Below are 72089 nucleotides of genomic sequence, written 5' to 3'. Positions count from 1 at the left end.
ATAAAAGTTGGCCTAATAAATGAGAAAGAGAACCCCCCCCCCAAATCTGTAAAGAATCTGAGAAATGGATTATTTGTGTATTGTGGAAAGCATATAGTGTGCTATTTAATAGTTCACAACGTTTTCATATATAATGTTACCTTGTTGAATTCTCAAATGGCTGTGGAGTACATATTATGCCCATCTTAAAGATGAGGAAACAGGCTCAGAGAATTTTAGTGATTTGCTTAAGATGATACAGTTTGTAGTGACCCAACCAGGACTGAAATATGAGTCTTCCCACCTCTGCTCATTCTAAAACTGCAGTGCATACACTTTATGGGGAATCTTAAAATTGTTTAGATCTCCAAATGTCATCTGTAACTATATTCTCTAAAATCAGTACTAACTTTAAATAGCTACAATATGAATCTCAGCTTAGGACAGTTTTAGGTAAATCCAGAACTATACGCTTAAAAATTCTAGCTACAAAACAGATAAAATGCTTAAATTATTCCTATTTTTGGATCAAAACCAACCAAAGAATTAAATTTATTAATACCACAAAACAAAACATGAATGGTTGCTGGGTAACTTTTGAAGATCCCTGGCCAGCAACCCAATTGTCTCCTGGGGACTCTGTAGACTGCCTGCTTTTAGAAGGAGGACACAGGGCCAAGAAGAGTGTCGGTATCCCATGGAACTCACCCATACATAGACCTAAGAGCAACTCATCTCCAGAAGCTATGGTGACGATCTAGTGCTGAGACTGGAGCAAAATCTCATCAATCAATTTCTAATTTGCTAAGCTACCATTTGGATCACGTGGTTAATTGCTGAGCTGAAGTTAGTTAACACTTGTGATATCTATCCATAAAAATGGGGTTATAAAAAATGAATAATGTCAATATCTGAAGGAGGTTTACTTAGTATTTACAAAGAAGAATACTAAAAACCTTACACTGTCCATTTCCATTGACAAGAAATGATGCGGCTGTAATCTAAAGACAGATCTACCCTGCTGTGACCCAGCATGACTTTATGGAGGCTGCTATGTGCTTTGCACAGAAGAGATAAAGGACAAAAGAAGGATGGTGCTTACACTCAAGGAATTTACATTCTAGTTAGACAGAGACAAGCTGTATTTGGACTAAAAAGCAGGAAAAAACCTCACATCATCATATAATCGAGAACTAGATTGTACGATCAGAGAGAGCATAGTTACTCTAGAAAAACAGGGAACGGAAATACCACACAGTATTCCCTTACCTCAAGTCATTCATATATATAAAATTGCACTTATAAAATAATCTCTAAATTACACAGGACCGGCCCAGCCAGGTAGCTTAGTTGGCTAGAGCCTCGCCAAGGTTGCGGGTTCAATCCCCGGTCAGGGCACATACAAGAAGCAGCCAATGAGTGCATCAATGAGTGCAACAACAAATTGATGTCTCTCTCTCTCAAATCAATCAATAAAATGTTTAAAAAAAATAAATTACACAAGCTTCAAGCCATGATGATGACAGTGTACTATAGGTTCACTTAAGCTTAAAACTATAAGGACCCAAAGTTAAATTTGGCTTTCTGTGACTTTACCTTAAAAGTGTTAGGGCACTAGTTTCCAAATATAAAGTTATCACTGGTCTACAGTGATTAAAAAGTATATGGAACAACTAAATATAAAAAACCCCCAACAATCTGACTTAAAAATGGGCAGAAGATCTAACAGACATTTTTTTCATTGCTTATGAAAATACACAGATGGCCAACAGGCACATGTAAAGTTGTTCAACATCACAATGAGATATCACTTCATGGGTACATCAGAATGACTATTAGCAAAAAGACGAAAAACAACAAGTGTTGTCGAGGATGTGGAGAAAAAGGAACCCTTGTGCACTGTTAGTGGGAATGTTAACTGGTGCAGCCACTATGGAAAAAAGTATAGAGGTTCTTCAAAAAATTAAAAGCAGAACTACCATAGGATCCAGCAATTCTACTTCTGGGTATTTACGTGAAGAAAAGAAAAACACTACATCAAAAAGAAATGTGTACCCCTATGTTCACCGCAGCATTATTCGCAACAGCCAAGATATGGAAACAACCAAAGTGTCTGCTGATAGATGAATGGATTAAAATAATGTGGGAGACTATATATGATGGAATATTACTCAGCCATAAAAAAGAAATGAAATCTTGCCATCTTGTCATTTGCAACAACACAGATGGACCTGGAAGGTATTGCACTAAGTGAAATATGGCATGATTTTACTTACATGTGGAATCTAAAAAAATAAACTAATAAAACAGAAGCAGACTCATACATACAGAGAACAAACTGGCTGTTGCCAGAGGGATGAGGGGTAGGAGGATGGGTGAAACAGCTGAAGGAGATTAAGGGCTACAAACTACCAGTTATAAAATAAAGAAGCCACAGGGATGTAACAAGCAGCATAGAGAATATAGTCAATACCACTGTAATTAATAACTCTGTATAATGACAGAAAGTAACTAGGCTTATTATGGTGGTGAACTTGTAATTTATATAAATATTGAATCATGAAGTTGGATACATGAAACTAAGATAATATTGTAAGTCAATTATACTTCAATAAATTTTTAAGTATAGAGACACAGTAGGGAGTTTTTCATAAAATTATTCAACTTAAAGAATTGTCCTTTACTCTGAGAGTATGTCTTTCCTACTTTTTGTGGTCAAAATGTCTTTTTTTCATGAAAGGATAGTGATAATAACAGTTGCTTGAGTTGGCAGTCTTATAAAGATTCCCCCCCCCTCCTTTTTGTTGTACTGGTCTATAAAATCTGCAAGTCTGAGGGCCACTGACTTAGCAGACATCAGAAAGCTCTCTATATGAAAGTTCCTTACACCTGTTGGAGAGAAAACCATTCTGGACAGGGGAGAAAAGCTCCCTACAGCTGGAGAAGTCTGCTTAATAATCAGATGAATAGCTTCTGGAGATGAAATATCAAATATCCTAATCTAATTTTCTATAAGTAAGTGGTGATTTTTACCATCATAACCTCTAGGTTGCACAAAGATAACCTAAATTATCTTAGTATTTAAATAAATAAATACAATACAACTGTTTATTTATAGCTATGAGAATACAAAACTCCTTTGAGGGAAGAGGTGGATTTTTTTTTTTTAGGTTTTTATTTTTTGGAAGAAATTCTTAGTCCTTTTAGAAAACTCCAGAAGCAAAGCTGCAATTCCACTTGACAAATTAGAGTGTGATTTCCTAAGCAGCCATGGTCCACGTGTGGTTTCTACACCAGCAGCATCAGCATCAGCATCCCCTGGGAACTTGTTAAATGTAAATTCTCAGGCCCTCCCCCGACCTCCTAAATTAGAAATCCTGGGGGTGGAGCCCAGCAATCTGTGTTTTAAGAAACACTTGGGTGATTGATGCTTGTTAAAGTCCAACTACTATTTGTTGTTTGTTTGAATATTAAAATCCACTTGTTAAATTATTAAATCCCTTCCCTCAGCTGAAACACTCAGGTAATTTGTATACATCCTTATTTGAAAATCATTTTCCAAATATTATGAAATAGTAATTTTATGAAAATGATGTAGATTTATTCTTTTTTGTTGTTGTTGTTGTTATTCCTCACCTAAGGGTAATTTTTTCCACTGCTTTTCAGAGAGAGTGGAAGGAAGGGAGGGAGTGAGAGAGGGGGAGAGAGAGAGAAACATCAATGTGAGAGAGACACATCGACTGTTTGCCTCCTGCCCCTGCCCCAACCTGGGGTGGGGAGTGAACCGGCAACCCAGGTACATGCCCTTGACTGGGAATCAAACCCAAGACCCTTCAGTGAGCAGGCTGATGCTCTAACCACTGAGTACTCCAGACAGGGCTAGATTTATTTTCTGAAATGTTCATCAACTATGGCAACTGTAAATTATTTATTAATATTTCATACTTGAATCTGAGTGTCTTTTGGTGTTCAGATTTTACAGAGCCAAAGAACTTTCAGAAAAGAAATATAACAGCATTCTAGCTAAAGCGTGACTAACTCCAAGCCTTCCACACTCATCAAATTACCAGAATTTTAATGAGACAAATTCAAAATAACCAGTAATTTCCAAAATACCTCCTAGGCTCAGTATGTATTCCCTATATACCTTTACATGGGTATGATTTTATGACATTTCTAGGTCCCAAATCACCAAAACAAAATTTCATATGGTTATTACATTGCAATTACTAGGGCAGGAAAGCAATCTAATTCATATTAGGAAGATTTTCAACAAAAAGCTTTCTGGCTAAATTTAGGTTGATTTAGAAATTCAATTTAAAAAACGTGTTCCAAGGGCTTCAGTTAATAAAATTTTAGGATCCTCTTCAATAAATTAAAGCAACACTTCCCCCTCCCCCGTACTTCCCCAATCATTTTTTGTCTGTGTTGCACAGAGGAGAAGCTATACAGATGTGCCCTGTGCACACCCAGGCTTCATAACACTGCAAGTTAACAAGACTAAGGGGCATGTCTAAAAGAAAGCTGGCAGTAGTGGATCAGAGCATGGCTCAAATAATTTCCCCATCTGATAACCTTGTTGCAGATGGTGCTTTGAGGTAAGGATGCCTATCGGCTGGCAAATACAACTTTTTCTATGTTACATGTAAATAAAAAAATCTTCTATGAAAGGCCTGATATTCTAGCCTCTACCCAAACTAATTTCCCTAATTTCAATTTCATACCATAAAAAGGTTACAAATGGAACCAATGCCCACTGAGTGCTATAAAGTGCTCTCTGGTGATTGATCTCAATTTAGAAATCAGGCCACAACTGAAGATAACAATGATACCCACCCACCCATCCACCCATCCCCAGCCATTCACCCACCCAGTATCATACTCAGTCCTATCCACTAAGCACTGGGCTAGGCACTGGCTTCCTAGCTGGCTAATGAATGTGATGAAGTCATGAATGTTGAAGCACACAGCATAACCAAAAAAAAAGCTTTATTGAGGTGTAATTTATACATCATAAAATTTACCCACTTTAAGTGTATAAATTAATAATTTTCAGTAAATTTACAGTTATGCCACCATCACCACAATCTAATTTTAAAACATTTCATCAGCAGTAACTGTTTTTACTCAAATTTTAACAAACTTGGCCATGATTAAGTGCCTCTTTTAAAAAATCCTGCCTCCCTCAATGTTCTGAAAGCCCCACTGGCTTTCACGCACACAGTAGAGTGTGATCTAAGTTTTGCTGACTCTGCTTGGTGCTATGGGAGGAACAGAGGGTAAGTAGACAGGCAGAATTGCAATCTCAGAGCTGCCTCTTCCATCAGGGAGGAATGACCTACTAAAGCAGGGGTTCTCAGCTTTAGCTGCACAATGGATTGACCTGAGGAGCTTTATAGCATAGTGATAACTAGTCACCACCACCTCTCTGCCCATATTTTTATTTAATAGGTCTGGGATTCAGCCTGGGTATCAAGATTTTTTTTTTAAATTATCTTTTTATTACTATTTATTTTTAAAATATATCTTTATTGATTTCAGAGAGAGGAAAGGAGAGGGAGAAAGAGAGAGAGAAACATCAATGATGAGTCATTGATTGAGCCCACAACCCGGGCATGTGCCCAGACCAGGAATCGAACCCCGATTGCCTGGATCCTAAGTTGACGCTCAACTGCTTTGCCACGCCCGGCCGGGAGACAAAAATTATCTTTATTGTTGAAAGTATTACAGATGTCCCCCTTTTTCCCCCCCTTCCCCCCCTCCACCCTGTTCCAGGCCCCCTCCCCGGGCCTTTGCTGCACTATTGTCTATCAATGGGGGGGGGGTGTGGTGTGTGTGTGTGTGTGTGTGTGTGTGTGAGAGAGAGAGAGAGAGAGAGAGAGAGAGAGAGAGAGAGAGAGAGAGAGAGAGAAGTTGTTTGGTTAATTGCCCCTTGACACTTTTAAAGATCATCGGGTGTTGTAATAATGAAAAATAACACTAGTGGGAGATTAACAGTTGCCCTTGATGGGGGAAGCTGAAGAGTTTGCATGCAGTTCTTTCCTCTTTTCCACTCAGACAGTAATGGTGTCAATAGATCCACTCACTGTTTTGTAATTTCCTCTCTTCACTTTCTGGGAAGGGCACAGACACTCCTTAAAATGTGTCACCCCACCGCACAGCATACTTTGTTCCTGTTGTTGCATAACATTAAAAATTCAGAATGTTCTAGTGAGTTATCTCTTCCTTCTGTCCGACAAGGGGATCCTCTCCTCAGTTCTCCAGACATCAAAGGCTCTGCTGACCGGAGCAGACGAGAGTTTCCAAGTGCACTGACTCGCTCTAGAATAGCACCTACCAAATTTTAACGCGAATGTGATTGCCTGGGAATCTTGTTAAAATGCATATTCTGATTATCTAGTTCTGGATGAGGTTTGAGGTTCTGCATTTCTCCAAGCTCCCAGGTGATGCCTGGTCCATGGGCCACACTTTGACTAGTCCTGCTACCTTTTCACTTGATGTTATTCACAGGTAACATAGACTAAATAGTTGAGAAGACCACTATGGCAATCATGGAAGTTTTGTTTACGTGGTGTCGAGAACAAAGAACAGCCTAGACTTCTGAATCAACTTGTTTTCTGAGTCTGTTTCCTTTGTAAAATGGAAAACAAAAGGATTGTACTTGACTCCTGTGGTTCTTTCCAACACTAAAATTCCTTTTGTCTCCAAGTCTTAGTTATATAATAACGGTAATATCACTGTCTTATATTTAACACTATGACACTTCAACTTCATGAGCTCAATCTAAAAGTGTGACTTAAGAAGCACATGGGCTCCTTGAAATATAAAGGTCACAGTCTTCTTGAGTTGACATTTGACTTGCTGAATGCAACTAATACTTGAAGAATATTACCAAGGTAAGAGAATTTGATTACACTCAGCTACATGGCCTCCAAAGATTTTCAGTTTAGAAAGGGTTCTTGACATTCCTCTGGCAAAATGACAGCAGTGGTGCCATTTTAATTTGGAAAAACTTAACCTAATTTGTTTCACATATAAACATCTAGGGCATTAATTATTGGATGACAGTAACTCTGAAAGAGATGTCCTCAGAGATCCTTTTAAAAATTTTCCAATTAGAGTTTACATTCAATATTATTTTGTATTAGTTTTGGGTGTACAGCATAATGATTAGATAATCACACATTTTACAAAGTGGCCTCCTCTGATTTTTTATGTACCCACCTGGCACCATACATAGTTATTACAATATTATTAACTATATTGCCTATGCTGTACTTTACATCCTGGTGACTACTGTGTCCTCAGAGATCTTGATGACATTCACAGCTTGCTGACTTGCATATGCTATCAAGAAAATGTAATCCTCCAGGGCCATGAGATGGGGTAGGTGAATTTTTACCTTTGCAAAGCCACATCTGAACCTTTCTTCTTTTTCTCTCCTGTAAACACCCAGCTCCTTTGAGGCTCATGGCATTTCATAATACCCTCTCCCCATACTCACTGATGTCATCTCTAGCTTATCCTTTATCACTGGTGACTTAGGCCCCCAATACACACAAAGTCTTCCTCTATGCCAACAGTTGTCACCCTTCTCCAGTACTTCATCATTCAAGTGGATTTAACATTCAACTTCATGGCCTCTTTACTTATGCATCAAAAGCAATGAATCTTTGCCTTCGCCCCATCTCAAATAACTTACTTTCTTATATCTCCAAACACAATCTTCTAGCCTACCAAAGGTCTTAGTCAAATATTCACACTGATAAGTCTAGACAGCATAAGAAATCTGATCCACTGGGCTAATATTTTCTCAGTGTCTGCTGACGTCCTCCTGGCTTCTTTTGACCCATTCGAGATTCTATAGTACATAATTATCTTCACTTGCTTAAAAAGGATCCACTCTTATTAGAAACTAAATGTACAAACCACCACCAATTCATATGTTGAAATCCTAATTCCCAATATGAAGGTATTAGGAGATGTGGCCTTTGGGAGGTTATTAGATTTTGAGGCTGGAACCCTGATGAACAGGATCAGTGCCTTTATAAAACAGACCTTAGAGCCCGGCTGGCATGGTTCAGCGGTTGAGCATCGACCTAGGATCCAAGAGATCAAGGTTCGATTCCCAGTCAGGGAACATGCCCATGTTGCGGCTCGATCCCCAGCAGGGGGTGTGCAGAGGGCAGCCGATCAATGACTCTCTCTCATCATTGATGTTTCTCTCTCTCTTTCTCCTTCTCCCATCCTCTCTCTGAAATCGATAAAGACATATTAAAAAAAAAAAAAAAAAAGACCTTAGAGAGCTTTCTCTTCCCTTCTGCCATGTGAGGACACAGCAAGAAGATGGCACTATGACCCAGGAGTGGGCCCCCAGTAGACAAAGAATTTGCCAGTACCCTGATCTGGGACTTCCCAGCCTCCAGAACTGTGAGAAATAAATGTCTGTTGTTTTAGCCACTCTGTCTGTGGTGTTCTGTTATAGCTGTCTGTATAGACTAGGAAAACTCTCATGCTCTCCATCACATCTACTTGGCAATAACCTAGGCCTGGAAGAACCCAGCCATCCATTTTCTGTATCCAAGTTGGGGAAGGTTGCTGAAGAAAAATCAGACAATGGAGCTCATTAGTTTCACCTTAAATTCATGATCACCAACTTCACCTACCAAAGAACATCCTGTCCACTCCTGGAGACCATCCCTTTCTCCTTCCAAGGGCCTGTGGTTATGATCTCCTTAAAGACAGCTCACATTCAACAGGTTCAAAATGGAACTTGTTTTCATCCAGACCTGTTCCCATTCATCCAAATTTTCTCATTTCAATAAATGGCACCATTATCCACAAGTTGCTCAAGTCAAAAATCTGGGAGTCATTCTTGAGTCCTTACTTTCCCTCACCCTTGACATAAAATCCACACCAACTCCTCTTCTCCAAAATATTTCTTAAATCCCTCTCCACTGACACCCATTTAATCCAAGTCTCTGTCATTTCTCATCTAGACTCTGGAAACACTTCTAATGGGTCTCTATTTTCTCCTTTGCCTCTTTCCAAATCATTCTCCACATAGCAGCTAAGATTATCTTAAAATGTAAACAAGATGATGTCTCTCCTCTCCTTAAAATTCAGTGGTTTTCTATGGCACTTGCAACTACAGCCACCTTCCTGACCATGACCTAAAAGGCCCTGAATGAGCTTGATAGTCCCCTCAATCCCATCCTGTATGACTGTTATTCCCTATGGTCCGACATGGCATCCTTTTCTGGAAGTAGAAAAGAACAATCCTGTTCCCCATGCTGGGAAACTTTGCACATGCTGTTATGTTTCTTGAACAGAATGAATCACTACAGTTTTGTTTTGTTTCCTTTCAGCTCTTGTTAAATTTCCTTTGTCATTATCTTATGGAATTGTTTCTTTACTCACTGTTATTTCCCCCACCAGACAAAAAGCTCCCTGAGGGCAGAACCAGGTTTATCTTGTCCATCACCGCCTCCACAATGCCTGGCACACAGTAAATAAGAATCCAATAAATATTCTTTGCTGTTGAACTCATCAAAATGTCAGGACCAAAGGAGATGTAATAGGTAAGATCCCTCTTTTCACCGATCAAGACATGTAGGCCCAAAGGGAGTGAGATAGATGTCAATGTCATGGTTACTGGCTGAGCACAGAATAAATGCACCTCCTGATGGCCTGATTGTGTCCTGAAGTCCTAGTCTTTCAAACTTTTAGTATGCCTACTATCTCACTTTTCTAACTCAGTTATGATCCTTTCTTTAAACACTTGCTTGCCTTCATCTGTGCTACTTTTTCAGTATTAAAATATAATTATGCTCACTCACTACAAGTATATTTTCCATGTCATCAGTGCCATAAAAAGTGACTTGGGTACAGCTTTTCATTTCCTTTTTGCACAATTAGCTCAATTTATCATTATTGACGTTGTCTTTTCCCTCACCCCACAAAAGACTGATTAGCTAAGAGAAAGAAACTTCAAACTTTCTCAGTACTCTGAAAAATATTTAGGATGGGTATTTTTCTTCTGTAAATAGCTTTTAATTTTTAAGACAACAGAAGTAGAGATGCAGAGTGAAAAATATATATACCTAAGGAAAGAAAAAATAAATGGAGATGAACACAACAAAAAATAATAAAGATGGAAAAAGTGAAGGGGCGAGGGGGTGGGATAGTAAAGTGGTTTGGAAAGAACTAAAAAGGTTCCCAGTCGTGGGGCTGCTAGCAGGACTATAATCAAAGTCTTGAGGGTGGGAGTAGGGGCAGAAGTCTGAATTCCATTTCTCCCAACTTCACCTATAATGATGAGTGTTAATTTAACCATGGCCTGTAATAAGTTTTTCCAGCTATAAAATGAACTGCCTGAGGAGTAGAAACTGACACCAATTCTTCTCCAAAGGGTGGGAAAGATAATGTAAATCTCTTGATAAAAAAAAAAAAAAAAAAAAAAAAAAATCTCTTTATCTCTCTGCCCTACTTTAAGAGCAAGATTTTTAGGGCATATTTTTCAACAAGTTTTGTCTGAGGCGGAACACAGCGCTCAACCATAATTTAGGACACTTAAAGAAGAAGTCCATTACTTTCTAACATATAATGGCCTAAACACACCTCGGTCACATAATTGGGTAATAACATGAATACGAGAAATACCTCCTTGTTGGCAAAGCAGTGGTGCCTGATCCTCAATGAGATGCACTGAAGGCATCAACCCCGAAAGTGGGAGGCGGGCAGGCCGGCGGGCAGGCTAGGGCAACCCGCCAGCCCTTTCCCCCGGGCGCATCCTACCTGGGACGGCGTCGCTCCCGGCCTCCTTTCTCCTAGGCCTGCCCCCCACCACCTGGGGCTAGGGGAAGCCCAAGGAGAGTAGCGGGTGGCATCGGCGGAACAGACACCCTTCCGCGCCCTTCCCACTCCCCACCTAAAGGTGCCAGGGCACCGGGAACACCGCGAGCTCAGGACCGACGCCCGCAGAGGGCGCAGAACCCAAGGGTGAACGCAGCGCGTGGCGCGCCCCGCATCGTGACCCTCAACTCGGCGGCCGCCACCTCGCCTCCCGCCCTGCCCCGACCCGCTCACCTCCGCGCCCGCCGCGCCCGCCAGCGGCCAGCCTGCGGGTCTCCCGCCGCCGCGCCGACTCCCCGCGGCCGGCCCGCGCTCCGGGGCCTAGGGACTGCGCCTCCGAGCGGCGGCTGCGGGGTCGCGGCGCGCGGCCGTGCTCCGCGGCTTCCCCGCCTCTCCCGCCCGATCGCCCGCGGCCCAGGAGGCGGGGGGAGGGCGGCGGCGGAGGCGGCCCCGCGCTGACGCACCGCTAGGGGCTGCGCTCAGGGTGCCGAGCGCGCCGCGGCCCCGGGAGCGCGGACGGGAGGGGCGGGCGGGCGAGGCGGGGAGCGGGGAGCGCGGGGCGGAGTCGCGGGGGTCGGGGGGTCAGGGGAGGGCCTCGGGGAGACTCCGGGAGGATGCAGAGCGCGGCGCGGGGCGGGCAGTGCCGCCGAGCCCCGGCCGCGCGGCTCCGGTTTTGAGCCCCTCCCCGCTCCCCGCCCTGCACCCCGGAGCCGCCGAGCGTGTGTCCCAGGTCTGCGCCCCCCTGCAGGGCTTCCCCAGGATTTCTTTAGAAACAGCTCTAGAAAAATCGAGCCCCCTTCCCTGCTCCACGGCTTCTCTGGTTTGTGGGCGCCTCTCCACTCTAGACTTTGCTTTGCATTACGCCCCGGCTCCCCGATTCCCTCTTGCTAGTCTCAGCTCCCGTCCAGTCTGCAAGAAGCTGCGCTTTCTCCCCTGCACGCGTCCTTCTCTCTCCTCTGATCGTCTCCCGGCTGCACAGCGTTTGGGGAGTAAAATGCTCAGAAGTGCGCTTTCGTGAAACACATTTTTAAAAACTCCCTCGCGGCCAGCGGACTGGAGATCAGCCTGTTGACTTTGACCCTCACTCGAGCTGGTGCCCCTGGAACTTTGGTGTTGGGGGAAAGAGTGCCTAAGCCGCGACTTAGGGGACCCGTTTTCCCGGTAAAGCCTTTTAGGCTCCCGGGGACACTGTGGCCTTGAGTGTTCAGGGGGGTCTCTGAGCTGTAAGGGCACCTTTGGTTCTGGGATTCTGGAAATTTCTCCCTACAGATTACCAAGCAGTCAGGTAGCCTTTATGTTTCGTGTACGAGGTGTCAGTAAAAGAAACAAGAGATCTTTATTCTCAGATATAAGATCAATTTGCCGAAAACTCTCAGATTTGGGGATTTTTTTCCATATGTTACTAAGTTTCCATTTCAGCAAATTAAGTTTAAAAATTATCTCTCCCTGTGGTTTATTAACCAGGGTAAAAGCCGAGAAGGGGGTCTTGGATCGATCATTGGACACTGCACTTTCCCCTCTGAGGGCCATAAGCGGATTAACCTTTGCAAAGGCTGCTTTGGAAATACATCCTTTGTTTGACTTAACATGAGTCCCCTCCCCCACTGCCAAATATTATTGAGGTTTAAAGTTTAGGCATAAGCTAAGCTTTCAGTGATGTGTCAGGGTGTGGGGTATTGACAACTGGTAAGATTCTTTTCATTTTGGTAACTGGAAAAAATTAATTAAATTTTATATCGATTTTTATTATTTCACTTCAACACTACTCTCAAGTAATGAAATTAGCATTTTTTTCGAGCACTTCTGGAGCACAATTGGAGGACTTTCATGAATCTTAGCAGTTAATGGAAGTGCGGAGGTTTAAAAAAACTTCATTATATAACTTTCATAAAGGGTTATTTCAAAATATACAATTTTTAACTCTCCTAGAACCATAAATTATTGCATAAAACATGTAGGTAAACCACATATTTTAAATATTTTTAAAAGCTGTCTTAACACGAATCCTGACTATCCAAAAATAAAAATAAAATCAAGTAATAAGTGAAATCGCTTATCCTAAAAGAGAATCAGTGAGTCAATAATTTGCAATTTCCAGAAGGAATATCTGCTTCTCATACTTAAATTATTTAGGAAAATATCTGCCCGGCCGGGCGTGGCTCAGCGGTTGAACATTGATCTAGGATCCAGGAGATCTGGGTTCCATTCTAGGTCAGGGCACATGCGGGTGTTGCTGGCTTGAGCCCCAGTCTGGGGAGTGCAGGAGGCCCCTGATGATGACTCTCTCATCATTGATTGTATCTCTCTCCCTCTCCCTTCCTCTCTCTGACATAAATAAAGATATATTAAATAAATTAAAAAAAAAAAAAAGACATTCCCTCTCAAAAAAAGAAAAGAAAAGGAAATATCCTGGTGGAAAAATCTCATGTAATGAAATGTATTCCAAAAAATTGTCAGTATTGGTGCAAAGCATGATGCCTTTCGTCCCATCCCATGGCAACTATGATTTTTACTACTGCTTTTCAGTTGGAATTTCAGGGTATAAAAATGATTTCACAAGATTTTTTCCAGGTCATGACTTGCTCTCTGAGAAATCTCTTCAGTTCCCTGAAGTAGTAATTGATTCCACTGAAGTGCAGCAATAATTTATTAAATGGACCTCTAGTGGCTTAGAGGTGTTAACACAATTTCCTTCTTTAAAAGTAGTCTACAACCGAGTAACTTGAGAGTGATAGTTCCCAAATTGTGTAACTTTGAGCACTAGTCCCTCCAGATGCTAGTCCAGTAATTCATTCACTAGAAAATATTGACTGAGCTCCTGCTGTATGCCCTGGCTGGGGCACTAGGAACAATGGTGAAGAACCCAGGTATACTAACCTGTCCTGATAGTATTTATAGTTTGGGAAGATAAATTAGTAAATACAAATAAGATGTACACAAATTTGAGTACACAAGTAAAATAAATGTAAGTCATGGTGAAAATAGACTTTGAGATAAATATAATAGAGATTATTTAGAGATTTTTAAAAGAGATCCACAAGGCATATTAATAGATTAAAGACTCTGAGAATATTTACAGTAAAGACATTTACTTAACCTATTCCCAATAAATCCCCAAATTTATTTTGGGCACTGAAGCTTTGTGAGCAATGCTTATTAATAAAATAGAACCGTTTTTGTAAAACACTGTTTCTTTGAAACCAAAGAATCAAATAAACATAAAATTCTGTTAACATTACCTTACATTTATTTGTCAATCTACATTCATATTTTTAATAGATTTATAAATATACATATAATCTCTTTCAAATAGATTTTGTTTGAAGACGAGCATGATATAGAAACATTTATAAATACATTAACATATTTTAATATATTTATAAGAATAAATATATTTGCATAGATTTTGTCTAGACAAAATGTCAACAATATTTATTAGCCTATTAAAGTATATCAATGTCCATCTGTGCAAAACAAATGTTTTGTAGTTAACATTGTTTCATGAACATATTTCCACATATCACCATGGATCACATTTGTATAATTTTTAAACACTATAGATATCATCCTTAATATTGGTGTAGAATAGTTTTCTTAACCCTAAACTTTAGGAAAATACATTTTCTGATTCTTTTACTATTATAATTAACACTGCTTTAGCTGCTTTGAACAAATTATTCTTTGAGGTAATAAGTGGAGGGAATATTTCTGATATCAGTTCTCTATCAAACATTTAAAATGTGTATATATTTTTTAATTATAATCTTGCCTGGGTGGTGTGGCTCAGTGGTTGAGCTTAGACCTATGAACCAGGAGGGTCATGGTTCAATTCCTGGTCAGGGCACATGCCTGGTCCCCAGTAGGGGGCGTGTGGGAGGCAGCCAATCAATGACTCATCATTAATGTTTCTGTCTCTCTCTCTCTCTCTCTCTCTCTCTCCCTTCCTCTCTCTGAAATCAATTAAAAAAAAAAAAATCTTACAGCTTTCAGTTTAAGTAGTTTTGGTTACGGATCTCATGAATCACCATCTTATAACTCAGACAGTGGTGCAATTTCGGGCCTATGTTTTTTGCATTAATCATCACAGCGGTGCCTAGCAGCATCACCCTGTCAAACCTTAATGAGAGAAGTCTTACAGCTGAACAATAAAAGACAACTCAATTATAAAATAGTCAAAGGATATGAACACACATTTCTCCAAAGAAGGTAAGCAAATGACTGACCAATCATTATTTCATGGTTCGGTTTCATATTATTTTATTATTTTTTTGATGTCTGGTTTAAGATGTAAGTTCTGGGAATAATTAAGTCATCTTCAACATTACAAATCCTGTTGTAAATAGTGAAACCAGCTTTAAGAAACAAAACCCACATGCTATTTCTATAAACATAAATGTTTGACCTTCAAAGGGATCAGAGAGGATTAGAAATGGAAGAGATATTAAATAGGGGTCTATTTTAATCTCTATATCACTATTTAAATTTTATATTTATTTATTTTAAAACACATTTAAGGAAAATTGAAATGTTCTTTAAAATGTTATAATTTTATGTCTCTAAATCAAACTACAGGCTTTCTATAATCTCTAGTCTTTTCCTGTTTATTAACTTTTAGCAATCAAGTATTTCCCTCTTTAAGCAAATCACCAAAAGTTTTGCCTCTTTAAAATTTGCAGTGCATCTTTGTCAAGGCAAAAAGTAAAATGTAGGCCATTGGTTTACAAATGCCAAGGACAAGATTTCTCCCATTCTGATTTTTATTATGCAATTACATAATAAAGTAATTCCCAGACTTTCCAATATTCAATGTATATACTTGGCCTTATTTTAGTTTCTAGATTATTTTACAGCAGTAAATTTACCCATTTTATGAGAATCATTAATGTTTTGAGGCCATATTTTCCAGGATTATGTCATTTAGTTAAGAGGGTGCATATTCTATTTTAAAACCATACCTAATGACTTTCACTTTTTGTGTTTTTTCAAACTATTAATTTATTTTACAAATATTTATTGAGTGTTATTTGTGCACTACTCTCTGAGGGGCTGGGGAAACAAAGAGCAAAACAGATCCCTGCCTCCATGAAGTATTTTACTTGGGTCTATCAATCTATGTGTGATAATGTACTGTTCAAAGACACCTGGCTGAGGAATTAATTGGGGCAGGGGCTGGGGAGTGAGTACAATTCACCCTACACTCTGCTTCCACTTATGCCTTTTGCAAAAGGTGGCTGCTAACCAAACCCTGTGCCTGGACAGGGTGTGTGTGTGTGTGTGTGTGTGTGTGTGTGTGTGTGTGTGTGTGTGTGTGTGTGTGTGTGTGTGTGTGTGTGTAGGCATGCCTGAATCTTTTTCTAATTTGACTGGGAGAAGACAGACAATAAATAAACTACATAAATAAAGATATGGAGTATGTCTGATGACAATAGGTGCTATAGGGAAAATGAAGTGAGAAAGAGAAATCAGGAGTGTGGTCAGTAAAGACCTCCAAGGTGACATGTTAAAAGTCAAAGAGATGAGTAAGAGAACCATGCAGACAACCAAGGAAAAGTGTCCCAATAGGGGGTAACCAAGTGGAAAGACCCCAAGGCCTGGCGGGAGCCATGCCCAGAGAGCAGGCCAGCTTGGCTGGAACAGATTGAGTGAGACCAGCAGTGGAGGTAAGGTCAGAGATCTCGAATAGAGGGTGGAATGTGGGGTTGTGGGTGGGCCTAGTTGTTTAGGTGTTAATAAGCTAAAGTAAGGAATTTAGATATATATATTTTTTTAATCCTCACGGGAGGACATGTTTAGAGAGAGGAAGGGAAGAGGGAGAGAGAGAGAGAGAGACAGACAGACAGACAATGTGAAAGAGAAACATCAATTGGTTGCCTCCCATACATGCCCTGACTGGGGATCAAACCCAAAACCCAGGTGTGTGCCCTGACCAGGAATTGAACTGGCACCAACTGAGCCACTCTGGCTGGGCAGAATTCAGTTTTTATGAAAAGTGATATGAGAAACCTTGGAAGAATTTAAATAGGCATGATAGGATCAGATTTACATTTTAACAGACTAACTGTGGCTACACTATTGAAAACAGATTGAAGGGAGACAAGCGTGGAAGCTGGGAAACCAGTTAGGGGGCTATTGAAATTATCCTGGAAAGAGGTGATGGTGGTATTGACAAGGATGGTGGGATAGAGTTGGGGGAAATGTAGGATTTTTGGTACATTCTAAAGGTAGAGCCCACAGAACTTGACTGGATGTGCGTCTGAAGAAAGAAAAAGGTCAAGGATAACGCCAAGGTTTTAGGCCTGACCAACGGGAGCAGTGGCAGGGCCATTCAGTGAGAAGGGGGGGATTTTGTTTCGATCAGATTGGCAATGTTACATTAGAGATGACAAGGGGGGAGTTGAGGTCCATATGTGAGTCCAGGGAAGTTCAGGCAGGAGGCCTGGCCTAGGGAGATTAGTTATTGGCATGCAAAATATTTAAATCATGAAATCACCAAAGGAGTAAGAGAAGTTATTAAATAATTCCAAGGATTCAGCTTTGGAACATTCCAGTGTTTGGTGATTAGAGACAGAAGTAAAAAACAATGGAGATTAAAATGCCACTAATGAGGTAGGAGAAAGAGTGAGACAGTTGAGTGTATCGGGAGCCAAGCGAAAAGACTATTTTGGGGAAAGAGGGATGACCAGTTGTGTCAAACGCTTTTGTGTGATTACACAGGATGAATGAGAGCAGGGTTTAAAGGTGAAAGTCACTGCTATCTTAGCTCATGGCAGCTGGTTCAGAGAAGGGGAGAACAGAAGCTGGAGGCTACAAGGACAGACAACCCTTCTTCATAGTTTTGCTGTAAAATGAAGAAGAGAAATGGATTGGTAGCTGGAGGAGGAAGTGGGGTCCTGAAAAAAGATGGGGGGGGAAAGAGGTGTATCTATGCTTATGGGAAAGAGCCCACAAAGAACAAAAGCTTGATGATGCAGAATAGAGAGTGGAGAATTGCCAGAACAAGATCACTGAGAAGGCAAGAAAGGATGGGATTTAGTGCATAAACCGTGGTGTTGGGCTTAGCTAGGAGAATGAACAGTTTGTCCCTGGTGGAAGGAAAGGCACCATAGATGGCTCCAGATGCAGCCAAGTGTTCCGATGTCATGGGTGAGCTTCTGGAAGGTCTCCTCTGACTGCTGCTTTTTTCTCTCAGTGAAATAGAAAGCAAGATTGCCTGCTGAGACTAAGACTGAGGAAGAAGGGAAATTTGGGAAAAGAAGAAAAGGCATGAAAAATGGGACAAACAGAAAGCACATAATAAGAAGGTGGAAATACATCTAAATGTACCAGTAATCGCCACAACTATATACGGAACAAACTTTCCAGTCAGAAAGGCAAACATTTCAGACTGGATTGAAACATTTATACTATTTAAGAGTCAGATGTAAAATGCAAGGGCACAAAAAAACTAAAAATCAAGGATTCAAAAGCATACCAGGCAAATATCAAGTAAAAGAAACATGATCTAAATATACTACTACCAGAAAAATGACTTTAAAGAGGTTCATTATGTAATGATAAAATATTCAGTTCACCAAGTAGATAAAAGAATTCTAAATCTGTATGCTTCTAATAACATAGTCTCGAAACATAATATGACAGTGTTGGAGAACCACACCAGGTGTTAGACCCATGGAGTCAGACTAGACCTGGGTTCAGTAACCTCAGTACTTAAGTTCTCGCTAGGAAAGAATTCAGAGCCAAGACCCGAACTATAAGAGAACATTTATTTGGTAAATAAAAGGGGTAGAAAAAGTAATTCCTAGTAGAAATGGGCTTAGGAAACAAGTTATAGAGGTAAAGGAATAGCCCTAGGAGCTTGGGAGTATGGGTGGGGGAGGGAAGGGAGAGGGAGAGAGAAAGGCAGAAAGACTCTGAGGTGCTCCCAGGAGGGAGAGCTCTGGGTCCTCCATCCTAATGGCGGAGATTTTAGGGGACGTCCCAGGGGAAGATCTTAATAGAATATTCAGCAGTTTTCCAGATGTGTCCTTTCAGGGTTGTGGTCTCCGCTGATTGATAGGTTGGCGCCAGGGCAAGGATAATTTTCAATGGGGCTGGTCCTGAGGTCAGTTGTGGCTGGTTTTGTTGCTTATCTGGGCCTGGAGTTGAAATACAACTGAGGCCTAGATTTTTATCTTTAGGAAGAAAGGTCAGGGGGCCCAAACCTCATGACCAGTGACTTATTAAGGGAGGAAAGGCCACCCTGGGAGTGAGGTCCTACCCTACAATTGTCTGTTGCTAGGCACCTGGGGCCTTGCACCTGGGGCTTTCCATCCTGGTGACCTTCGGTACCTGACCCATCATCCTTGCTCTGCTCATGTCCGTCTAACTGCCTATCACAACAGGACGAGTAGATTTTCAAAAATCTACCACCACAGTAAGAGATTTTAACACATTTTTGGAGAACTTGAATCTTTAATTAAAACCTTTCCATAAAGTAAAAACGTAAACAGCAAACATAGAAACAAAATCAGGCCCAGGAGGCTTTACTGGTCAGTAGTCCAAACAAAGAATAGACCAGTCGATACAACACAAACTATTCCAGAAAACAGAATGAGAAAGAGTGATTCCCAATTCATTTGCTGGGGTTAATAGTCTTGAAACCAAAATTAGTTAAAAATAGTAAAATTTTATTTTTTAATATCAATGCAAAAATTAAAAGTGAAAAACTGTATAAAGCCGGTTTTTTAAAAGATAACACATTTTGGCTAATTTATTACACAAATGTTAGATGATTAACATTAGAAATTATATTAACTATATTAATATATTTTAATCATTTAACATAGAAATATATTATATATTTAATATAGAAATGTATTAACTATATTAATATAAAGTTAATGTAATTAATATATTTTCTAATAACAGTTCAAAGGAGAAAATTGTGTGATCATCTCAACAGATGCAGAAAATGCATTTGATATAGCTCTATTCATGAAAAAACACAAAACACCTCTCAGTAAACATAATAAAAGAGAATTTCTTAACCTGCTATCAGGCCTGCCCCCAAACCCTCCAGCACTTCCCAATGTCATGTTGAAAGCATGTCCTCAAATAAGAAACAGGACAAAGATTCCGCCATCACCATCACTGTTCAATATTGTACCTACAGCCGGGCTGGGTGTGGCTCAGTGGTTGAGCATCACCTAGGATCCTTGAGATCTTGGTGAGGGCACATGCCCAGTTCGGGGCATGCAGGAGGCAGCCGATCAATGATGACTCTCTCATCATTGACGTTTCTATCTCTCTCTCCCTCTCCCTTCCTCTCTCTGACATCAATAAAGATATATTTAAAAATATATATATTGTACCTACGGTCCTAGCTTGTGTAGTAAGGAAAGAAGAAATAAAATGAGAAATGATTAAAAAGGAGGAAACAAAATTGTTATTATTCATAGATGAAATGACTTTATGTAGAAAACCCAAGTACACACATAAAGTATAGGCTTTAATAAGAGAGTTTAGCAAGATTGCTAGATAAAAACATGAACATATAAAAGTCAATTGTATATCTATACAGCAGCAATAAGCAGTTAAATAATGCAATTAGGAAAGATACCATAGCAACCCAGAGCACCAAGTAAGTACTTAATAGATCTAACAGAAGATACATAAGCTGTTTAGGGAGAAAAGTAAAAACCATGTGGAAAAAGCATGTAAGAGTATCCAAATGAACATAAAGATCTTCCATATTCTTGGCTAGAAGGACTCGGCATTGTGAGAATGCAATTCTCTTCAAATATGTGTCTAAGTTCAGTGTGATTCCAAAGGGTGTCCCACCAGGATTTTTCATGCAACTAGACGCATTAGTAATTCTAAAATTGACATGGAAGATCCAGAGGTCAAGAATAGTCCTGAATTTCCAGAGAAGAACAATATAAAATTTGCCCTTCCAGGTATAAGGCTGTGAAAATGGTAAAACACAGGGTTAGACAAACAGACCAAGGGAATAGAATAGAAATCCTCAAAATTGACTCAAGCATAGAGGAAAAACTTGATTTATGACAAAGCAGGTCTTTATGTCAATGGGAAGGAACAGCTATTGCTTATGTTAATTTATGCAAAATAATTTTTATGAAAAAAATTGTACTTCACAAAAATTAATTCTGGGTAAGTGAAATACTATGAAAGGAAAATTTGAAAACATAAAAAGGTATCTTTAAAAAGAAAACATAGAAAAAAGTTTGAAAACTTTTAGATCTGTTAAATAAGACACACACACATGCACACACAGGCAAGGATGTGAACCAAAAGAGGAAAAGATTTATCCATTTGACACTAAAATTAAAACTCCTCATAATTAAAAGAAACCATAGAGGGACTGAAAAATACTAGTCACCTTGTAAAAAGATATTTGCTTTATGTGTAAGCAAATGATTAGTATCCAAAAATAAAAGCTATAAAAATTAAAAAGGGTGGGAAGCCAGCTATAACCAGTTAAGGGCACTTAGGAGCCTCTGACACTAATAATTTATTTCTTAAGCTGGATGTCTGTTAGATAGTGTTCATTTCACTATTAGTGTATTGATTATAATACATATACTGCACATATTTCATATACATTATATATAAATATTACATGACGAAACATTTTATACTGTAAAAAATCAATTTAAAATGGCTTAGACAATAAAAGAAATATATTGGCTTTCATAACTGAAAGATCCAGCAGTAAAGAGAAGCTCAGATATGGTTTGAACCAGAGTCCACCCCTATGTCTGGGGAAGAGGTCATCTTAAGAGCATACAGACTACATTGGGAAAGGCTGATTACCAGAATGAAGAATCACTGAAAGAGGAACAGTCTAGGCAGGAAAAGTTAGTAAATGTCCAGAGCCACAATACATAAAACAAGTGCCATAAATAATTCAGTTAACATTTCTTATCTTGTGACCAACTTTTTAAATCCTTGTTTTTCCTGTTTGACTTTTGCTACCCTGGGTTTCTAGCTGTAATGAAATGTAAGAGGCATAATGCTTCTATAATATCCCTCAATTATTTTGTACCCATAGCATACCAACTTATGCTCTAACGTTTACTAGAAAGATACCTTGATTCAGTAATAAGCACTCCTTATAAGTGTGGTGGCATTCTGACTGAGAATAGTGTTAAAATAGTGGCTTATGTGCTGAGTCCCTGTATTCCAGATGTTTTTACAGGTTATGATTAGGATCATTTTGACTTTTAATATAACTGCAACTTTTGTTTATCTTATTATTTACATTAACTTTTCATATTTTTCCAATTCTTAAAATTTTATTATAATAGACAATTTTCTCAAGCTAATTATTATCAGTTTATCATTTTGTTCACATAATTAATGGAATTATTTAAATTGAAAATTTCCCTTTTAAAACCCAAAAGTCATTTAAAAATTATTCTTGATAGTAATCTCACAAGGCCTTAAACAGATTTTAAATGCTATGTAATTTTAGGTTTTCTTCATGACTCAGGGTCATTAGCAATGTAAATGTATAATTACAATAATTTTAGATGCAAGTAGCTATTAGCTATTTGCTACTATACGTAAGGGGGCCATTCTAACTGGTAAGTGTAATTTTTTTCATGTTTTTTTTTTAAATCTCTACTCAACATGAGCTTTAACCTTCTGATGCCAGCACCAAGCAGTGAAACTCTTCTAAGTTTTGCATCTAACATGCTATAAACTGATAAACTAGTTAAAAGTTTGACTATAACCATGTCAAAAGTATCAGTAAGTAGGTTTTGAATAAAGTTCTCACTAAACATAGTATCTGAATTTTAGGGCAAAGATTTTTTATATTCCTTTTATATCACAGCAGCATTTAAATTTTTGCTTATAACTTTCTTTCTTCCTAAGTTTCCAGTCATATTTTACATAGTTAAAATTTCTAAGAAATTTTGCTAAACAATGAATATGGATTGTTTAATAATCAGGAAAAAGCACTAAATGTGAATCAAAGTGCTGAGTTATCTCAGTTATGTAATATTATTACTTTTTATGGTCCAAGCACTATAATGTCTGAATTCTGTGCTTCCTCCTCATAATGCTGACATTGAACTTTAGTTCCTTTCTAAGCTATCTGTGGTTTTTATTAAAAATGATGGTTTTTCATTGTTTATCTCTTTTTTTTCAAAAATTATTTTAGTATTTCTCATTTTGATATTAAACCACTATTTTGCAGGTGCTCTACAACTTTCAAAAATTTTCATTGTTTATAGGATAAAACATAGCCTATTAAAACTGTTCTCTAGTGTGCAGTATTTCCAAGTTACCTAGCTTTTTTTACTTACCATGGCCCCATGTAAGCTCTCTTTTTCCATTCTATTGGCCTTGAATATGTCATCTGCAGTCCTCTCTCCCCGTGGGACTGTACTCAATGACTCACCTCTACTAAGTGATCCACCGGTTAGATCCCTCTGCTTTATGAAACCTTTCTTGGGTTCTCTCAGCCCACACAAAACTCTCTCTTCTCTAATTATGTATGGCACCTATCATCCTTATAATTGACGTAGAGCGTGCATACTATTTTTGTAATGCTAATCTTTCTAAGTATCGTTTGGATGATTTTGTATATCTGCAACACCTACCACAGTGTTTATCCAGACAGTGTCTTTATCTAGAACAGTGTCTTAGTAGATACTTGGTGAAGATGTACTGATGGGTAGGGTCATTTCATTTAGAGTACACGCCAAGTCTACCTGAGAGAGCCCTTGTCCTTTCATGATGAAGTTGTGTGGGTTTCCTTTTGGCGAGACACCTTTGCAGGCAGGATACTATGGGCACACATTTCTACGAGGAAACCAAAATAGAGACTGCAAGCCAAGATTCAAGTAATTCTGGCCAAAGACATAAACAGCCAAATTCTTTCAGAAATGGATTCTTAGAAGCATTTTGCATTGACTGTACTTTAGTCCAAAAAGGCTCTTTAAAAGTGATAAAGCAGTATGTGGTAAATCCAATCATTGTAGATAGTGTTTTAGAACTGGAGTACCTTTCTAGTTACTGAACAGCCCTTCCTCTGGTGTGGACTTTGGTTGAAGCTAGAGTGTTGAAATTTTAAAAAAAATACATATGAATGTCATTGTATAGCGGCTAAAGTGTCAGTGGAAACTTGGCAATTTCCCTCAATGTGTACATTGGTCAGAAAGAAGAATTTCTAAACTGAATTAAAGACACATATCTATAAATTACCCAGAGATGTACAATCAAAATCAAATGAACAAATGTTTATTAATTGCAAGTTAAGCCTTACTTGGGATGAAAAGAAATACAAGCCATACTCTTTGCCTTTAAGAAGTTTGCAATGTGCCCCTTTGGGTGGCTCAGTTGTTTGGAGCGTGGTCCTGCACACAGGCTCCATTCCCAGTCGGGGCACATACCTAGGCTGCAGGCTCAGTCCCTGGTTAGGGTGCGAATAGGAGGCAACCAATCGATGTTTCTCTCTCTTCTCCTTCTCTTTCTAAAATATCAATAAACACATCCTTGGGGGAGGATGAAAAAAAAAAAGAGATTTGCAGTCTGGATAAGCAGATACAAGTAGGGAATTGTGTAATTTATTGAAATATGAATTCTTCATAGAATAAAGCAGTACATCATATTTGTCAAAGGACGATACAACACAAACATTATCATGAGAGAAGAGAGAGGAGTTCCCTGGGCTGAGATGACTATGGAAAGCTATATGAAAGTAAATTGTACCCGAATAATGGATGGACTTTGAATAATGGAAGAAGAGAGAAAAACACATTCTTGGAGAGTAAAGAATGTAAACAGTGTGAATGAACCAGGCCATGGAGTCAATGCCATTTTGGGGGTAGAGTGAAGCAAATTGGTTTTTCAGGGAACTGAAACACTGTAAATTAGAGTAGGAAAGGAGTTGAGGATCAGATTGTGGGAAAGTGTGAAGGCCAGATTAAGGACTAAGGAGTTATTTTGTAAGCAGTGAGAAGTTATTTGGGCAAGATTTTGATAAAAGTCTTCCTCCAAGTTGAATTTTAGGAAGGTTAATTTGTTAGCCATATGCCATTTGAGAAGGAAAAGCAAAGAGAGGAGATAATATAAGGATATTTAGAAGACTAATAAAGCAGCTGAAGTGTGAGATAGAACAGAGGACGTTCATAATTTATCTGCCCAGCATTCTCTCCTTTCTGATTTAGTAGTTCAGGTGGACATGACATGGTTGCACCTCAAGAGCCACAGCTAGGCACATGATCTGCTCAACTAAAGGAGTCCATTCCTCTGGTCATAATTATTGGTTCACAGATGGGCAGACGGTCTAAACCGAACCAATTAGATCATATCTTTCTTATTAGACATATTAGGAAAGAAAATCTCTTCTTCAGGGATCCTAACATTGTCAGTGGTCCTCTTTCTGATCACGTTGTATCACAGCCAGCCTCCAAGGCGGTCTTCAATGTCCCCTTCTGATATTCATGCCCTGGTAAAATTTCCTTCTGTGTTGTATTAGGGTTGGCCTATATGGTGGGTAAGTAGGATACAGCAGAAATGATGGTATTTTACAAGCAATGATATGAAACTGGGTAGGGATAGAAGTTACAGATTCTAAAGTGCAACCAATATAGCTTGGTAATTGATTGGGTTTTTAGATGTAAGGGGAGGCGATTTTTTGGTCTCACAAATTGGTTACATCATTAACAGGTGTAGGACAGTTGGGAAAAAGGATTTGCTGTTTTGTTATGGGAGATGGACAGGAAAAGATAAGGAAGTTATTTTGAAGTTGAGACTCTGGGTAGCAGTATCAGGAATAACGGCTGTTGTTGACAGAAAGGATATAGGCTGACTCACAAAAAAGCGAGTTCTCTGTCACTGTGTGATTTCTTATTGAGGATGTTGGGAACTGAATTTATGATAAGATAGCATTTAAAATCACTTCCAAGTAAGTGATTTGATTTCTACTAGTTGCCACACACACACACACACACACACACACACACACACACACACACACTCAAATGAAGGAATACAAAAAATAGCTATAATCCCTCCTACTGTAGAGCTCTTGCTAGTTTTCTCTTTGTTTTTCACTTGTTACCTTAGGTGAGTTACAGTCGCCATTGGAGCATACCCAGCTATTAAACAGGCTGGAACCAGGATCAGGGGATTTGTGGTGACACCTGTCTCTCAATTTTGCAAATTACATCAGCTCTACTTTTACTTGAGTCTATGCTGTATAAAACCGGCCATCTCACAAAATACTCAGGAAATCAGAGGAAACCAAAAGGTACGTTTTCAAACCCATATGTCTTCTTTCCATTAGAAATTGTTTTATGCCCTGCAATGTCTTTTCTATATTGTGTCACACCCTTAAATTCCTTTTTTATTAATTTTCTTTTTTTAAGTTATCATCTATTTATTGTTTCTGAAAAAATTATCTTTTTCTTTAACATAATCCTGAAGCAAATAAAAAAAAATACTGGTTTTCTTTAGAGAAAATTAAACAGAAATATAGAATAAGAAAGTTAGACTAGACAATTGCTAAGATCCTTTTCAGCTCATAAATTTGGTAAATTTAACTCAAAAAATAGTAAATCCTAAGTATTTTGTATTCAGTATTACCAAATTCTTTTAGTAATAGTTAAAAATAATTTTAATAATACAATTATACAAGTTACATTTTTTTTTTAATGCTTTTTAATTAAATTGTAAAATTCTGTGAACATTTAAAAGGCATTTATGGACTTGAAAAAGTTAACATGCTTCTCTATTATGTATCATTCATAAGAAGCCAAACCTTGATATTTAATAGGGCTTGTGCAATACAGCAAACGAGGAAGTGGGAAAACGCAAAGAAAGCAGATCCACCAGATTCTTGCCTCTGTCTTCTGCCTCCCTTCACCCTACATCCTAAATTTGTTGAGTAGTTTTTTCTTTCAAGTCTGAAAAAAATCTCATCTGCTTGCATAACTTGGTAGATGACTACCCTAGAGATTCACTGTTTTCCTTCCCTATGTCAAGCTAACATTTTTAATGATAAAATAGAGTCTGTGACAATATTTGTTTTGGCAAGTGTGAAAGGATTAGCAAAAGCATAATAATTTTAGTGATTTTCTAAAACCACACAAGAGAGATTTTCATCACAGGAAACTCATTTAAAATATTAAGATTTTCCTGAAGTCTGAGAACATTAAAAAGACCAAACTGATGCAATATTCATTCACTCATCAATTGTTTGGTGAAAGTAGGGGAATTCCCAGTCAGCCAATTCTAATGACACTGCATCTGGCTAAAGGGGCTATTTGACTTTTTAATTCTTTTTGCACAAATACGTGCAAACCAAGAGAGTATCATGGGCCAGTTGGCTTCATAATTTTCCTTTCATTATGCTGTGTTTTTCTCTGTCCCTTACTTCAGCCTCCCTTCTTTTGTTGACAGTTCATCTTACGATAAGCTATTATAATACAGAAGATATTATCTTTCAGGATAAAGGCAGAATGCCAAAAAGGGAGGCAGAATTTGGCAGTGTTCTGGATTTTCTTAAAGACAATATTCATTCTTCTTCCTTTATCCCCTTAGAAGTGAGAAATAACTCTCACCAGCTTTTATGAAACAGATTTAGCTCAGCCCTCAGTGGACAAAGTGTTCTTTTTCCTATAGTCACTTCAGGGAGAAAACTCTTGAGCATTCATTGTACAAGATTGTTTTAAAAATCTTTAGCTTTTTCTTTTAATATGACTTGTGCTGTCTACTAGTGTAATTTAATAATACAATTCCAGCTTTCATGTTGCAAATCTGGTTGCCCTAGTTTAAAATTATATGTTGGTTGCCAAGGAGAAAAGAAAATTCTATATTGGAATTGTTTAATTACACAGGCTTGGTGTATTTCCCACTCATTAATTTTTTTTCCAGAAAGTTGTCTGGAAAGTGACTCCTCCTTTACCGGCGATGTTGCACAAATGTAATGAAAACCTAACGTAATTTTGGATTTCACTGACCTTTGATGAATTAGTCACAGTTTCTGTTTTATTCTCTGACAAGAACAGAAAGATTTTTTCAAAAAGCAAGTATGAAGAATGAAATGTGTTTTGGGATTGACTAATAGAGATAAATAAGAAAAGGGTAAAAAAAGCCTGGTTTATTTTTCTTTTTTATTTACTTATTTATTTATTTATTTATTTATTTATTTATTTATTTATTTATTTATTTATTTTAAAAAATATATCTTTATTGATTTCAGAGAGAGGAAGGGAGAGGGAGAGAGAGAGATAGAAACATCAATGATGAGAGAGTCATTGATCGGCCGCAACCGGGGCATGTGCCCTGACCGGGAATCGAACCCCTACCGCCTGGATCCTAGGTCGACGCTCAACCACTGAGCCACCCCCGGCTGGACTTACTTATTTTTAAAAACATATCTTTACTGGTTTCAGAGAGGAAGGAAGAGAGAAAGACAGAAACATCACTGATGAGAGAGAGTCATTGACCGGTTGCCTCCTGCACCCCCCCGACTGGGGACCAGGCGCGCAACCCAGGCATGTGCCCCGACCGAATTCGAACCCTGATCTCCTGGACTTTAGGCGGACACTCAGCCGCTGAGCCACGGCTGGACGGGCTGACTTACTTTTCAAAGGACTGTTTTGAAGAAGGCAGTGTGATCTGGGGTTGACTGGAGCGATGCAGTAGGATAAAAGCTGGCCCATATTGAAGCAGTTGGCTGTAAAGAAAATGCAGAGGCTAGATCCGCCTCGAGCAGAACAAAGACCATTCTACAGCCCAGAGCCCCAGGTTTAGGCAGCTCCAGCAGGTATCAAAACTCAGGCATTAATAGGCTATTTCGTATTTGAATTTCAAGTTTTTAAACTAACATGTAATACATTTCACATTCATTTTTCTTTTGGTTGGTAGGTTAAAAAATAATGCTTGAAAAGGAAGAAGCGGCCCTCTCCACGCGCAAGCGTGTGTCAGTCCCCGTGCTGACGGCTCTGCGGCTGCGTCCCCGAGGCGCCCTCGCCGGAGCCGTGGCTGAGATTTTATTCGCGCGGCCGGGGGCTGAGCGGGAACGTGAGGAAGTCGCCGCGGTGACTCGCGGGGGTGGCGGACGCCTTGTCTTCTGCCTCGACAGGCAGGAGGGTTTTGCCACAAAGTAGCCGCGGGCGGGGAGCAGCTGGGAACGGACGGCCCTGCCGCAGGGAACAGCTGCGGGAACGGACGGCCCGGCCGCAGGGAACAGCTGCGGGAACGGACGGCCCGCCCGCAGAGAACAGCTGCGGGAACGGACGGCCCGGCCGCAGGGAACAGCTGCGGGAACGGACGGCCCGCCCGCAGGGAACAGCTGCGGGAACGGACGGCCCGCCCGCAGGGAACAGCTGCGGGAACGGACGGCCCGGCCGCAGGGAACAGCTGCGGGAACGGACGGCCCGGCCGCGAGCGTGGGCGGCGGGCCCAGGGTCCTGCGGAGGCCCGGGAGGCGCGCTGCTCCGAGCCTCCGGGCGCTGCCCAGCCCTCTCCGGGTTACCGATGCCCACCACCCCCCTCATCACAGGGGAGACCAAGCACGAGGCCGGCCCGGTGCCAGCCCTGAGCTCGACGTGCCAGGTCTTGTTCTGCCACCTAGGACTCTGAACCGGTCTCCTCTCTTGGGCCTCCGTGTCGTCTGTAAAATGCGACTTTGTGGGGATTTATGATAAGAACTTATGCCCATAATTAGAATTTACCTAAATGGTTTTGGATTATGTATTGGTAGGCATTACAATGTGACCTTATCAACTCTGCCTCCTGGGAGAGACAAGTGTCAGAACAGTTAGGTGTGAAAAGTTGGGCGAAGGCGCAGGAGCATGTTGGCACTATAGGGGGACCAGAGCTGTAATTGCCTCGTTCCTGCCGGAACATGAGGCTTTATGAGAAAGTGATAATCTTAGCGTCCTTAGCTCCTTATGGATGACATCCCTTCTAGCAATACCATCAACTGCCCAGCTTTTTTTCTAGAGGTAAATTTTAGGAATGTGCATAACCACTCACTCTCTCCACAATTACTTGCCATCTACATACCTTTTTCCTAAAATAAATAGTCTGTTATTTCTCTACGGAAGTTTTTAGGATTTTTCTCCGTATCTCTGGTGGCCTGAAATTTCACCAGGATGGTATAGATTCCTGCCCTCCCCCACCCCCTAATTCGTCCCAGGGAGCCCTTTGATCTGAAGTCATGTCTTTCTCTAGCTCCAGGAAATTTTCTTTTGTTATTTATTTTCTCATTTTATTGCTTCCATTCCATCTTTCTGAAACTTACATGAGAGGTATTCGAAAGCATCTAGATCTCTTTTCCATGTCCTTTAACTTTTCTTTAACTTTTCCATTTTATGAAATTTTTCTTTTGGGCTGCATCCTGGGAGAATTCCTCACTTCACTCTTTTGGTTCTGTAAGTTAATCTTCAGCTCTATCTACTCTGGAACTCAGTTCCTTCATTAATACTTTTTTTTTCCCTTCTTTTTGAATCCTGAATGTAAAGAGTTGATAATTGTAACACCTTAGTTCATAGCACAATGCTATCATTTGTCCATGTAAAAGTCTTATTTCATTCATTTATTTTTAAAAACTTCATCCTTGATTTGCATTTTTATTCTCCCCATCATTGTTTTTATTTAAGATGTTTGATATACATTCTTAAATCTGCATTTATTCTTGCACGCTTATAGGTATTTTGTTATTTTCTGTGCATGCTTTTTCCCTAGCCTAATAAATATATAATATTGTGCTATGCAGCATATTTTAAAAAATTTTTGACAATAATTTTTTTTCATGGTTTTTATTCATTTCTGAAGAAAATGAATATACAATACTGAACTCTGTTCATTTGGATACATAAATATTGAGGAGACTGGGTTGGCACATAGATATTGAAGAAACTGGCATTAAATTCCTAGTTGTTCCGTGGCAAAACTGCTACAAAAATAAATAAAATCATTATTTTATGCAACACTGTTTGGTACTCTTAGAGTACACTTTTAGTCTGACATTGGAGTTGGGCTTTGTTCTCAGGCTGGAAATGAGTAGAGCTAAATGAGATGAAAAGTTAGTGTTTGCTCTGCCTAGGCAAATAATAAGAATATGGGTCTAAGAGAAATTAAATTAAAATTTGAATTTTATAGAAATGCTCCAGGTAAATCTGGCTATAATACAAGAATTTTGTTTGCTTATTGTGGTTTTGCTATTGCTGGGGTACTCCCGGTGTGTTGCTCCCCCTCCCCACCCCCATTGCTGGTGGAAGTGGGCTGCTTGGGGTGCCAGGGGAACAAGAATGCCCTGAGGCTCCCATGGGAGAATGAAGTATTGTGGAAAGCTTTACTGATGATGAAACATTAAGGGGGGTTCCCTTCCAAGGTCCCATCTGCCTCTGTCCCACCATGGAAAAAGTCCCATTTTGTCTTCAGCAGAGCTAGGATTAAAGCCAGTGCCCAGAGTTTCCATTCCATGTTGAAGCACAGTCCAGTCCAGCATGTGGCTAGCTTAGCTTGTGTGTAGGGTTCGCAGGGCCGTGGGCCATGTGGCCTTTAAAGTCACATGGCAGGCTAGTGTGGATCACAGAGCAAGTGAGTGCAAGGAAGAAGGAGCGAAGCAAGATAAAAAAGAGAGAGCGGATGCTTTGTTTTGGGCATTTTAACTAGGAGTTTATCCAATGAATCCTTTAGGATTTCGTGGGCTTGCAGTGGCTCCATCTCTCTAGCCAATGATCTTTGTTCCCAGGTTAGACTGACAGGCAGGCACCTTCCCTAGGCACCTCTGACTTTGCTGTGCATGTGCCCACCTTCCCTTTGTTGGGCCCCTTTCCCCAGTGATTTTCAGGGAATAGACCTGTGGTTCCCTGAGGAGTGTAAAGTTGCAGCTTCCTGGTGAAGCTGCCCAGATGACCATGTTTATAATGTCTAGCCTTCCTTTTGCTCCTTTCCTACTATTAATATTAACAATTAGTTAGTTATGATGGTAACAGTTTCATTAAAAAACAACAACAAACACACCAATTTATAATGCTTATCTTGTGTGTGTGTGTGTGTGTGTGTGTGTGTGTGTGTGTGTATTTTTTCTTACCCTCCTTACAAAACACATCTCTAATATCTGGGTCATAAATCAGAGTTCCCATGCCCCTCTCTTTGGATTTGATAATTTGCTAGAAGAGCTCATAGAAAAGAAAACCCTTTGTTATGTTTACTGGTTCATTATAAAAAATACGTTAAAAGATGTGAGTGAACAGCTGGATACAGAGATACAGAGGCAGGGTCCAGAAGTGTCCCAAGTACAGGAGCTTCTGTCTCTAGGGAACTGGATGTGCTATCTTCCCAGCATGTGGATGTGTTTACCAACCCATAAGCTCTCTGAACCCCATATTATTGGGATTTTATGAAAGCTTCATCACATAGGCATGATCAATCATTAATTTCATTTCTAGCCCCCCCCTCCCTTCTCTGGGGAATTGAAGGGGAAGGCTGAAACTTCCAAGCTTCTAATCATGCCTTTGTCTTTCTGGTGACCAGCCTTCATCCAGGAATCCACCAAGAGTCATCTCATTAGAACAAAAGACATTCCTATTACCCAGGAAATTCCAAGGGATTTAGGAAATCAGTGTCAGACTTTCTTCTCGGGAAATTACAAGGATCTTAGGAGCTCTGTGTCAGGAAGCAGGGTCAAAGACTACATGTTAGAACAAAAGATTCTTTTAGTACCACTATTTACGAGGGTTTTAGGAACTTTTCCAGGAACTGGGGGTAGAATCCAATGTATATCTTATTATTTCTATAAGATGGTATCACACTTTTTAAAATTTAATTTATTTTAACCAAAAAACAAAACAAAACAAAAAGTTTACTCATTTCTACCATCCCCCACCTCCACCTCTTGAAACGACTAATCTAGTCTGAATCTGTGAGCCTGTTTTTTGTTGTTGTTGTTTTTGTTTTGCTTTAGATTTCATGTTTAAGAAAGATCACAAGGTATTTGTCTTTCTCTGTCTGACTTATTTCACTTAGCATAGTGCCCTCATGGTCCATGCACCCATGTTTTTGCAAATGGCAAGATTTCATTATTTTAATGGCTGAATAATATTCAATTATATCTATATCTATCTATATATTTATATCTATATCATCTATATCTTTCTATCTACCTAATTTCTTTATCCATTCATACATCTATGGACACTTAGTTTGTTTCCATATCTTGGCTATTATAATTAATACTGCAATAAACATAGGGTACATATATATTTTCAAATCATTGTTCATGTTTTCTTTAGATAAATATGCAGAAATAGCATTGCTGGATCATATGGCAATTCTATTTTTAATATTTTGAGCAAACATCCATATTTTTTTCCTAGCATTTGCACCAATTTATATTCCTACCAAGAGTGCACAAGGGATTCCTTTTCTTCACAATCTCATCTACACTTGTTATTTCTTGTCTGTTTGACAATAGCCACTCTAACAGGTGTGAGGTGATATCTCATTGTGGTTTTGATTTGCATTTCCCTGATAATTAATGATGTTGAGCATATTTTTATCTATCTGTTCGGCATCTGTATGTCTTCTTTGGAAAAAGTGTCTATTCAGATCCTCTATCCATTTTTAAATCAGATTGTTTGGTGGGTTTTTAAATAATTTGATTTTTAAATCAAATTATTGAGTTGTATGGGTTTTTTTTGTATATTTTGGATATTATTCCATTATCAGATATGATTTGCAAATATTTTCTCCCATTCAGTAAGTTACATTTTCTTTTTTCTTTTTTTTTATAATTTCCTTTGCTATGCAGAAGCTCTTTGTTTGATGTAGTCTCACGTATTTATTTTTGCTTCTGCTTTTTGGGTCAGATTCAAGAGTAAGAATAAAAATAATTTAATTTGGTTGTACAAGGTTCCAGAGAAGAAAGGTTTAAAAGATAAACACTACCAAAACAGCCATTTAAAAAGACCTATGTCAAGGAGCTTACTGTCTATGTTTTCTTCTAGGATTTTCAGGTATCTTACTTTTAATTTCATGATACACCCTCCAAGCTTTTAATTAAAAATAACAGCATCAGTGATAATAACAGTTAACATTTCTGGAACGCCAGGCACTGTGTTAAAAGCTTTCAATGCATTATCTCATTCAATAATAGTTTTAAGCCCCAAGAACTTCAATTGCTTCTCTTTTATATAACAGTCATATTTTTGCTATGGATGTAATAATCTCATGCCTCTCCAAATATGTTATACTCACTTTAAGATCTTATTATGTTGCCTCCATTAATTTTCTGTAGGTTTTAATTTTTCTGTTATTTGAGTCAGATGATCCTTTCTAATAGTGTAAATTTTCCTCAGCTATTTGATAATGATTGTCTGTTTTAAAAAAATATATTTTTATTGATTTCAAAGAGAGGCAGGGAGAGGGAGAGAGAGAGATAGAAACAGCAATGATGATGTTCACTTGTCTGTTCATGCGTATTCTCCCTCTGGTGATAAAGGAGGGGCACAATGGAATATGTGGTCCAGAGGGCTGGTGTTTTAGTTTCCTAGGGCTGCCCTAACAAAATACCCCAAACTGAGTGGCTTTATACAATAGAAATTTATTCTCTCACAGTTGTGGAGGCCAAAGTTTCAAAATCCAGGTGTTGGCAAGGCCACACAATCTAGGAAACCCCTAGGGAAGGATCGGTCTTTGTTTCCTTCAGTTTCTGGCAGCCCCAGGCATTGTTTGGCTTCCGGCAGCTTAACTCCAACCTCTGCCTCTGGTTTCCCATAGTCATCTTGCCTCTGTGTCCGTGTGTCTCTGTGCCCTCACGTGGTGTTTTTCTCTCTATGTCTCTTTCTTCTTATAAGGACACCAGTCATATTGGATTAAAGGCCTACTATACTCCATCTTAACTAATTATATCACCAATGACCTATTTTCCTTTTCTTTTTTAAAAATTTTTCTTTATTGTTGTAAGTATTACAAATGTCCCCAGTTTTCCCCCCCATTGACCCCTTCCACCCCACACCCGCTCCCTCTCTCAAGGCCTTCACCTCACTATTGTCTGTGTCCATGGGTTATGCACATAAGCATATAAATTCTTTAGTTAATCTCTTTCCACCCACCCACCCCACCTTCCCTCTGAGACTCTTCAATCTGTTCCATGCTTCTATTGTCTTTAGATCTATTTTGTTTATCAGTTTATTCTGTTCTTTAGATCCCATATATGAGTGAGATCATGTGATACTTGTCTTTCTCTGCCTGGCTTATTTCACTTAGCATAATATTCTCCAGATCCCTCCATGCTGTCTCAAAGTGTAAGAGATCCTTATTTTTTACAGCTGCATGGTACTCCATGGTGTAAATATCCCACTGTTTTTTTATCCACTCATCTACTGATGGGCACTTGGGCTGTTTCCAGATCTTAGCTATTGTAAATTGTGCTGCTATGAACCTAGGGGTGCATATATTCTTTCTGATTGGTGTTTTGGGTTTCTTAGGATATATTGCTAGAAGTGGGATCACAGGGTCAAATGGCAGTTCCATAATTAATTTTTTGAGGAAACTCCATTCTATTTTCCATAGTGGCTGCAGCAGTCTGCATTCCCACCAGCAGTGTACTAGGGTGCCCTTTCTCCACACCCTCGCCAGCACTTGAGCAATGACCTATTTTCAAATAAGGTCACATGCTGTTGTTCTAGGTGTTAGGACTTCAATGTATCTTTTTTGGGGATATAATTTAACCTATTACGGTAAGTAGCTTGCCTCCTGAATAAAAGTGGGCTTCCCATCCTTATCTTGTACATTGTCCTGCTTCTCCAGTTCCAGAAACTACTCTAGGAGTCTTCAATTTCAGAACTCCCACTTTAGAGGCCTGTACATGGCAGCTTATCCTGGGGGCAAGTGTTCAAGTCAAGATGCCCTTTTCTTTCTGTTCTCCTCTGTCACTATGGAATTCTTGCTGGACTCTGCTTCTTAGGCCCAAACACTGAAGCCAGGAAACTTTCCCCAAACCTTTTAGCTTTGTTTATAAATGAAGACTGCAGACAGCTGTTCAGATCTTTGGGTGAAAGAGTCACTGGCCAAAGAGTAATCCTTTAATTACTCATCTCATGGTTTCTCCAGGACTGATTTGGTTTGGTTAATTTGGAGCATAAAAGTTATCCAGGTTTTTCTTAGGAACCTTTGCAATAGCTTTTATTTGGATCTTGCATTGTAGTTTCTCTGTTGATCTGATCTCATCTGCTTCTCCCAGACCCCCAAAGTAGTTTTCATGTACTGAAATTTCCTCAAGTTTTCTGATCCACTGATGCCACTTTTCCTGTTTTTCAGTCTGTTATGGATCCTTCTTTCATCATAGCTTTTCTTAAATTTCAGTGGCATTTGGGTGGGCACGAGATAGATTTATGTGTTGCCTCACTATAATTATACTATAAAGTATTGATCTAATCTAGGGGTCATCGAGAGTTTTCTGCAAAGGGCCAGATAGTAAATATTAAAGGCTTTGTGGGCTATAAGGTCTCTGTTGCAGCTATTCAATACTGCTGGTTTAGTGCAAAAGCAGCCATAGGCAATATGTAAATGGATGGAAGTGGCTATGTTTCAATAAAACTTTACTTACAAAAGTAGGCAGTGGGCCAGGTTTTGTGTATCCCTAACACCAGTGGTTCTCAAATACACCATGCATGAGAATCTTGGAAAAAGCTTGGTAAAACACATTGCTCTCCTCGTCTTCAGTTTCTTACTCAATATATTTGGGATGGGAGCTTCCAGAATTTTGATTTTTAATAAACTCCCAGGTGATGCTGATACTGATGTTGTTGCAATAACCTGGTTATTATTTAACAGGAAAGGAGGGAAGGGAAGACCAGATAATATAGGCATGCCATTTATACAGTTTTGCCAAACAGCTGCATTTAACACTGTCCAAGTCTGTTTCCTGCTCACTGATGGGGGAAGGGACTAGACAAAGGCAGTTCAGAAACATGCCCAGTAAGGTCTGAGTCACATGGGAAGGTGCCTACCTGTCTGCCAGCCATATCTGGGAACAAATTAGTGGCCAGGAATGGGGTGGCCACTGCAAACACGCAAAATCTAAATATGTAAACTTCTAGACAAAGAAGTCCCTCCTTCTTGGCTCCAGGACACCTAGCTCCTATGATTCCTTTTGCAGGGAACATGCTCCCCTGAGCCTACATGGCACACTGCCATATGGGGCTTCACACATGGACTAATAAACTTAATTAGCTTGAATGTTGAACCACACTTGACTGCAACATGGAACAGAAACTCTGGACACTGGCTTTCCTTCTGACTCTTCTGGAACCCCAGCTGTGGCTTTTCCAGGACTGGCTTAAGGGGCAGGGGACTTTGCAACCCGAGAAATGTAACGACACACAAATAAAGCCTTCTTCCACATCCCATCCTCCCATGGGGGCTTCTGAAAATTCTTATTTCAATGGCGCCCCAAGAACCTCCACCTCTCTCCCATGAGTGACAGGGGAGTTTGATTCTCTGGTAATAATACTACAGGTCTGTGGACCACACCTTGGGAGCCAATTATCTAAATAATTTTGTTTCCTAAACACTACTGTCTCAAACATTTATTGATGATACAACCATACTCCTTATTCTTTTATTTGTTCATTCATTCATTCAACAAGTATATATTGAATCTGTACTATGTGTCAGGCTCTGTTTTTGGTCATGAGAATATTGTCATGAATAAGACAAAGTCTCAGTTCTCATGAATGGGGGAACCAGAGAGCCAGAAAAACACAAGTATATCTGTAAAAGATCTAATATTGGGTGAAAAAAGAACTACATAAATAAAGCCAAGGAAAAGACAAGAGTGGGCAGGAAGAGAACTATTTTAGACAAGACAGTCAGGGAAGGTCACTTTGAAAAGATGACATCTCAACATAGATGTAATGTTGTAAAAGGGCTAATTAGGGGAAAGGAAGAACATTCCAGGCAGAGGAAAAAGCAAATATGGAGGTCCTAAGGTGAGAATGATTTGTGTTTGAGGAAAAGCAAGGAGAGACCATTGTGATGGGAATGGTTTGAGTGAGGTAAAGACTAGCAGGATTTCAGTTCGGAGAAGTGGGCAGGGTGTAGATGTTTTAGAGATTTGTAGCCCATGATAAAGGGTTTGCATTTCACTTTAAGTTTTATGGGAAAACATTGGAGGTTTTTGTCCAGAGGAGTTACATGACAGCATTTACATTTTTAAAGCATCACATTGGTTTCTGGGTAGAAAATACTCTGTTTGAGCGGTGGCAGCAGAAGTTTAGGATGGGAGCAGGAGCAGAAAGACTAGTTGGAGGATTTCAAAAATTCTAGAAGGACTATAGTGTTTTGGACCAAGATGATTTTAGTAATGACAGTTAGGTGCAGAATATATTCTGTAGAATTTGTTGATAAATTGGATGTGGTCATGAGGTAAACAGCAGTATCAAAGATAACTCTTGAGTGCCTGTCTTGAGCTGGGTGGGAATGGGAAGAAAATAAAGATTTTACCTTTAGAATTTTATGTTTGAGATGTTTTTTAGACATTCCAATGAAGTTGTCAAGAAGGCCCATTTAGATGTAATAAGCTGGTGATCAGGTGAAAGGTCAAGGCTAGAGATAAAAGATAAATTTGGAACTCATCAACATAGTTTTGATGCTTTGTATTTAAGGCCATATGTCTCTAAGAGATCACCTGCATTGTGGGTGTGGATAGAGAAAAGAATGAGGCCAAGGAGTTAACCATACTAATTTTGGGGTGATGGGAAAAGAAAGAGGAGCCAGCAAAAGAAACAGAGAAAGCATGAAGGCGAGTATAGTTTCTGAGAAACCAATTAAGGAAAATGTTTCAAGAAAGAGAGAGTCATCAAAATTGTTGAATGTTACTGGGTGAGCAAGTAAGATGAAAACTGAAACTTGATCACTTGGTCATCTTGATAAGAGAGGATTCAGTGGAACAGTGAGAGATAAAGCTGTTCAGGATAGAAAAGAAAAATGAAATCTCTAGGGATTTTTGCTTGTTAGGTAATGCTTGCCTAAATTATATGTACCTATCTTAACAACCAGAACGATAAGAGTGATTATAAAAACTCTGACTGAAGATATTGAATAGCTAACAAAATGGTAAAGAATAGTAAGTTTTGGAAGAAGAAAGAAACCCAGACAGGTAAATCCAGCACCGAGGTTGACTTTTCCATTAGGACAAAAGGTAGCTAAGAGGTTGGGAATCTGAACAGCACTTTTAATACCTCCAGAGACTAATAGGACAAAATTTGTAATCCAGAGTATGCGCATGGGGACCCTCCACCAGATGTAGAGTTGAAATCCCCTAAAACTAACTCTTAGAAATCAGTGTGATCCAGAAGTAGTTCAAATCTGGCAGAAACAGAAGCCCAGCTTCAAATAAACTGAGTCCTTAATATTAAATTAAGAAAAGCTCACATTGCTAGTGCCCCTAACTACCTTCCAGAAGAAAACACAAATTCTCTTTGGAATAAGACAACATCATTCTAGGCCTCAAATTATTCCTACAGTGTCTTAATATGCACTGTTGAGCACTCAATAAAATAACCAGTCACATTGGAAAACAAAACGATAATGAGTGAAAACCAAGGTGGAAAAACCGCCTAATAATGGAAACAGGCTGATAGGAGCATCAGGTAACAGACTTATTTTTAACATTCCTACTCTGCTCAAGGAGATTAAGGACAGATTAGGCAACTGGCAGAAAATTGGAAGCTATGAAAACAAACAAATTGAAATTCTAAAACTGAATTTACCTGATAACTGAAATTGAAAACTCAATAAATGGATTTCATAACTGATTAGACACTGTTGAAGAGAGAATTAGTGACCTAGGGGGTAGGTAAGTCAATTACCAGAATGAAGCATAAAGAAAATAAGGAATGAAAAATGCAAAGAGAAGCTATAAAATAGGAGATATATAGTGAAAACATCTGGCATGAGTAATTAGAACCCTGGAAGAAGCAGAGGAAAGAAAATGTGACATAAGCAACATTTGAAAAGATAATGGCAGAATCTTCCAGATCTGTGATAAATAACCAATCAAAGATTCAAGAAGTACTACAAACTCCAACTAAAATAACTAAAAGGAAGGCCACAGTTTGCCTAATTACAGCATAAGTACTGAAAATTAAGACAAAAAGGAAAAGATTATAAGTAGCCATAGGAATCTTAAAAAAACAACAGTTAGCATGAGATTTCTTTCATCAGAAACAATGAAACTTTTTACAACATTCTGAAAGAAAATAACTGTCAACCTAGATTTCAAAATATATAAAAATGTGTCCTTCCATAATGCAGATGAAATAAAAACATTTTTAGACCAAAAGCTTTTGAAAAAAATTTTTTTCCAGCAGGTATGCTCTATGCACTGAAAGAAACACTAAAGATTTTTTTTTTTTTTCAGGTAATGGAAAAGTGAAGCCAGATGGAAGTTAAGAGAGTCAGGAAAAAATAAAGAGCAACCAAAAGGATACATGTATATAAATCTAAAAGATTGTACAAAACAGTACTTATAATTCCTGTTGGGTCCAAATATATATAGAATTAAAATACACAACCATAATATCAAGATAAATGAAGTTAAAATGGTCTGTTTCTTACATTGTAGAACAGGTAAAGGTGCTACTTAAAATTAGTCTTGGCTAAGTCAATAATGATATAATCTCTGGAGTAACTTCTAAAAGTAATAAAAGTGTGTAACTGTTTTGAGATGAAAACTGGAGTGATAAATGATCTCAAAAAATTGGAAGAGGCAATATAATAAGGAAATTATGAACATAGAATTAGTGAGAAAGTAGGAAGTACACAGTAAAATGGTAGAATGAAGATCAGATATGTCAATAATTACATGACTGTATAGGGCCTAAATGCTGACACTGAAAGCTAAGATTACCAAACTTAATTTAAAAAACAACTTGACTATGTGTTGCTCTCAAAAGACACACCTAAAATACAGGAAAACAGAAAGGTTGGAAGTAATAGGGTGGGAAAATATATGCCAGGCAAATATTAATCAAAAGAAAGCTGAATAGATAAATTAATATCAAAGTAGGCAAATATTTTGAAGAATTTTGTTTTAAAAGTTTGCTGAGAAATGGGTCAAGAACTGGAAGGAGACATTAGTTCAGGCTATTTTAATTTTTTAAATTCTGTGTACTGATGGGAATAATACAGGAAAGACATAAAATTTAACTTTTTTTTTTTTTTTAAAGACATAACATTTAAGAGCAAAGCTCTTTGAATAGGAAGGGATGAGATTCAGTGCTGAAACAGAAGAGTTGGTCTTACAGATGAGGACAATACATTTTTTTGGTTATAATAAGCAGAGAATAAGGGTACCAGCTTCATGTACCTTTCTAGATAGATTTGTTGGTGAGAAGATGAGACAGTTCTCTTCTGATTACATCTGTTCCCTAGGGAAAATTTACCAGTTAAGTATAGGAGAGGTTCTTACTGATTTGAACAGAGGGAAGGAGTAGTAGAGCAGTTTTAGTAAGTGGAACAACACATTTACTATGGAAATATACAAAGAGTAGGCAGTGTCTAGAGTCCCCTTAGCCTTTGCAATCATTCATTCGAGGTGAGCTAGTCAGTGTGGCAGTCATATGTTTTTTCCCCCCAAGTTCATCTTCTTCAGTGAAGATGTAGAGTAGGTGGATGGTGGAGTTGAATCAGTGCTCAGGTGAAGTGAAGTAAGTATAGTTTCTCTTTATAAATGCTACACTTCTCAGACCAAAGGGGAGCTGCCTCCCTCCCTTCGACCTCTTGTAGTGAGTGGTTGTCGTGCTGGTTGTACAGAAAGGCACCTCCCAGCAAACCCCGTCTGACCCCACAGCTGGATGTACTCTGAAATTAGAATGGAGACTATTTAGCACTTTCGGTTCTCAGCTGTTGGCCTAGTTGCCAAATTTGAGAAAATAGGAAAGAACCCACTTTGAACTTCGCAGCATCGATACATCTGTCTGCAGCGATAGAACATGCAGATGCACTTAGATTCTGCTCTGTCTTGTGGGATTCCAGCTGGAGGCCTGGGAGGAGAAGTCATTCACCTTATCCATGGGTTATATCGGTATCCCCCTTTATGTTCTTAACGACTCCCGTTAGCAACTTTGAGTAGGTTTCTGCACCTTGCAAATAAGCAATCCCTGACCAAAAGATCACTTTCCTCATCTGTGTAAATGAGGAGGGGTTTTCAAATTGTGCACCTTGAAGCCCAAGTTGTCATAGGTGCTCGTGAGCAGGATGGAAGAAGTAACGAAAAGGCACAGCTCCTGGTCCCACTAGCTCACTTCACCTCTGACCCCTATTACGTGTGGGGGTTTTTTTGTTAAGGATTTCGCTCAAAAAGTTTCCATTAAAAAAATGAATGTAAGACCTACTCTTCCAGCTCTTATACTGTATCATTCCACTGTGTAGATTCATTTATATTTATTTATTTTTAGTGATAGTACAACTTCAAGTTAGAAGATGAGGGTAGGTCTGAAATCATTTCCCAGCTTAAATGTCGAGGCACATGTCAATCACGGTGGCATGATCGTCATAACCCCCCAGCCTATCTTCCTGGCTCTGACTCTCAGAAGGTCTTGTTGAGTCAGACACTCCCTGGTCCAGTTGAGGTGCCGAAGTGGGTATTGGTTCTAGGATCAACAGCTTCCCCTCTGTTACAATTTTGGCACCTATGTTTCCTTCCCTTCTCTCTTTTCAGTGTTGTTTAGAAACAGAGCCATTTTGCTGAGGGAACCTCATTTCAGTGGGGTCATGCCTCTGGGCAAAGGATTAACAAGCTCATGTGATCTCATCAGCTCAACAAGTTTATAGCTGCGTGAACTGGCAACTTGCTCTTGGCACAGTTCCAATGGGCATCCATTAATAATTCTGGGAATGTCACATACACACTAGCAATAACTGTGAGGCCTGACCAGGTGTAAAGTTAGAATTAGCTGAGAAGAAGGTACTGAACTTTAGCCTCAGGTTGTGTGTAATGGTCACAAGTCAGTGATTTATTAGTTTACTCAATTATAGGATTATTTCCAATAAATAGGAGATCAAATAATTTATTACTTCTTCAAAGGGCCTCTTGATAACATCTGGAAAGTTAGCCTGAAGAAAGAGGACTTCCAATTAAAACTGAAATTCTAACACCTTCACTTTGAAGACTGGTTTTGGAAAAAGGAACTACTACATCTTTTTTTTTTTAAAAATATATCTTTATTGATTTCAGAGAGAGGAAGGGAGAGGGAGAGAGAGAGACAGAAACATCAATGATGAGAGAGTCAGTGATCGGCTGCCTCCTGCACGCCCCCGACTGGGGATCGAGCCCGCAACCCAGGCATGTGCCCTGACAGGGAATCGAACCTCCATCTCCTGGATCCTAGTCCGAAGCTCAACCGAGCCACACCCAGCCGGGCAGAACTACTACATCTTGTTCATTTTCTTGGAAGAAAATTCCAGACTTAATGCTATCAAGGAAAACAACATATTTTTGTTACTGTGTGCTTAATTTTCTAGATCCCATGCTTAATAGGCCACAGTTTCTTACAGGCTTCCTCAGACATGTGCTCTATGGTCTGAAAATCAGGAAAACCATAAATTTTTTTCATTGTCAAACAACATTAAATGTGACTCACTATTAAAAAAGTAAAAGGACATCATTTTAACAGGTTTTTTAAAAAGCCAAAGATAAGATCCCTATTGAGGAAATGCTTAAGGAAAATAAACCCCAGGCAGACTTCCTTTTGAACAGAAAAGGAAGCCCTGTTTGGGAAGGGAAGGCATCGGATTCCTGGCCAGCAGCTACTCTCAGTGCTGTTCTTTTTGCTCCCAGGAGACCTTGTGTGACTGTCCTCCACAACTGTTAACTGTATCAGAAGTTTTGTTAAAAAAATCATCTTACCTAAGGGGTAAAGAAGTACCTTCCCTTTTCTTCCCACTGCCCTAAACCTTATGTCCTTCACAGTTCCATTTGTGTATGCTGAACCAAAAAAACCACACTGCATCCCTCAGCAACTGAGATGACTGTAAACAGCACACAATCTACAGAACACATGCTCTGTTTTTGCTAAAAAATTTTGTTTTGGTTAAAAAAAAATCTTCTTCTGTAGGAATCCCTATCTTGTTTAATGCCATTTCTTTAAGTCATTCAAGCTAACAGACATCCTACAAGTTCCATTCTATTTTTTTCTTTTAAATCCTCACCGAGGATATTTTTTCCATTGCTTTTCAGAGAGTGGGAGAGAGAGAGAAACATCAATGTGAGAGAGACACATCGATTGGTTGCCTACCACACCCATTCTAAATGCCTTTTTCTCCTTCACTCCTCCTATTCTATTGGTCATGAATTCATGGAAATTCTGTCTTCTACCATATTTCATTAGCTCTACTCTTTTATCCGTCCCCTCTGTCATGACCTCCATTTAAGAACTTATGTCTCTGCCCTGGGATATTGCATTGTCTTAGATATTCTTTCAACCTTCCAACTTGCTTTCACCTTGAGCCTCCACCATCAAACCCATCTTTTGGACAGTTTACAGAGATATCTTTCTAAAATGCAAATCTGATCATGTTAAGCTCCTGTTTAAAGTTTTGTCAGTGGCTTCCCCACTCCCTGAAGAACAAAGTTCAAACTTAGTTTCATGTTATACAATGATTTTGATTTATCTGGCCTGTGTCCTCACCCAATCTGGTATTTCTTTCACATTCTATATTCTAAGACTTTAGTCCTTCCAACACATTTCATCCAACCATTTTAAACCTCCATGTTATTCACTATGCTACCTATATTTCTATTCTATTTGAAGGACTCCTGCTTATACTTTAATATCCAGCTCCAATAGTTCCTCTTTATTTTGGGTCAACCTCACACCTTCCTGGCTTTGCCCTTTGAAAAAGAATTGGTCATCCACCTCCCCCCCCTTTAGTGATATCAGTAAGCCTAGAACCCATTGCTGTACTAAAATTGTCTTCCTTTGAGACTGTGAGTAGGGATAGGTCATTTTTATCTTGACACATCCTCTGCCTAGCACTGGACCTGGTAGATGGGAGGTGCTCTATAAATGTTTGTTGAGTGAGGAAAAGGAAATCCAAGTTTACACCAAAATATATTTGTCCTTTTTAAGACTTTTATTTTCTCCTGTTTATAAAAATATTATACAACCATTGTAAAAAATTCAGAAAAGATACAAAGAGTGGGTGGTCTAGTTTTCAACAGCCCATGAGTACAAATTCAATCTCGATGTTTTGTGCTTTACTTCCAAGGACTTTCTATTTTCTTTTATTACTGGGAATTTTCAAAAGGGTTTATTCTGCATTTCAGAATAGGCCTGTAGTTGTTTATTACAATGGCTAACAGAAACAGGACTCCAACCACCAAGCCAGAATTCAGCTGTTGTCCTTGACAGCTTCACTGAAGTGCCACTTCAGGTTGGAATCCTGTTCCCAAGCTGCAGCCTCGATGTCTTGGTACCAGGAAGGCTGAAACTTGATGTCTTCCTCTCACTGCTGGAGATATCGACACTTTGCCACCTTGCAATGCAGTTGAGAGTGCAGGTACTCAACTACTATATCTCAGAGCTGCTTTATTATGGTATATGTGTCACAGCTAAGTGGTCCCATAGTTATGTCCCTTTGCTGAATCTGGTTTGTACTTCTAGAGCCCTAGATTCCTTTCTCTCTTGTGGTGAATTATTTCTCAAGGTCACTGTTGTCTGCTCTGTTTCTAATTGTGCTACTCTCAATAGTGCATAGAATTCAAGTTTATATTCCAAAAGGCTTCTTAGCCCCCATGTAATAATCAGTTATCCTTTGTAATGGAATAAAAAAAATAACAAATAACTGGACTCAATGAATATACTAAATGTTTTTCCTAATTTGTACCATTAGCTCTGTTGTCTTTAGTCATAATGATTTATCCATATAAAAGGTTTGTGGTTAGTTTTGCTAATTATGAAAAAATCTCTGAAGTATGTTGGGTTAGAGAGTCCTGATAGATGTATAGTTTGCTCTTTGAGGAACTGGTTCATGGCCTGCTTTTGCCAGTGTATTAAGATAAGTTCAACTGAATTGTACATAACTCGGATAGAGAAAATGGAATTGACTTTTTCTCTTGGGTAGCCCGGGTTTTATTTTGCCTGGCTGTGTATCTGATATTACTCTGTTGCTTTACTTGTGTAGACATAATCTGTGTGTTTTTCAGTTAGGTGTTCCATGAATCACACCCAGTTACAGGAAAATAAAAGTTCTTTAACAATCATAAACACTGGATATACCTGTGTGGTAGTTTCAGATAACATATTTTTTTACGGCTCATGATCTTTTTTTTTTTTTAAAGAGAGGAGCATTTTTTTTTTTTTTAAAAAAGTCTTTATTGATTTGAGAGGAAGGTAGAGGGAGAGAGAGAGAGAGAAACATCAATGATGAGTCATTGATCCGCTCTCTCCTGCACTCCTCCTACTGGGGATCGAGCCTGCAACTCCGGCACGTGCCCTAACCAGGAATCGAACCTCCATCTCCTGGATCCTAGGTCAATGCTCAACCGCTGAGCCCATGCCGGCTGGGCTCATGATACCTTTTAATGAGTAGCAAGTACAGGTATTTCAAGGCCTTTTATTATTTACAATGCTATGCAGTCTGACAAATCAGATAAGATTATTCAGCTTTACTGAACATAGAGAATGTGCTGAAGATTATTTTATTTCTTGCTCTGAATCAACTCTGACAGGAAATACACATATTTCAAACTCATCACTTAGAAACAAAGAGATACATTAAGACCCTCAGTGGTCATTTTATTAAACAAATACAAATTTGAAATGTTTTGATAAAATATATCAAATTTGAACAAAAACGTTGTAAACAGTAATTCTACAACTGGGAAGACATCTCAACTTTATTAAGTTTGGTGACATCTTCCCAACCATGTCTAATCTTCAGTATCTTCTTTCTCAAGCATGGCAGGAATAGTATAGCTTTACATACCAGGACAAGAATCGGAAGGAAAACAGCTATCATAAAACTTGGAGGTGTATACCAAACAAATTGTTTTATATCTACCCATTTATTCCAGGCAAAAATCAATGCATGTATTGTGCCCAGTAGAAGGGAAACAATTCCTAGCTTGCTCTGCAAGAGAAAAAAAAGTTATCTCAGTAAAGACTGATTCAAGAAGAGTTTATTCAATCCTACTTCATCTGGATCTGTTCTGTTGCTTGGAAATTCTTTCATTCATCTGTAATTGCTTTCCTATTACATTTCTCAACAAAGTCCGCTCACACCTTTCCATTCTTTTTTACATGTCCCCACCTTACCCCTAACTTTTGGGTATTGCCTTTGTCTCCAGGCTATTTAAATTAAGAAAATTCACAACTGTCCTTTCAGTCTCAGCTAATCAATAACACTATCTTACCTTTCTCCACACTTTGTTATCTCTCTTATGACATTTATTTTGTGGTTTGTTTCTTGTGCATTTGCCTTAATTCTGCCTATCAAGAGACATGTAAAATCAAGGGCTCTGTCTTACTCATTACAGGACCCCTACAGAATCAACACAATGATTTGTGCATGTTAGTGCTCAGTAAATAGTGGTGGGTTGACTGAAGGTTAATGTAAAAATCAACAGGACTTCAGTGATCTTTATTAATTGCAAAGGCAACTAAAGTGATCAACAGATTTTGGTATGTGAACACTAAAGTGAATGAGCATGGCCCATGTTAAAAAAAAAATCAAACATTCTGATAAAGTGCGAAAATACCAACAATTATTTCAATGTTTAAGCAAAACACAGACACATGAAGATGTGAAGAAAAATTTCAGCTTGCATTGGGATACTTGGTACCATCCAGAGACAGTTGCTTAAAAATAGCTGTTTACCTAAATAATTTTATGGCGTCCTGACAACAACCCTACTAGATAACTTTTGACTTCTACTCACTTAGTGGAAATGGTCATTAGCCTGCCAGAACAAGTCCAACCCACAATTATTTAGCAGTAAGTACACTTAAGTCCCAATGAATACAATCAAACAGTTAAGTTTCTATTTTCTGATATAAATCTCCAACATAAATCGGAGCGCAATCAGTTCTTGGATTGTAAATGAAAAGTTTCTAGGTTATTAACTGAAAATACATGTGACTGGATGAAGATTAATTTTACCAAACACGTATTATATTCTTATAATGAGCTGGGCGTTGCGCACATAGTGAAATGGGCTCAGGAGTCAAGATGCAGTGTTTGAATTCCTGATTAAATCTGAAAAGTGGTGTTCAGCATATGTGTGACAGGCAGAGCAATGTAAGAAGAAAGTTATTTAATGAGGAACAGAAAACTCCAATGGTTATCAGGCTGAACCTACAAAATCAGCAAATACCACACTTGGAAAGTATGGCACCATCTCTAAGCCACAGTGGAATAATTCAGTTGGAGACATACTTTTCAGCCTAATCAGATGTCCTGATAAAGTGTTTGTAGGAGTATATGTATGAACATGTAGAAAGGATAGTGGGGAATGTCTGATTTTGTAGGAATTTCCAAAGATGTCTACCCATACAAGCTAAAGCTATGTAATTTAAAAAATCTTGGCAGTGCTTATGGCTTAATTAAAGTTAGTCCTTTGAATCTTGTCTGACATAAATCCTCTTGTGAATTCTGGCACATAGCTCTTTTTATGGTGTAATCTACTACTAGGAGATTAACCTCAGTAAATCTGAGATAGTTTGAATTCCAAGAATATTAAGAAACTTCAAGTGAATAAGCTATATAACATGCAACTTGGAAAAAGCAGCATTAAAATTAGGTATTGGAATACCTTTGGTACATATAACTCCATATTTCAAGGAGATATGCTTTTCTATGGGTAATACAAAGCTGTGTAACTTAAAAGGCATGAATAAAATTAGGTGATAGGCAAAGAATATTTTTATTTTGGGGGAACCAAAAAACCATAAATATTAAAATTCTAAAATATCACATTTATTAGATGGACAGCAAATTGTCTAACAAGTTTCAAATGTCAGACATATTTTCCTTTAAGAAATACCTTTTAATTATGTCTAGAAAACACTTATATTTAGTAGCAGCAGGGAAAAATGATAGAGCACATTATTAATTGGAACAAGTATTGGGTCCTTGCTACTAGAAAACCATTTTTTATTTTTCACGGGGTAAAGTTAATATACTTGATGATATTATAAGCACACAAAAAAAGATTTACCTCTCTGAGGGAACAGAATCATTTTATATATCATTTACCTGAATATAGTGGAATTCTCTCCATGTCAAAGAGTCACTCACAGATGGAATAGATGTCACAGCCAACAGAGCCAGTATTGCAAGTGCCACGATTCCCAGAGACACATAAATTTCCATTCTCCAAACATCATGCTCAACCCAGGCATCTTCTTTATTTTGTTGGACCTACCAGAGGGTGAAAAGAGGAAAGAAGGTAAAGAATACTTAGTTCCCGCACATGAACCCCCTTCTACACTCACTCTGGCTGCTGTGGAGGCCTGATAACTGGGGGCCTCTAAAGAATTAGGAGTTGTTTTTGCATTCCTCTGAAAGAAATAACATAGGAGCTATTCATCATTCCCTTGAACACAACACTGATATAATCTATTTTACTTAATTATTATTTAATGGTTAGAACTGTAATATTAATGCACATGTGGTAAATAAGCAGAAAATAAGAAAAATTAGCATTTTCTATCATGTGAGGGTGGTAGAAAATTGAAATGTGGGCCTGTCCATGAACAAAAGACCTGTTTATATTGTTAAAGTTGTAGTTTACTATTTTAGCTTAAAATAAATTCGATGTAAAACTAGACAACCAAGCCCCAGTGAAGAATAATAATAAAACATTTAAAAGTGCAGATTACTTTCTTTACACAGGGTTTCAACAGGGGTTTGAGGTACTGATATTAACGTGACAAAGAGTTAATGTGTTAGGTGACTTTTTGGTTTGCGATATTGCCAATCTTGTCATCCTACCTGTTGATATGCCCAGTTCAGCAACTTGTATCTGTAGGATCGTCTCATTGGATAGGATAAACTATAAATTGCATGCAGCATAGCAAAAAAGAAACTGAGAAGCCCAAATTGCTTTCTTGTTAACATCCACCTATCCAACCAATGTGGAAATTTCTTATACTTGGTTCCGTTACGAAGCTGTACAACTGCTGCTATCACACCTGGCAAATACACCAGTGCCAAGAGGGTGATGGAAACCATTGGCAAGACTTTGTTGATGACCAGGATTGGAATTTTATAAAAATACTGTTGACGGGAAGTTACAAAAGGGTGAATGACTTCCCTCAGAAGAGTGTAGAGAAAAGTCAGAGATGATACGATAGCAGCAATTTTAATTGGCAAGCGCCACTCTGAGAAGAGTTTCTGTTTGTGCTGGAGCTTTTGGGGACAATCAAATTCATCAAAATTGGTTGCTTGGTCCAAGCGCAAAAGCACAGGTCTTTTCAGCATGCCGGACTCTCCTGAGTTCTTATTCTACAAAGAAAAGAAAAGAAACATCTTAAAACAATGGGATTTCCTTATTAAACTAATTACTTATTGTTCATTGTACTTATCAGTTAAAAAGGACATTCAGAACCTTGCTTTTGGATACTGGTTTTAGCTGAAAAGATGACATAGTCTATGTAGCACTGATCAAAGGTGCACTTAGCTACACTGGGGTTCTCCATTAATTTTTGTTATTCATTTTTCAAAATAAATGCATGCTTCAGATATCTCCACTATGTGTTTCTATCTTGAAGGCATAAAAGTATGCAATAATACAACTAGGAAACTAAAATTGGAAAAAAATCTAGTAGTCTTTAGTAAAAATAAAGCTTGTAAATTTTAACAGTTGTGTTTGTTTTTTAATATTTTTATTGGTTACTGGCTAACTCTTGGCAAAGAACTGAATAGTGAATTCTTCATTAATTCAAGTACAGGAATTCAGGACTAATACAGTCATTACTATTAGAAACAAATTTATAATTTCCGTCATGTAGTCTTGTACTTGGGTTTTATATTTCTAAACTATCTCATTGGTGTAAGTAGTAACAGACAAATGGTCTATTAGAAGTACAAAGGCTATACAAGTAGTTAAATCCAACAGGGATGATCTATTTCCTGAGAAAGTTATATTTTTTTACCCAGTTGTATTTCTAGTTAGTCAACAATTCCAAAGAAGGTTACATTGAATATTCTGTTATTTCCCCAATTGACTGATACATCAGCAAATTAAAAAAGACACCAAACCCTCAAAATGAGAAATTATATCAGAGTGTTTCATATTGTGTTATTTTATGAATAAATTTACTTTCTCACCCAATGTTATTCCTCATTTCTTATAGTTCTGTAGAACCATACATCTTTAAAAATATGTTTTTGTTGATTTCAGAGAGAAGAAGGGAGAGGGAGGGAGAGACAGAAACATCGCTGAGAGAGAAACATTGAGTGGCTGCCCCCTGCGCTCCCCCCGCTGGGGATCGAGCCCACAACCCAAGCATGTGCCTTGGCCGGGAATGACTGTGACCTTCTGGTTCATAGGTCGACGCTCAACCACTGAGCCACACCGTTGGGGGGAACCATAACATTTTAATGCTCAAAATGTTAGTGATTATCTTGCTCTTTTCCTCATTTTATGCATGGAAACTTTACTTCACATAGTTCTCTATAATTTTTGGTGTTTAAAAATGACCTCTCACCATTTGACTTTTACTTTCAGTAACAAATCACTGTTATGTCCAATGTCTTCCCAACTACTCCATTTAGAAGGGAGTGGAGCATGATATAGCATCTGTCATCTCTTCACATTAAAACAGTCTAAGTACAATCAACTGAGATAAATTTTCTGGTTAAGAGTGAAGAGTTATGGAACAGCAAGTAGGATAGTTAACTTGAAAAATAAAAATTTTACTTTATGCACACGTATTTTATCGAATATGTGCTTATAATATCTTAATTATTTTGCTTATTAGAATAATTAAGGTAAAAAATAATTTCTGTTAAAACTGCAGTTGAGATCATTTAGAAAGGTAAAAAGAGTTTAAAACAAAAAGTTTCTACCAGTTTTTCAGTTAATAATGTAGTCAGAAACATTTACTCTTGAGGTGGGGCCCAAGTGGGACCTGTGGTTCTTATTCTAAAATTGAATTTATTTGGTTAAACAGTGAATCATTAATTAACTTGACGATCTCTTGGTAAGCTGCCATGTGCCCATTAAAAAAATGCATGCTTGCAAAACCACCGTTACATGGGCACCAGTGATTCTTTTGAAACACTTAGACTCATAGATTGTTAGAAAAAACTGGAAGGGCTTTGGAGATAATATCCAGCTCTTTCACTTTACCAACAGACCAAGACCTAGGATTTTCAGTGACTCACTCAAGGTTATTCAGCTAAGTCCACGGCAGTCAGTCAGCATATAATTTCTCTGTTGTACTACACTGTCCTTCACCCATCACAGTATCAGTGACAGAAATCAAAATCAAGATATCAACAGACTAGGGTGAAAAATCACTTTTATAGCACTGTGAGATACAGAACAGCATTTGAGTTATGTTTATAGATTTTAATCAATTATTCTTATTTTTACCATATAATCATCTTCTTCTAGACTTCTCCTAGGCTTCATTTTCCAAAGTTCTTGGTTTGTGATGTTCTGTCCAATTTCCATTAATTCTATAAAATATTGCTTCAGCCACCTATGAAAATAAAAATAATTATCTTCTTCAAGTCAATCCTCTTTATTACATTGTTTGATAGGGCAAGATGAACAGTTTACTCATATAAGGAATACAGGGGCAGGTAAAGTACAATTAAAATACAGTTGGCGACTGATTTATATATTTAACTTCACATTATAATCTGAAGAATATCAAACAGGGCTCTTGTGTCAATAGCAACTGATTTACTTTGTCCAACTAGGGTACAATGCATGATCTAGATGTCCGTATGGAATTCAGAGGGTAGGATGTTGCCTTTTATTTTAGGGGAGTTTAACTCCAGGTGCTCATTTAGAGGAAAGCCAACTCCCCTTAAAGGCAAACAGAATTAGGAATGCATTTTTTATGAGAATAATGTTATCAATGAAGGCTGGAGTTTGCTGATATAAGATTATACCTCAGGAAGTTGTATTTAATAGGATTTTGGGGTTGACACTAGAATCTGAAATAATAAGTGATTTTACGGGCAAATGTTTCAGACAATGAACAAAATGGGCACTCTTGGTAAGGTGATCCCTGATAGTGGCATAAAGGACCGAAAGGTGGTATTTTCAGAGTAACAGGCTGATTTTTGTTGGTAAAACAAAAACTGCTGGTATTTCCACTAGGGTTGTTGAATTGTGTTCAATCACTGACATGCCCCCTATCCTGGTCAACCCTGTGGAAATTAATTTTGTCAAACTTCCTGCCTTATAAAGGAATGTTTTCCTTAATACCTGTCTCAGATCCTCATTCAGGCTTGGAGTAACATTTTTTAGGAAAGAGAAACACATAACATCACAATATTATTCATTGTTTTTATTTGTTCTAAATTTACTCCTGGAATAATATAGCACCAACTTATACTTTATGAAATTCAATGAGAAAAACAGGTTAGATAACCAACAATTTGAGAAAAAAACCATTCCAAATGTTTCTGAATTTTAGAGCACCTTGTGATACTTCATTAAGTAGAAAGCTGTTTCCAGGAATAGTTGAAAATACTTAAAACATAAACATTCTCCAACTCTTAAAGGTTTGATCTTCACGAAGTATGAAGACGAGCCATCTTTACATAATGACACCATCTGCCTTTGTTGAAGTGCTCTGAGAACATTTTCCATATATTATTTATTTTGAAAATTCACAATATTCATGCTGAGGATATTTTTTTTGGTCTGCCCACCTTTTTTTTTTTTTTTTTAATTATATAAAACATTTCCTCCATTTGGAGAAATGCTCTTCCTTTGGCCATACAAGTAGGTGTATGACCAGTCTGGGCTAGTCACAGTTCTCTATTCCTTTTACCATATTGATTGGTTTAGGGATGGCACAGAACCCTTGTTGAACCAGTTAGAATCCTCCTTTGAGATTTACACATGGAAGTGGAAGACAAAGAGGACATGTCTAACATTTTAAGTTGGGATGACAGAAACCTACCACGCTTCTGTCTACATGCTGTAGAGAGGAAGGTGTCTTCTACAGCACAGAAGAAGGCCCAGACACAGAAGCACAGGCAAGAAATAGGGTCCTGGTGGCATATTTTAAGTATTTAGAGTCCCTGAGACCAGATCTTGATTTTCTCAGTTACACAAGCCAATACATTCCTTTTTTTTACTTAAGTTAGTCTAAGTTGGGTTTATAATGTTGGCATTTGAAAGAGTTCTGAGTAAAGCATACGCCAATCATCAAGTATTTATGAACTCAATTTTGTGATAGACACTAAGGAGGGAAAGAGAAAATGAAACTTCATGCCTACTCTGGAGGAGCTTACTGTATTTTCCCTTAGGAAGTATTATTCCACATCACTTGGTGATGTAGCCAACATTATAAATAGAATAATCCGGGGTGTGTATATGTGTCCAGGAATAGAAGTTTTTTCTACTGTAATCAAACAAATAATTCACACTATTTAGATGTTTTAACTCTGTAAGTGACAGGATGGCAAAGATGTTGACATACAAATAAATCTACATGTGGTCAATATTAACTCATTAACTATATTGTGAGCAACAATGTCAGGAATACAAAGTGGGAACACAAAGTTAAATGAGATGAAGCCTCCGCTCTCAAAAACCTCAAAATCTAGGAGAGAAGGCAGACACTTCAACAACAAAAGGAAGACGAAGTTTTTGGACTGGTGGTAGCATGGGAAGGGTGAGGGCTCTCTTCGAGACCTGGCCCTGGGGCATCTAGCAAGTTGGCAGTTTTTGCTGATTGAGGGGCACTTTATCCAGAATCTGGGTGAAAAGCCAGCGTAGCCCTGGAGAAGTATCCAGCCATTCATCTGCATGGTAGGGACACCATGCTGGAGAGCAAAGCCAAGGAAAAGACCAGGACAGTGAAGCAGCTTGTTGACTGTGTGGCCCACAGTCAACTTTGTGCCCAGAAGCCAGGAAAATAAAATGTCAGTTAAATAAACTATGTTGGTTTCCATCAGACATGAACCAAATATATAATTTAAATTCCACAGTAAAATCTTCTCAGGAAAAAACAAAAAAAACACAGGACACAGCAGTGTTCGGATATTAGGAACTACACTACACAATTTGGCCCAAAGTTCTCTGACTTTCATCTCATTAAAAAGCAAAGCATATTTCTTGATGTGACTGCTCCATTTTACTCTAACAGGACTGCTGACCTCATGTTCCTGCTAAATATTGACACAGTCCAAGTGACTCATGTTTATGTTGAAGAGTTTAGAATATGAAGAAACCCAATGACTGGAATACATTGTGGGCTGCTTTGCATTTCCAAACTTACACTTTCAAGCGCACACACTTTCAAGCGCACACGTTCTTTACCACATTTAACTGCGTGAAGGGGAGATGTTTTTCTTCTCTGGGCTGGGGTGTGTGTGTGTGTGTGTGTGTGTGTGTGTGTGTGTGTGTGTGTGCGCGTGTGTGTGTTTTAAAGCACTGGGCTGGTGTGTGTGTGTGTGTGTGTGTGTTAAAGCACTGTGCTGGTGTGTGTGTGTGTGTGTGTGTTTTAAAGCACTGGGCTGGTGTGTGTGTGTGTGTGTGTGTGTGTTTTAAAGCACTGCATCTTCCCTGCGCTTAACATTCTGTGCTCAATGAATAGCTTCTAATTAAATGTCAGGATGTTGAGAGAAATATATATATCATTTTTTAACAAAAAGGACAGAGTAAGAAATGTGAAAGCAAAGCGTTCGTAAATTTTGCCTCTACAAACCCCTTTCCAGTGGATCTGACCCACGGCATAAATAAATAAAGCCTTGACTATTCGGAGGGAACTTGAACCGCAATCCAGATCCTGACAGGGGACTAATGTTCCAAGGACTTCAAATGAAAACTTCCCGTTACCAGGAAACCCGAAGACAAGCTGCCCGATTATAAGCGCCGCGCACCAACCACCATCCATCAGTGCGCGGCAAACCCGGGGCGACTTCGCCAAGTTGGCAAACTTGCCATGAGAACCCCACCTAAGGACACAGTAACCCGCCGTATTCCCATCGCCCAGCGGACCGGCTCCCCGGGAGCGCCTGGCTCCCCGCCGCTGGCCCCGACCCGGCGCAGCGCTGCGCCCGCGGGAGCCGGCCGGCGGGCAGCGCGCCCGAGAGGCGCACGGGGCGGGGAGCCGCGCCGCCGCCCGCCCGCGCCGCCCGCGCCCCCGCAGCCCTCCGGCGGCCGGCGGCCGGCAGGGACCCCCGAGGGCCGGGAGCCCGGGCGGGCCGGAACGACTCCAGGGACTCACCCGCTTCTCGGCGAGACCCGACGGTTGAGTGGCGGCGGCAGCGGCGGTGGCGAGGGACCGGCCCCACGCGGCGCGGGAGCCTGAGAGCGCGCGACCGGCCCCCGCGCCGCAGACCCCGCCCCCCGCAACTGCCGGCCCAGCGCCACCTGCCGGTGCCTCGCGTCCCTGCGCCTCCCGCCCGCGACGCGCCGGCCTCGCAGGTCCCGGCGGCGCAACCGAGGATTTTCCTGGGTTGCAACCGCGCGCTCCGGTTTGTTTGTTTGTTTGCGTCTCTCAGACTGCTCTGCCCTCTGCCTGAGGTCGGCGACACGCCCTCCTCCTGATGGCCTTTCTTCAATCTCGCAAATAACGAACATCGGCGCGGCGGTTCTCAGCCGTTAACGTGCGCAACTGTAGGGCTTGTAGGACCGTTTCCCCCCACCGCGCGCGTCCCGCTCGGCGGACCCGGGACGGGGCCTGAGCTTCTGCGTTTCTAACAAGTTCCCCGGTGATGCCGAAGCACGGTCAGTTCACACTTTGAGATGGATTATTTTAAGTTTAGCTAGCTCATTTTATTTTATTAATTGATTTATTGATTGAATTTATTGGGGTACAGGCTTATAGTGTCCAACTCAATAAAACATCTGCGCACTGCATCGCGCACCCATAGCCCCAAAGGCTGTCTCCATCTCCGTTCCTTCCCCCAACCCTTGCCCAACTTCCCCTCCCCCCCTTCCCCTCTGGCTATCACCTCAATGTTGTCTGTGTCTATGTGCACATATATATGAGCTTAATTCCTTCACCTTCCTTCACTCAGTCCCCCAACTCCCCTCCCCTCTGACAGCTGTCAGTGGGGTGCATGTATCCACTCCTCCCTTTCTATTTTGTTCATCAGTTTATTTTATTCGTCAGTTTATTTTATTCATCAGTTTATTTTGTTCATTATATCCACATATAAGTGAGATCACATGGTATTTGTCTTTCTCCGACTGGCTTATTTCACTTAGCATAATATTCTCCAGGTCCATCCATGCTGTCACAAAAGGTAAGTTTTCCTTTTTTATGGCCTAGTAGTATTCCATGTGTAAACACCACAGCTTTTTTATCCACTCATCTACTGATGGGGACTCGGGCTGCTTCCAAATCTTGGCTATTGTAAATACCTCTGCAGTGAATGTAGGGGCGCATGTATTCTTTTGAATTCGTATTTTGGGTTTTTTTTTTTTTGTTTTTTTAATATGTCTTTATTGATTTCAGAGAGAGGAAGGCAGAGGGGGCGAGAAACATCAATGATGAGAGTCACTGATCGGCTGCCTCCTGCACGCCCCCCACTGGGGACTGAGCCTGCAACGCGGGCATGTGCCCCGACCAGGACTCAAACTGCGATCTCCTCCATCAGAGGTTGATGCTCGACCGCTGAGCCACGCCAGCCGGGCTATAACCATTGTTTTAAACTCTGTGTCTGGTATTTTGGTTTTGTCCATTTCATGTAATTCTTTTGCCAGGGATTCCTCCTGTTCTTTAATTTGGGGCATATGTCTTTGTCCGCCTTTTTGTCTTTGTCTCTGTGCATTAGGCAGACCTGCTCTGACTCCCAAGCTTGTTCTGAGGGCTTTCTGGGCCCCACAGGGCCCTTGTGGGTCTCAGTCGTGCAGTCTCCTAGATCGCCCGAACTCGGCGCTCCAGAAATGTTTGCTGTATGGGCTGGGCCGTGTGGGCGGTGCTCTGCTTTGGCTCCCTAGAATCATTGTAGGAAAGAAGTGAGCCAAGGCGAGGCAGCCGTCAGCTCACTGGGAAGTCAGAGGACAAGGGGGCCTGGGGGCAGGGGCAGGGAGTGAGCTGGGCTCAAGCTGCCGCCGCCCATTGCTCTCCTGGCTGCAAGTCTCACGGGGAGCTTCAGAGTTTAGGAGGGAGTAAAACGCTCACGCCTGAGAAGGGGTGTGGGCATGCTCTAGAGCGAGCCTGCACCGGGTCTTAGTCTCGAGGGCTTTTTATTCCTTTTTGTCCCCCCCTCCCGGGTGAGAATCTTAGGGGAGGGCTTTAGCAAAATATTCATCAGCTTTCCAGGTGCATTTTTAATATGCTGATGCCTCAAAATAAGCATATAGGGGAGTTTTGGATTATTCTTTGGTCTGTTTTACTTTCATCTTTGGTCTGTCTGCCTTTAATGGGGTTTTTGTTAGTTGTTCCCCGACTTCAGCTGTCCTTGGGTTTAGCTGGCAAAAACGGCATTAATTGGGTCTTTGTTCTCTACTTCCCAGACCTCGGTGATTTAAGCTATCTATTCCCTGGTCAGGGCGGGGAGGGTATAAACCACTTGCTTTCAAGTGTCCTTGGTTGGGGAATTTAAGGTCCTGCGATTCACAAGCTGGCTGTTAAGTTGTCCAAGTTGCTTGGCCTTGTTTAATTTTCTTGTCTCAGTATCCTTATTTCACTTCCCCAAGAATTTTCCTGGCTTCTTTCTGTCAGTAAATGCTTTAGATAGTTTTTAACATATGAGGGGTATGGAGAAGGAAAGAATGTGATCCAGGGATTTACTCCTCTGGGTTGGCACCAGCCTCAGGGTAGCACGTCTGAGATCTGAATTGCAGCCTCTGGGGATTTGGTGTAGACATTCCCAGATCTAGTCTGATTAGGAAAAGCAAAGGAAAACAAATGCTCACAGCATTTCCCGTGACTGTCCTTTACTCATAGAGGGACTGTTCTTGCTTTAATGTGTGTGTTTTTTTTGTAGTCATTGACTTTCCATAGGGTAATGTTAAAGCCCTTTGAAGATTAAATTACCATGGAGTGACGCCTTGTGGTAGGAATAAAATCTTACACTTTTCATTTCTAATGAAACTAGAAAATAACCATTTATAAAGCTGTAGGAAAAAAAAATCCGTGTGTGTGTGTGTGTGTGTATGTGTGTGTTTATAACACAGAATACAAAGAATTAAGACAAATTGCTAACTGTGTCTAAGCATTGTTGAATTTAAACAATTATTACGGGTCTTAAAGGGTCCAACAAAGCAGTGTGCTTTCATGCTTTATGACTTGGTAGCACAAAGGTCATTCGTTTTCCAAAAGTTACTTTGCATATGAAGGGGCCAAGGAAGTATTATTATATTAATATAAAATGGCTAATTAAGGCAAAGTCCACTTAAAACTGATTTTCTTCTTCTAATTAAAACATTTAAAATCAAGCCCAAAAATATTTTGGTTTTGTAAATAGACCAACAATTTTATTTCTATACTTCTGAAAGTTTTTTCCTTCTTCAATATTTTCTGGTGGTGAATAAATATAGTGTGTTTCAAAGTGCAATGACTGAAGATGTGAGGTGACTTACTAATTAGTTGTAGATATGATAAAGGCAACACAATAGTGAATTAAAAAAGACAGTAAGGGGGGACAGGGCTGGGTGGAGGTGAGCAAAGGGGGAAATTGTTGAACGTCTATAATAGTGTCAACAATTTAAAAAAGATAGTATTAAAGAACTTCCATTGAGTTTGTCACAAGTTAATAATCCAGAGGAAATTTCTGCAATTTTTGCATGTAAATGACCCATGATTTGGGTGTGAAGTAAAGAAAAAAATTTTTTTTTGAGATATACAAAGCCAAAGCATCTGAAAATGTTGAGTCAGCCTCATAGCACATGTTTTTCAAAACCTGTGTGGCTTGTGGAGAACCGTGTTATGCTATTATAAATGTTGAAAAGCAGATTGTTAGTCTGGGTATAACTCATACAAACTAGAGGGTTTTAAAATAGAAATTTAACTGTGAGTTACAGACAAATTTGGATCACTCAGAGTATTTTGTAATAAGCAAACCATGGCAAGAGAGTATATTAACAATATAGTTCTTCGATGTTATTTGGGGTCAAATACTAAACTGGTGATTTTATGCTAACATATCATGGGAAAATGTAATAATTTAGAATCCATGAGTGCTTTTACCTGACCAATAAACAGCTTAATCTTAGCATATGATGGAAGTACCACTTAAGAAGTAAATGGAGTACAACGGCGTGAGAGAAAGAACTGTTACCAGTCCAATGTCCATGTGCTCGATGCTTCCAAAGGCCAGAACTCAAAATGTCAGAGTTTGGAGTAAGGAAAGGGTTACTGATCGAGAAGGTGGCAACCAAGAAGAGAAGAGCCCTAGTAGTTCCTCAAATCCATCTTAATAAGGTATAGAGTTTAGGCTTCTTTTATGTCAAAGAAGGGAAAATGGGAATGACTTTATTGTAAAAACTCAAGCCCCAAGCAGAATTCCTCTAACGATTAGCATGTCTAAAACGAGCTATTAGCCTGAAGACCATGGGAGCAACGCAGACTTGAATGAGACGGAGTCAGAGAGACAGCGCATTTCACACTGTTACAAAATATAAATGATCATATTATTAAAGATAATCACCATGAAAAATAGGCAGTAAATTGATCTACTGTTGGAGTGATGCTCGAGGTATGTGGTCAGTTCATCCCCAGTATCTGTGTGTGAAGCTGGTTGGCGTAGAGAGGTCTACCTTTGGGATTGGAGCTTTTAAAAATTCTTCATATAGGTCACCAACATGGTTAACAGTTAGCACCTGATCTAGGTGGTTTGTATTGATTTCAGAGAGAAGAAGGCAGAGGGAGAGAGAGACAGGAACATCAATGATGACAGAGAGTCATTGATTGGTTGCCTCCTGCTCGCCCCCACCAGGGTTCAAGCCCACCACCCAGGCATGTATCTTGACCAGATATCAAAGTTCGAACTCCTGGATCACAGGTCGATGCTCAACCCCTGAGCCACGTCGGCCGGGCTAGGTGGTTTATTTCGAGGCTCATAGATTCATCTCTTCCCAAATACTGCTTAATGAGGCTCAGAATTCCACAACAAAATATATTCTATTGTCTTTAAATCTGTTGTGATCTATCAAAGGGCTGAAGGCCTTGGAAATGGTACCACATTTAGCCTTTTATTTGCATCCCACTGTGAATGAATATTTCAGTACTTTTATGAAATTATGTCTGGCATTGGGAGTGAAATATCAGGATATTGAAGATGTATACTGGGTGGTTTTGAAGGGATTATATGTTAGAGAGAAAATAAAAGAAATATTGGGGCCAAGAGGACAGATTTTACCATCTTCATAATATTACTTAAACTAGGCAATTTCTCCCTTTCCCCCACGTCTCCATGTCAAACAATACATGATAATGAAATTAACTCTTCTTTAAACCACTCGATCTTGGTGGTCTTTGTTATAGTAGTTTGGCCCATACCCTATCTTGTTTGATGTTATATTATAGCACTTTGCAGAGTCTGCCTGTATTGGAAATTTTTGTATGTGCTTGTTTCCCTTGTTAAATGGTGAGCTTTAAGAGAGTGGAGACCTTACTATTTTTATCTTTGTGTCTCTTGTAACTTAGTGACTGATGGAACAGACTCATGGTAAATGTTTGTGGAATGTAATTGTAGCCCTGAGTCTCAGTAAAGTTGTATAGGGCACATAAATATGGAGCCCCTGAATGTCTACACATCATGTACCCAGACTGTGGGCACACATCCTCTTGTTATTTATTTTACAAGGAACATTCTTTTACCTTCCTTTGTTTGTATGCACACAGCCAGGGGAAGGTCTTGAGAGTTTAGTTATTTTAGATTCCATATACAACTGAGATCGTATAATGTTTTTGTTTGTCTGTCTGAATTATTTCACTTAGCATAATGCCCTCAAGGCTCATCCATGTTGTCACAAATGACAGAATTTCCTCCTCTTTTATGGCTGAATAATATTCCATTATATGTATATACCCATTTTCTTTATCTATTAATCCTTCACTGGACACTTGGGTTGTTTCTGTGTCTCCGCTGTTGTAACTAATGATGTAATGAGCATGGAGGTGCAGGTGTCTCTTGGAGGTAGAGATTTCATTTCCTTCAGATGTGTGCGCAGAAGTAGGACTGCTGGATGACATGGTAGTTCTATTTTAAACTTTTTTAGACATCTCTGTAGTATATTCCATAATGGCTGTACCAATTTACATTTCCACCAACAGTATATAAGGGTTCCCTTTTCCCCACATCCTTTAGATGGCATTTTTTTCTTACTCCAAGTTTAATTTATCAGTTTTATTACAAGGTAATTTTTTGGAAGCCATCCAAGAAGATTCTTTGAAATGTGGATTTATATCCAGTATAGATAATGACAAATCTCACCTTATTATACTGAGATATTAGCCAATAATAGTAAATATATGCACATATTTATAAGTATATTGGGGATGTATACATGGATGGGTGTGTGATCTAAAATTGGAGAGACCTTTGTTATAGGGAGAGGGGAACATGGAAAGGTTCACTGTAGGAACCAGGAAACTCAGGCACTTCTGCACTCTCCTTACCTTATTCTCAGCCTTCTCTGCTAGATTGTAAACTGTTGGGGGGGACAGGGATCATTTCTTTCCATTTGACTCCTCAGGCTTATGAAGGAGCATAGTATACAGGGAGGTGCTGATGAATACTTACCAATGAAGAGGACCTTGGGGAGAATTTAAGGGGGAGCAAGTGGCTGATAGAGAGAATCAAGGGCTACAAAAAGCCAAGTAAGATAGGAAATAAAAAGAGTCCGATGGGTTCAGCATGTGAGAGGACTTTGCTGACTGCGTGAGAACAATTATTGAGGGTGGAAGCCAGACAGAGTGCATCCAGGAAAAATTGGGGGAGGAGAGAGGAAGAGCTGTGACCACAGGCTTTTAACAAGGTTGGATAAGAAACAAAAGAGAGAGTTGGGGCAGCAGCCAGAGAACAGCCTTTTAAGGGTGGGAGATTAGGTTCTTCTTACGGGCTGTAAATATGAGAACTGCAGAAAGAGAGACTGCAGATATAGGAAAAAGATTAATTGATGGAGTTAGGTGCTTGAGAGAAGTGAGCAGAGATGAAAATCAGAACATGATGCAAAGTTTTCTTGAAGCAGAATGAGGGACACCTCTTTCTCAGGGATTAGGAAGAAGAAGAGAAATGTGGGTTTAGGCATAGGAAGGGTTAAAGGGCGGTGAGTGAGCTTATGCTGATGGGAGTTGGGACCAGCTAAAGAGAGGTTGGAATTTTGAAACTGAAGAAATTGAGGACTTGTCTCCTGCCTTCAAAGTGTATATCATTTATTTGGGGGAAATGGGGAGAAGAGGTATATGAATAGTTGAGTTCACTGGGAAAAAATGCAAAGTACCAAATAATAAAATAAGGGGGTTGGGGTGCCTAAAATTCACAGCAGTGATGGAGGGATGACTTGAGATTTGGTTGGTTGGGGAAGATATCACGGAGGAGTGGATGTTTTAAACTTGGCCTCCAGAAAGGCGAAAGATTTTTCACTGGGGAAAAGATAGGGAAAGGTTTGTTTTCCTGTCCAAAGCAGAAGTGGCTTATGTGGATTAAATTTTCCTTTGGTCTAGCAACATGTTTATGCCCAAGAATTAGCTTTATAAACTTGGTGTGGGGTTCCTTCCCTAGACCACTGCTGGTTTGGGCTAACCAGAGACTTTCTAACACAGTGTATTGGTGGTGATTACTGAGTACTTCCGAAAGATTTCTCCTCATGAGCTTCTTAGGAAGTTAGCCTTGCTTGTATCTCTAGCCCCTTAGCAGGAGCATGACTCACAGTAGCTAGACCTCAAAAAATGTGATGGGATCGAATTCTTCCACTCAGCCCTGGCCTCTCTGTCCTGTCCTTAGTTCCAGTTTTGTATTCCGGGTAGCTTCTCCCACAGCCCTTATTCCTGTCGACACACCTCTGTTACAGCTCTTTTCCAATCATGTTCTAGTCAGCCCTGCGACATGCCTGTCTCTCCTATTGCCTGTCAGCTGCAGAATCCTTAGGGACCCACCCTGAGCTTCACCAGGATCGGCATTGGTGCTAACATATACCTTGGAGGAAGAAGAGTTGAATGGGAGACTAGATTAGAGTAGATTGTTTTAAAGGTTATTTAGGAAACAGTTAGGGGAGGTGACAACAGCAAGATGGTAATACAGGTTGTTCCCAACTGCCGTTTGCTGGTGGTCCCCTCCTCACTCTGGTTCTCCTTTCATGGTCGTATAATAGGAACCCAGGATTTTTGTTGTTGGTTTTATTTTGTGGCTCTGCCATTCTTGGGGGCCTCAGACCCCTCCTCTGGATCTCTGAACCTGGCTATCAAATAGGAAAAGGGAGGGAGAATTACCTTGGGAGGTTGTTATGGGCCAGGCCTGCCGTTGGCATACATCATTACATTCATAGTCCCCTGGCCAAGCTCAGTTATACACGGCCAAACCTAAATGTAAGGGGGACGCTGCACTATGTGGCCACCAGGGAGCGCCAGAGACCGTATTGTAGATTCCACATAGCCGTGCAACAGCTTGGTGTGTCTGTCTTTCTCTGCCTAACTTATTTCACTTAGCATAATACCCTTTAGATCCATTAATGTTTTGAAAAAAGCAAGATTTCATTCTTCTCTGTCACTTAAGCAATGTCTGAAATGTAAGTGGGGCTGTTAAAACTGCTTGGGGGAAGCAGCCTTCCGATAGTGAACTGCGTAGATCACAGTTGTGCTTCAGCAGTAGTGGGGATTTGGGTGTGATGTGTCTACCGTGATCGAGGGCAAGATTCCACACACTCAAAAAAACTAATAATCAACAGGGCAGGAACCAGACACAAACATCTTCGTCACAGGGACTTCCTTTCCTTATCTTACTTTAATAATGGCCCCCAAGCTCAAGAGTGGTGATGCCTGCAATTGGGACATGCCAAGTAGAAACTGTGAAGTGCTTCCTTTAAGTGAAAAGGTGAGTTCAGTACAGTAAGATATTTTGAAAGAGAGAGAGAACATTCATATAACTTTTATTACAGTATATTGCAGTATATTGTTATAGTTCTATTTTATTGATTCCATTTATTTAAAACTATATATCTATATCTATATCATCTATATCTATATCTATATCATCTATACCTATATCTATCTAAAACATGCCTCAGAGGATGCTTCAAATATATTAATTGTGGTATGGCAGATAAAAGATGGCCAAGAATTTCTTGATACCCCTCCTATTAAGAGGTGGATATCTGTGAGCCCTCCCCTTGGGTCCGGACATGCTCTGTGACTGCTTTGACCAACAGAATATAGCAGAAGTGAAGCTCCCTCAGTTTTTGCGATTAGGCTTAAAGGGAGTGGCAGCTTCCACTCCTTTCGGAACACTTCCTCTTGGAGCCCTGAAACACCAGGTAAGAAGTCTGACAGCCTTGAGGCCCTGGAAGGTTGAGGTGCCAGACTTGTGAGTGAGGAAGCCGTGTTGGAAGTGAGGATATTTTTAAAGACACTCTTGCAAGGATGCTTAACAAAATATCAATTGTATCATCTCTCAATGCTGGCATTTCAGATGATTTATTTTCTTGCTCATGCCTTCAAGAGAGGTAGTGTAGTATAATAATTGAAAACATGGATTCTGGAGCCACACTACTTGGGTTCAAATACCATGTCTGTTACTCACTAACCATTTAATCTGGGACAGGTTCACTAACGTTATGTGCCTCAGTTTCCTCCACCATAGAATGGGGTTATTAATAGTACCTGCCTGATGGGATCGTTGTGAGGATTAAATGAACTAATTCAGATCAAGAACTTAGAACAGTGTCTCATAAATGTTAACTACCATCACTGATATATGTGTTGTTCAAATTATTTTCCCTGTGCCTGTGGGAAAAGGGTATCAAGAAACTATGGATATATACGTCCCTTCATTCTTTAATAAATTTTTTTGTTAATGAACCCAACATATAGGTTTAATAGAGTAGGGATAAAAATCTCACACACAAGGAATTTTGAGGTTTAAGTTATTCCTTAAGTATAAAACACAAAATGGGCATGTAAAAGAGAGTAAAATATAGCTTAATTCTAGTATATCTGATAAATACTTAGACAAAAGCAAGAAGGAGCCTGAATTTAGGAGCTGCAGAGGGAAATTAAGGAATCCCCATGGGTTGGAGAGCTTGTTGAGGACTAGGAGTGTGGCCAGCAATGGAAGGGAGTTAAAGCTGAAATTCTTCAAGAATGTGGGAGACCTTTCCAGTTCCTGGAATTTATGTGTCTGATGGAAGGCTACAGAGTTGAAGCAGCTGTTTGGTTAGATCCCATCTCACCGAAGTTTAACTCCAGTTTATTGGGAAATATTTTTCTTACGAAATGGAACTTAGGACAATGAAGGAAATAAATGAGAAATACAGGATTCTCTCCATGGCTCGATTGAAAGTAAAGCATTATCTGTACATTCATTTCCCTACAGCTGTGCCAATGCAGGCAAACTAAGTGGAGGGGAAATTCTCCTGCTGATTCAGGCTATAAAACCTGCTCTTACTATATTTTGGATTTCAATTATGCATGTGTTATCTTCAGTACAATCTTCACTCTGGTTGTATTGAAATGCCCAAATTATGTGGTGATAAGATGCGTATGACCTAGTTTTCAGAAACCATTAATCTACAGATGAGTCTTTCCCCAGGACATTTTAATGTCAGAAGGTAAAATATGTTGTTTATCTTTTTGTCTTAAGAAGTTTAGTAAATGTGGATCTAGATGGGAGATGAAGGGAATGTTGGAACAAACTCAATTTCCTCTTTTCTGCATTAGTTTCAAATAATGTGTTGCAATTCTGGGTTATCACTTAATTCAAATGGGGAATATAATTGAATGTCTATGTAAAGCATTCTATAGAATTTAATGGAAGATTTAAAAATTAAAAAAGAGACTTTAAGCTAGTTTTGGAGGCAAATTATATGTGATTATATGCAAGGCAGTATGAAATGAGGGATGTTATTGTGTTTAATACATATACTTATGACCTAATTCTGAAAAGAGAGTTTAGGAGTCAAATAAAGTCTGTAATAGAGTTAAAACTCCACAGTATTGTGGGATCCTAGAAAATAAAATTAATTTTACCCAGAAGGCTTAGGTAAGGTATTTTGGATGACTATGAGTTTGATTAATACTATGTAAACAAAAGCAGGCAAATAGCTAACATAACCAGTTAATGGCATAGAGTCTGCTTGGGCCGCGACATGTGAAGATGGATAATGAAGCCCCAAATGGGATAGCTCTCTGGGAACTCAGACATTTAAAGACTTGGCCTTAGGTTTTTAAGTACACCCAATGATTAGCTTAGATCAGCAGTTTCCAAATTATCTCATTTAGAAAGCAAGTTCGGCAAAGTGTTTAGAGGTATGAAAAGGAAAAAAGTTTCCACGATTAAAGAAGTTTTGGAAATCCTAAGCTAAAACAATCTAGACAGTTTTCTTCAATGCAGAACTTCTTGGAGTCTTTACTACGCTAGTACACAGAGTTAATCTTTTACTTTATTTTTAAAAATATATTTTTATTGATTTCAGAGAGAGGAAGGGAGAGGGAGAGAGAGAGAGATAGAAACATCAATGATGAGAATCATTGATCGGCTGCCTCCCGCAGGCCCCCTGCTGGGGATCGAGCCCGGGTATGGGCCCTGACCGGGAATCGAACCATGACCTCCTGGTTCATAGGTTGATACTCAACCACTGAGCCACGCCAGCTGGGCCACAGAGTTAATCTTTCTATGTGAGTTCTTGGCTATGGTGTTTTGGGCGTTTTGGAAACATTGATTAAATTTCTTTTAAATATCCCATTTTAATTTCAGTTCTTTTAAATCAGTGATTTTCAACCAGTGCGCCACAAGAATTTTTGTAACATGCAATACCTGACTATTTAGTCAGGGGCACTGACCTCTTTTTTTCTTAGTTTGTCAAATAAAAAAATGACAACTGCCGGCACAACAATAGCTGTCCAGTGTGATTGCTATGTGTCGAACCATAAATATATAGGTCATATAACAGAGGTGCATCTTATTGGTCATGTTGCATAATAAGGTTGCATCTGCTTGGTTAATTTTTGATACCAGAAATCCTTATGTACAAATATAAGCACCTGATATTTTTAAAAAGTCATTTAAAAAAAATCCTCACCCAAAGATATTTTTTTCATTGCTTTTCAGAGAGAGTGGAAGGAAGAGAGAGAGAGAAACGTCGACTGGTTGCCACCCTCAGGCCCCAAGCAGGGCCGGGGGTCGAGCCTGCAAGCGAGGCACGTGCCCTTGACCAGAATTGAACCCCGGACCCTTCAGTCTGTGGGCCGACGCTCTAACCACTTAGGAGCAAAAAGGGTAGGTAATTACTATTATTATTCTTTTTTGTAAATCAAAATTATACCTATTATTTTGCCAGATTAGCAAAAAATGTTTTTTCATGGGCAGCAGAATTTTAGTGATTAGTTTATGTGCCATGATGAAAAGGGTTGAAAATCGCTGCTTTAAATCAATGACATTGATTTTTCCTCACTTCTTTATTCTCCTTCTCTCTGTTCCACACTCCCTTCTTTTTTCCTTAATTTGTCTTTCCACTTTATTTTGTGTTGGTTTCAAGTGTACAGCATAGTGGTTAGACAGTCATATACTTTACACAATGTTCTCTTTCCTTAATTTTTCATTTTAATATTTTTCTCCTTCAAGAAATTTGTAGTTAATTATAATTTTTTAAAAGTATCTGTGACCACAGCTTTGTGTTAATTTTAAAACAAAGTCCTTTGTGCACTTCTTTAAGAAACTGATTCTAAAAATACTGATGAAAATAAGTATTCCCCACTGTTGAAACTATGTTATCTCAGCTCTTATACCACCATCCTTCTGACAATGAAATGTGGCTGCTCCTAGAGTGTAGATTTAAAGATAGTTCTTTTTAATGGGGGAAGGTTACATTATATATTTTCTGTTTAGTTTTAACTCAGCATGCAGTTTCTGAGTGGTGAGGGAAAAAATGGGACAGTTGTCTGCAGGTCGGCGGGTGATATCTTTCAGCCAAACACCCTGAAACTATTTTGTGGTTGCTTGCAGGCTTGCCATATGCCATGCACTGGAAATTAAACATTTTTCTCATTGTCATTTAACTTGTGTAGGAGGACCCAGGAATCTCTAATGCAAAACGACTCCATTTTATTGCCTGTTGCTATGAAAATTAGAACTTCTCAGTAAAATCACAAAGGAAGGCTACCGTTCTTTATGTTTATTCTGAGAAACGACAAAATTCTGTATACTTGTATGTAGGCACCTATTAGCATTTTAAAGTCATTTGTTTGGTAGAGGTGGCAATTAACACATATGCAACAAACAAGCAAACTGAAAATAAAGAAGCAAAAAAAAAAAGTAAAGGAAGAAATGTAACTTTAAATTATGGTAAATACATAAATTATATCTCTTCAGATCCAATAATAATGACACCATTTTGCATATGAATGACAGAGATATAAACACCACACAATTTTAGTTTCACATTTGGATTAAATAAAGCCCTTTTCAGATGAACACACCCTACAAAAAAAATTTTGGAGAGTAAATTACTTATTGATTGTGGCTAACTTAAAGAGTATTGGTAGAGCACATTATGATTTAGGAGACATGTTTCAGAAATAAATATTGTAGAAATCTAATTAAGTATAAAATAGCAAAATTGAAAATAGAAATGAATAACATTCATTTTGTGAGAGGAAAATAACTCATGAGCTATAAGGTAGTGTAAGAGCGGAGAGAAATCTTTAACCTGAGTGCTGAGAGACATTGGATGCTCTCTGATGAAAGTTAAATGGAGACCTCTGACAGCTAAGTGCACACTCCTCAGGCTGTTCCAGGACTGGAGCTGTCGATAAGGAAGCAGCTGACGTGTGGAATTGGTTCTTTAAAAATGTGAAAATGCTCGAGGTTGACATTTGTGAAAAACCTATTTCACTAAAATGGTATAATTTTTAATAAATACACAAGAAACCAAAATGTCAAAAGATGAATCAATCTTCTCTTTTAAGATCTTTTGGACCGGTGCTATTCTCACCCCTACTGTGGCTCCTTCACTTGGAAATTATTCACAACAAAAGGACATGTCTCTCATTTTTGTGACCATAAGGGGATAAGTGAGATGCTATTTGAATTATAAAAACCCTTTTAAAAAATGCTTCCTTTGTAATAAAGATGGCACTCTAATCTGGAGAAAATTCTTTTTCACATTTGCTCCCTAATACACTGCACAGTTTCAATTGATCACCTTGATCATCTTGATGACTTTAATTATTTAATATGAAATAAATTCCCCTCTTCTCCATTAGGCTATTTAACTTTAATCTTCATAATGAAATGGAGTGGGAAAGGTCAACTGCCCACCTCCTAAAAACCAAGTCAAAAATTTCATTCATCATCTGGGCAAGAGTGTCTTTAACAAAAGATCAAATTACATAAAGTGCTCAAGGAAATAGGTTCTAGGGGACAGCAAAGGACCTAAAGCTGCCCTTTGAAAAGGTTTTCCAAGAATTAAATATTTTCTACTCTCTTTTATTTCTCTTATCTTTCTCCCTGGCAAATACTAGCCCTTCAGCCAACGAGAGAACACTTTGCTGAGCTGTAGGGTGACAGTGACAGAACTCCACCATTGGGTCTTGAATATCATGTATATGTAGGGAGAGGTTGTAAGGGAGGAAAAATAATTTTCCCTCTGCCCTTCTAGGTTCTTGCCTGAGATTCACCCTGTAATAAAATACAGATTGACAGGAGAAAAGCAAAACAGAAGTTTAATAGCATGTGTACCCTCTGCATGCATGGGGAAGACCCAGGAAAACTGAGTAACTCCCTAAAATGGCCCAACCATCTCCTTCAATACGTATCGTCTCCAGCTGGAAACAAAAGATGTTTGGTGGGAGAGAGCCAGTTTTTTAGGAAAAGCCAGTAGTCAAGAGTAAGGTTGTCATGCAGTTTTAAGTCCCTGCCTTCTCCAGCGATGGAAGTGTCTGTGGATTTAGTCAAACTCTTTCCAGTACAGAGATGTAGACAAGTGGAGGTTTCCCTGAAAAATGTAAATTTGTCTCACAGAAGAGTAACTTGTACTTGGTTTTTAGAGCTTGCATCTTGTCTGCTGGGTTTTGTTTTGTTTTTGTTTGTTTTTTAAATTATCAGCCTAAAATAATCCTTATGCCAAAGAAGCATATTTTAGGGAGACAAATTCTGTTCCTCTTCAAGGTCACCCGAGAATGGGTCCTACTTCATGGTCATGTGTGTCACTAAGATGGAAACATTAAAAAAATTAGTACTGTTATTGAGCCCCAATATGTGAGGGCTTAAGACAGAAGAGGAAAGATTACAGCAGCAGTAGTGAGCCTAGGCAGGGTTGCCTTGGCTCTTTGGAAAGAAAGTGACAGAGGCAGAAGTGAGCCAGCTGGGCTGTGTGGACTCAGAAACAAGTTTCAGAGTCAAAAGGAGGGTACTTGGAGACAGGTTCATGGGGCTAGCCCGGGATGAGCTGGGGCTGCCTACTGCTCCCCTGGTTGCAACTCTTGTGGGAACCCTTAGAGCTTAGGAGAAAGAAAGCAAAGACACAGGCCTGAGGAAAGAGGGGGGAGGATGTGCACATGCTCCGGGAGAGCACTCACTGGGTTCTTTGTCCTAGGGTTCTTGTTTGTTTTCTAAATGTGGTATTTTAGGGCAGGTCTCAGGGGAGGATCTCAATGGAATATCCATCAGCTTTCCAAGTGTGTCCTTTAATATGCTGATGCATCAAAATGAGGGTATAGAGGGGTCAGAGTCATTCTCTGGTTAGTTTCACCTTCAAAGATGTCACCGAAGAGGGGCTGGGACCAGGTCGAGGCAAGTCTGCCCCTGTACGGTTTGGAATGTGTAAACTATTTGCTCCTAACTGTCCTTGATTAGGGAAGATAAGGCCTTGTGATTTATTATGACTGTAAATGACTCAGCTTTGTTTGGCTATTTGTCTCAGTTTCCCCCATTCCACTTGCCAAGGAATTTTCCTAGCTTCTTAGTGTCCTGCC

General features: G+C 39.4%; 1 protein-coding gene across 1 annotated transcript; it reads right to left on the bottom strand.

Moving 5' to 3' along the window:
• Nucleotides 1-46223: 46223 nt before the first annotated feature.
• On the bottom strand, nucleotides 46224-56288 carry STEAP1 (STEAP family member 1). Its single transcript, XM_087821146.1, has 5 exons — nucleotides 56235-56288; nucleotides 52412-52520; nucleotides 49804-50316; nucleotides 49066-49230; nucleotides 46224-46941 (listed from the first exon to the last, which is right to left on the bottom strand). Exons 2-5 carry the CDS (start codon nucleotides 52490-52492, stop codon nucleotides 46684-46686), a joined length of 1017 nt encoding a protein of 338 aa, XP_087677272.1. The 5' UTR covers nucleotides 52493-52520; nucleotides 56235-56288; the 3' UTR covers nucleotides 46224-46683.
• Nucleotides 56289-72089: the final 15801 nt, after the last annotated feature.

The sequence above is a fragment of the Miniopterus natalensis genome, chromosome 10 (assembly GCF_054644295.1).
Source record: "Miniopterus natalensis isolate mMinNat1 chromosome 10, mMinNat1.hap1, whole genome shotgun sequence".
Taxonomy (NCBI): Eukaryota; Metazoa; Chordata; class Mammalia; order Chiroptera; family Miniopteridae; genus Miniopterus; species Miniopterus natalensis.
Note: the sequence above shows the minus strand (reverse complement) of the source record. Positions and strands in the feature narration are given on the sequence as shown.

Excerpts from the sequence above, each read along its gene's own strand:
- STEAP1 (XM_087821146.1), bottom strand. The coding sequence starts at position 52,492 with ATGGAAATTGGACAGAACATCACAAACCAAGAACTTTGGAAAATGAAG. Across the intron at positions 50,317-52,411 it reads TAGAAGAAGATGATTATATG|AATAAGAACTCAGGAGAGTC; the intron begins GTAAAAATAAGA and ends TTTTCTTTGTAG. Across the intron at positions 46,942-49,065 it reads GAGAATTCCACTATATTCAG|AGCAAGCTAGGAATTGTTTC; the intron begins GTAAATGATATA and ends TTTCTCTTGCAG.